Source organism: Azolla caroliniana, unplaced genomic scaffold (genome assembly GCF_043228905.1).
Source record: "Azolla caroliniana isolate FFs.n. ecotype wild unplaced genomic scaffold, voAzoCaro1.0.p SCAF_3, whole genome shotgun sequence".
Classification (NCBI taxonomy): Eukaryota; Viridiplantae; Streptophyta; class Polypodiopsida; order Salviniales; family Salviniaceae; genus Azolla; species Azolla caroliniana.
This window is the reverse complement of record NW_028230438.1, coordinates 12,017,460-12,089,548: the sequence shown is the minus strand read 5'-3', so window position 1 is coordinate 12,089,548 and position 72,089 is coordinate 12,017,460. Positions and strand designations below refer to the sequence as shown.

Below are 72,089 nucleotides of genomic sequence, written 5' to 3'. Positions count from 1 at the left end.
CAAGCTTCCGACGGCAGAGGCATATGGCACTTTCATCATGTCCTCCTTCTCAGCCTTTGTCTTGGGGCTTTGCTTGCTGGACAGCTTGCAGTTTGCCGGGAGGGTCGATCCGACCGGTCTTGCTTCTGACATGTTGAACCGTTTAAGCACCTTTGTCACGTACTTCTCCTGTGACAGCCACAACTGCTTCTTGCTACGGTCCTGGATGATGTGCATCCCTAGTATTTGTCTCGCCGGACCCAAGTCCTTCATTGAGAAGGTTCGGTGAAGAGCCTTCTTCAGCATCTGTATCTTGACCTGGTCCCGTCCGACGATCAACATGTCGTCCACGTACAGGAGGAGTATTGGAAAGTCTCCTCCTTCGAACTTCTTCACAAACACGCAGTGGTCGGACTGCGTTTTGAGGTACCCTTCGTCGGTCATGAAAGAGTCGAACTTCCGGTACCATTGCCGGGGAGCCTGCTTCAGTCCGTAAAGGCTCTTCTTCAACCGGCATACCAGGTGCTCCTTCCCTTTCTTCTCGAATCCTTCCGGTTGCTGCATGTAGATCTCTTCTTCGAGGTCACCGTGAAAGAATGTCGTCTTCACGTCTATCTGTTCTACCTCGAGGTCCATGCTTGCCGCTATGCTCAACACCGTCCGGATGGAGGTCATCTTCACTATCGGGGCAAATATCTCGTCGAAGTCGACACCCTTCTTCTGCTGAAACCCCTTCACCACGATCCTGGCTTTGTATCTCGGGGGGTCTCCGGCATCTCCCGGTTTCAGCTTGAACACCCACTTGTTTCGAAGTGCCCGCTTTCCTTTCGGCAACTCCACAAGTTCATATGTGTGGTTCTCATGCAGGGAATCCATCTCGTCCTGCATGGCACTCAACCACCTGCGGCTTTGGGTGTCATGCTTTGCTTCTTCAAAGGTCTCCGGCTCCCCCTCGTCGGTTAGCAGCACGTGCTCTGGTTCCGGAAATCTCCGGGGGGCCCTTCTCTCTCTTAGAGGATATCTCCGTTCCGGAGCTTCGGTAACCGGCTCCTCCGTTTCCTCTTCATCCGAATCCATTTCGGGATCGGGGCCGGTTCCGGTATCAGTTTCATCTTCCTCGGCCGGTTCTGTTTCTTCACCGTCCTCGGCCGGATCCTCGTGTGCTAACTGGTCCCTTGCCGGTCGGGACTGCTCCTCGTAGAGTTGATCCTCACCGGTCGACTTGGAGCTCTTCATCTTCTTCTCCGACTCCCAGTCGGCGAGTGTCTTGTTCTCCATGAAGATGATATCACGACTCCGGAATATCTTCTTGTCGACCGGGTCCCATACTCGGTAGCCGAACTCGTCATCGCCGTAACCGAGGAATATGCATGGCCGGGTCTTTGGATCTAGCTTTCCTCTCCGGTCCTTACCCACATGCACATATGCGAGACACCCGAACACCTTCAGATGCCGGTAGGATACTTCCCTACCGGTCCACACTCTCTGCGGCGTGTCTCCGTCCAAAGGTACTGAGGGTGATCTGTTTATCACGTATGTCGCCGTCGACATTGCCTCAGCCCAAAACCCCTTGGGTAATTTCGCATGCGCCAGCATACTCCGGACCCTCTCCATTATGGTCCGGTTCATCCTCTCGGCCAGCCCGTTCAGTTCCGGCGTCTTCGGCACAGTAAACTCGAGCCGGATTCCCTTCGAGCGACAGTACTCCTTGAACTGCCCCCGGTATTCCCCTCCGTTATCCGCTCGTATCGCTTTCAGCTTCTTGCCGGATTCCCTTTCCACTCTCGCGTGGAGTTCTTTGAAGACGCACAACACTTGGTCCTTTGTCTTCAGCGGTGCCGTCCAATGTTTTCGGCTATGATCATCTATGAATGTTACGAAGTACTGGGCTCCGCCATGTGACTTCGTTTCTACCTGACACACATGAGTGTGCACCAACTCCAATGGTGCGCTACGTCTCGTCGGTGGCCTTGAGTGGAAGGAGGTTCGGTTCTGCTTACCGGCCAGGCAATCGGTGCACTTCTCCAGGTGCACATCCTTCACTGGAATAAGGTTGTCTTCTGCAAGCCTCTTCATCCCCTTCTCACTCATGTGGCACAGTCTCTTGTGCCACAGCTCACCGGCAGTGTCGGCTGCCACGTTCAACTCTTCCGGACACAACCAGGCATTCATAAGGTACAGTGTGTTGACTTTCCGGGCCCGAGCCACTATCAGGCTCCCCTTGCTGAACTTCATTACACCGTTCCGGATGCTACCTGTGTAGCCTTCATCGTCTAGCCTCCCGGCCGAAATCAGGTTCAATCGAACCTCCGGAACGTGTCTGACATCCTTCAGCAGTATTTTGCATCCGGTCGAGGTTGTCAACCACACGTCTCCTACGCCGGCAATCCGGCACGTACCTTCATTTCCCATCCGAACACAGCCATGCTCACCAGCTGTGTAGGATGAGAAGGATCTTCTTCCCGGGGTCAGGTGGAACGACGCTCCGGAATCGACCACCCAGGTAGTCTCATCGCCGGCAATGTTTAGTTCACCTTCTTCGGTGATGAGCATGATCTCCTCTTCACTTGCCGCGAGTGCCATCGTTCCTTTCCGGTCCTGCCCTCGCCGATCCGAACCATTCCGGTCCGTGGCTCCCCGGTAAGCACCGTTCCGTTCCGAAGACTTCTTCGAATCGGTGTCGTCAGCTCCGTTGTCTTTTCGGTAATGCCGACAATTCTTTCGGAAGTGCCCCGGCTTCCCACAGTGGAAGCATGTGGGCCTTCCTCTTGACTGCGACCGGGTCCCCGACTTCTCCCGTCTTTGCGGACTCCGGTTCCGTTGTCTTCCCCGATCCGATTCGGTAAACAACATCTTCGGATCGGAGGCCGGTTCTTTATCTCTCCGACGCGCTTCTTCGTTCAAAATACTTGTCTTTACCGTTTGTAGGGACAAGTTATCTTCGGTGCAGGAGGTGCTGAGAGTCACCACCAAGTTCTCCCAGCTTTCCGGCAATGTACACATCAGCATGATGGCTTGCATTGCATCCTCCAACGGGAACTTGATCGCCGCAAGCTGGTTCACGAATCCCATGAACGTGCTTACGTGTTCCACCATACTCTCGCCGTCCCGGTACTTGAGGTTCACTATCTTCCTCATCAGGGAGGTCCGGTTCAACGCATTCTTCCTCTCGTAGAGGCCCGACAGCTTCCGCCACATCTCATATGCGTTGGTGTCGTTCGCCACATGTTGTAGAACGCTCACGTCGACATATTGCCGAATGGTTGCAACGGCTTTCCGGTTCAGAAGCCTCCATTCCGTCTCAAGTACCCCCTTGGGTATTTCCGACCTGTCGATCGGTTCATACAGGTCCCGAACAATGAGCAGATCCTCCATCTTTATCTTCCAGTCGGCCTAGTTCTGCGCATTCAGCACCATCATCCCCGGCTGCCCGCTGCTGTCGCCTTCCATTTTCTGCACTGCAGTCGCTCTGATACCAGTTTGTAGGGAATCGACGCTTCGATTAACCTTCACCACTCGGCCACAACCAAGGAAGCGCGAATCAATGCAGCAGAAAATAGGAAACACAGAGAAAGACACGAATACACAGGGATTAACGTGGAAAACCCTAGACGGGAAAAACCATGGGAGTGCAAGACTCCGACTATCACTATACGCTGGGAAATATACAATGGCGAGCTGCAAGGCGACGACCTTGAGCTCGCTATCCTCGCCACAGGCGGCGGTATTACACAGAGGCGTCGACCTCTTCCTTCTCTCTCTCTCTCGGCTGCTCTCACTTCGCTCCCTCTAGGTGAAAACAGAAAAATGAGCAACAACATTAAAACTGTTTGCCCTAAGTCATATTTATACACATATGACTTTCGGGCTATTTACAACTATAGCCTCAAGGGCCCTTGGCAAACATATTCACAAATATGTCCCCGCATCCGGATCTCTCTCCGGGTACATTCGTCATCCGGCTCCGTAGCCGGGATCTTCATCATCCGCTTCCGAAACCGCAACCGGGCTTGTCGTCATTCATCTCCGACATCCGACCATCCCATCCGAAGGGACCGTAATCCCAACAATACCCTGATGTGGACCGGCTGGTATCCGCATCAGCCGACATATCCGAATCGGTAAAGCCGTCGAGTTCGGGCTTACCGGAGCCGAATCGGAGGCACACGTTTGTCGTGCCCTTCAGGTATCAGAGTATCCACTTGGCCGCGTTCCAGTGCTCTTTGCCGGGATTGCTCATGTACCGGCTCACCACTCCGACTGCATATCCTATGTCCGGTCTTGTACACACCATTGCGTACATCAAGCTTCCGACGGCAGAGGCATATGGTACTTTCATCATGTCCTCCTTCTCAGCCTTTGTCTTGGGGCTTTGCTTGCTGGACAACTTGCAGTTTGTCGGGAGGGTTGACCCGACCGGTCTTGCTTCCGACATGTTGAACCGGTGAAGCACCTTTGTCACGTACTTCTCCTGTGACAGCCACAACTGCTTCTTCTTCCGGTCCCGGATGATGTGCATCCCTAGTATTTGCCTCGCCGGACCCAGGTCCTTCATTGAGAAGGTTCGGTGAAGCGCTTTCTTCAGCATCCGTATCTTGACCTGGTCCCGTCCGACGATCAACATGTCGTCCACGTACAGGAGGAGTATTAGAAAGTCTCCTCCTTCGAACTTCTTCACAAACTTGCAGTGATCGGACTGCGTTTTGTGGTACCCTTCGTCGGTCATGAAAGAGTCGAACTTCCGGTACCATTGCCGGGGAGCCTGCTTCAGTCCGTAAAGGCTCTTCTTCAACCGGCATACCAGGCACTCCTTCCCTTTCTTCTCGAATCCTTCCGGTTGCTGCATGTAGATATCTTCTTCGAGGTCACCGTGAAGAAATGCCGTCTTCACGTCTATCTGTTCTACCTCGAGGTCCATGCTTGCCGCTATGCTCAGCACCGTCCGGATGGAGGTCATCTTCACTACCGGGGCAAATATCTCGTCGAAGTCGGCGCCCTTCTTCTGCTGGAACCCCTTCACCACGATCCTGGCTTTGTATCTCCGGGGGTTTCCGGCATCTCCCGGTTTCAGCTTGAACACCCACTTGTTTCGAAGTGCCCGCTTTCCTTTCGGCAACTCCACAAGTTCATATGTGTGGTTCTCATGCAGGGAATCCATCTCGTCCTGCATGGCACTTAACCACCTGCGGCTATGGGTGTCAAGCTTTGCTTCTTCAAAACTCTCCGGCTCCCCCTCGTCGGTTAGCAGCACGTGCTCTGGTTCCGGAAATCTCCGGGGGGCCCTTCTCTCTCTTAGAGGATATCTCCGTTCCGGAGCTTCGGTAACTGGCTCCTCCGTTTCCTCTTCATCCGAATCCATTTCGGGATCGGGGCCGGTTCCGGTATCAGTTTCATCTTCCTCGGCCGGTTCTGTTTCTTCACTGTCTTCGGCCGGATCCTCGAGTGCTAACCGGTACCTTGCCGGTCGGGACTGCTCCTCGTAGAGTTGATCCTCACCGGTCGACTTGGAGCTCTTCATCTTCTTCTCCGACTCCCAGTCGGCGAGTGTCTTGTCCTCCATGAAGATGGTATCACGACTCCGGAATATCTTTTTGTCGACCGGGTCCCATACTCGGTAGCCGAACTCGTCATCGCCGTAACCGAGGAATATGCATGGTCGGGTCTTTGGATCTAGCTTTCCTCTCCGGTCCTTACCCACATGCACATATGCGAGACACCCGAACACCTTCAGATGCCGGTAGGATAGTTCCCTACCGGTCCACACTCTCTGCGGCGTGTCTCCGTCCAAAGGTACTGAGGGTGATCTGTTTATCACGTATGTCGCCGTCGACATTGCCTCAGCCCAAAACCCCTTGGTTAATTTCGCATGCGCCAGCATACTCCGGACCCTCTCCATTATGGTCCGGTTCATCCTCTCGGCTAGCCCGTTCAGTTTCGGCGTCTTCGGCACAGTAAACTCGAGCCGGATTCCCTTCGAGCAACAGTACTCCTCGAACTGCCCCCGGTATTCCCCTCGGTTATCCGCTCGTATCGCTTTCAGCTTCTTGCCGGATTCCCTTTCCACTCTCGCGTGGAGTTCTTTGAAGACGCACAACACTTGGTCCTTTGTCTTCAATGGTGCCGTCCACAGCTTCCGGCTGTGGTCATCAATGAATGTCACGAAGTACTGGGCTCCGCCATGTGACTTCGTTTCTACTTGACACACGTCAGTGTGCACCAACTCCAATGGTGCGCTACGTCTCGTCGGTGGCCTTGAGTGGAAGGAGGTTCGGTTCTGCTTACCGGCCAGGCAATCGGTGCACTTCTCCAGGTGCACATGCTTCACTGGAATAAGGTTGTCTTCTGCAAGCCTCTTCATCCCCTTCTCACTCATGTGGCACAGTCTCTTGTGCCACAGCTCACCGGCAGTGTCGGCTGCCACGTTCAACTCCTCCGGACACAACCAGGCATTCATAAGGTACAGTGTGTTGACTTTCCGGGCCCGAGCCACTATCAGGCTCCGCTTGCTGAACTTCATTACGCCGTTCCGGATGCTACATGTGTAGCCTTCATCGTCTAGCCTCCCGGCCGAAATCAGGTTCAATCGAACCTCCGGAACGTGTCGGACATCCTTCAGCAACATTTTGCATCTGGTTGAGGTTGTCAACCACACGTCTCCTATGCCGGCAATCCGGCACGTACCTTCATTTCCCATCCGAACACAGCCATGCTCACCAGCTGTGTAGGATGAGAAGGATCTTCTTTCCGGGGTCAGGTGGAACGACGCTCCGGAATCGACCACCCAGGTAGTCTCATCGCCGGCAATGTTTAGTTCACCTTCTTCGGTGATGAGCATGATCTCCTCTTCACTTGCCGCGAGTGCCGTCGTTCCTTTCCGGTCCTGCCCTCGCCGATCTGAACCATTCCGGTCCGTGGCTCCCCGGTAAGCATCGTTCCGTTCCGAAGACTTCTTCGAATCGGTGTCGTCGGCTCCGTTGTCTTTTCGGTAATGCCGACAATTCTTTCGGAAGTGCCCCGGCTTCCCACAGTGGAAGCATGTGGGCCTTCCTCTTGACTGCGACCGGGTCCCCGACTTCTCCCGTCTTTGCGGACTCCGGTTCCGTTGTCTTCCCCGATCCGATTCGGTAAGCAGCATCTTCGGATCGGAGGCCGGTTGTTTATCTCTCCGACGCGCTTCTTCGTTCAAAATGCTTGTCTTTACCGTTTGTAGGGACAAGTTATCTTCGGTGCAGGAGGTGCTGAGAGTCACCACCAAGTTCTCCCAGCTTTCCGGCAATGTACACATCAGCATGATGGCTTGCATTGCATCCTCCAACGGGAACTTGATCGCCGCAAGCTGGTTCACGAATCCCATGAACGTGCTTACGTGTTCCACCATACTCTCCCCGTCCCGGTACTTGAGGTTCACTATCTTCCTCATCAGGGAGGTCCGGTTCAACGCATTCTTCCTCTCGTAGAGGCCCGACAGCTTCTGCCACATCTCATATGCGTTGGTGTCGTTCGTCACATGTTGTAGAACGCTCACGTCAACGTATTGCCGAATGGTTGCAACGGCTTTCCGGTTCAGAAGCCTCCATTCCGTCTCAAGTACCCCCTTGGGTATTTCCGACCTGTCGATCGGTTCATACAGGTCCCGAACAATGAGCAGATCCTCCATCTTTATCTTCCAGTCGGCGTAGTTCTGCGCATTCAGCACCATCATCCCCGGCTGCCCGCTGCTGCCGCCTTCTATTTTCTGCACTGCAGTCGCTCTGATACTAGATTGTTAGAAATTGACGCTTTCAAAACCTTCACCTCTCGGCCACAACCGAGGAAACACGAGTCAATGCAGCAGTAAATCGAAAACACAGAGAGAGACTCGAATGCACAGGGTTTAGCGTGGAAAACCCTAGACGGGAAAAACCACGGGAGTGCAAGACTCCAACGATCACTATACGCAGGGAATGTACAATGGCGAGCTGCAAGGCGACGACCTTGAGCTCGCTGTCCTCGCCACAGGCGACGGTATTACACAGAGGCGTCAACCTCTTCCTTTCTCTCTCTCTCTCTCACTCTCTCTCTCGGCTGCTCTCACTTCGCTCCCTCTAAGTGGAAAACAGAAAAATGACCAACAACAACAAAACTGTTTGCCCTAAGTCATATTTATACACATATGACTTTCGGGCTATTTACAAATATAGCCTAGAGGGCCCTTGGCAAACATATTCACAAATATGTCCCCGCATCCGGATCTCTCTCCGGGTACATTCGTCATCCGGCTCCGTAGCCGGGGTCTTCATCATCCGGATCCGAAACCGGGTCTTCATCATCCGGTTCCGATACCGGGTACTCCTCATTCGGGTCTTCATTCCCGATTCCCGGACATCTGACCATCCCATCCGGAGGGACCGTAATCCCAACAAGGCCTTCGTGATGGAATGGGGAGTATTTGTTGCGGTCGTCATGATGTTTGGGCTAAAGATGGCACTGACAACATTTCAACGAATTATAATGGAAATATTCGGAGAATATATTCTAGCCTTCATGCAGGTGTTTCTTGATGATTTGGCCGTTTATAGCCAGAGGGAGGACAAATTGGACCATCTCCGAATGTGACTTGAGAAATCCTGAGGATACAGATTGAGTTTAAATCCGACAAAGTGTGTATTCGGGGTTACCAACAGAGTACTGCTCGGACACATAGTGAGCAAAGGAATTGCAGTGGATCCGGACAAGGTGAAAGCAATCCTGCAAGCACCAGCCCCAAAAAACGCGAAGGCCTTGAGCCGATTCTTGGGGCAAATCTGGTGGTACGTAGCGGATTTCGCCACTCCGTTGCATGCAACAATACATAGATTACAATTCCAGTGGACGGAGCAAGAGGATAAATCCTATCAAGTGCTCAAAGTCATGGTTTCACAAGCACTGATGGTACAACCTCCCGACTAGACAAAGGATTTCCACGAATTTGTAGATGCGTCAGACGTAGCCATCAGAAATGTCCTAGTGCAGCTCATGGAGCCGAATGGTCCCGACCGATGTATTAAGCGAGCCGAAAGCTTTCCAAAGCCGAGTGTAATTATTCAACAACGGAAATAGAAGCTCTAGCGTAACATAGTACCGACACTATTTGTTAGGTAGGAAATTTTCATTTCTTGTGGACCACTCCACATTAGTCTATCTGGTCTCAAGAGCGTCACAAACGGGGAAGATAGCAAGATGGACCTTATTACTGCAGGAATTTGAATTCCACATATTCATCGGCCCAGAGTGCAACATGCAGTAGCAGATTACTTAAGCCGGTTGGAATCCGGCGAATCCGGTGACAAGGTTTGCGATGAGTTTCCGAATGCAAAGTTGTTCAAGGTGACTGCGGAGGTAGCGATGGATTGAACGGTCGCCGGAGAAAATAAGTGGCTCACGGACACGCATCAATTTTTAAGTACCGGATTGTTGAGAGACAAGCTCAACATCGGCCGGTTCGTCTGAAGAAGCCGAGGACCGGATCGGTTGGGACCGATCGGTTAGGCCGAGTGCGTAAACCGGGAGGTTGTTAGGAAAGATATTCCGTGAGGAATATATTTGGGAGTTAGTGTAGGAGCTCTTGATGAGCATTGAAGTACTGTCAGTACTTCAGTCAGTCCTTCTAGGGCTTGCATAAAAGTGTTCACTGAGCACGTCTTATGTACAGACTGAGTATTATTGTTGAAGATAGTTTTTTGTGTCTTCTCTCTCACTCTCTCTGTCTCTCCCGCGTATACCGTGTAAGCTCAAGCTCTCCATTAAACCCGAGTTTCCTTCCTTCTGTTCGGTCTTCATACTTGCTTCCGCACGTTATTTTCTACATGGTATCAGAGCGCGAGGGTTGAGAACCTCTCTGCAGCCGACACAGCTTGACGAAGAAGAACAAGAAGAACGATGGATAGAGGCATGGCGAGCTCGCTTCCAACAGAGAAGCTCGACAGAACCAACTACGCGTCTTGGTCCTACAAGATGCACCAATACCTGCTCGGGCACGGCTACTGGAGTTATGTCGAAGGAGCTAATGACGAGGCACCCGAATCGACACACAAAGACTTCCCGTCGTGGGAGCAATCGGTGAGCAGGGTACTATACTGCTTCGCATCGTGTGTGGGCGAATAGCTATTGAGCTATGTTCGGGATGCAAAGACGCCAAAGGGTGCGTGGGAAAATCTGAAGAAGATTTTCGCCGCGAGCACCACAGCCAGGAAGCTCCAACTCTAATAGGAGTTGCGCAACCTACGACAACGCGACTTGTCGGTGGCGGACTATACCTCGAAGATCAAGGATATTTGCGACTCCCTCGCCTCCATAGAGGTGAACATCGAGGAGAGCGAGATGGTTCAGATCTGTCTCGGAGGTTTGGCGTCGAAGTTCCGAGCGTTCCGAACGGCTGTGTGTACCCGGGACAATACGTCGTCCTTTTTCGACTTACAGTCGATGCTCCTGGTAGAGGAGAACCACGAGGGTGCGTCGACGAGCACGTACACCGACAACAAGATGTTGTACACGGAGGGAGAAAGGCCCCGTGGTCGTGGCGGACAAGGCGAGTCGGTACACAATAGAGGCAGCCGACGAGATCAAGGAAGAAGGCACCGAAGTGATGCCGACAGCAACTCTGGACCCTCCGGAAACAGGGGGAGTCGAAGCGATGAGAACCGGCAAGGGAAGGCCATCGCAGAGTGCTAGTACTGTGGCAAGAAAGGCCACAGGGAAAGTGAGTGTTGGAAGAAGCGCGCCGAATCGGAGAGAACCGGTTCCGGAAACGGCTCTAGACATACCGACAAGGGAAATCGGCAGCGATCGCACTACGCCGAAGACTCCGGGATAGCCGAAGAAGGGTCTGCCTTCGTGACGAGACACGAAGCAAACTCAATGAAACGGACCACCCCGAGATCGGACGAGGTGTGGTACGTAGACTCCGGCGCGTCAAACCACATGACGAGCCATAAGGAGTGGTTCTCGTACCTGGAAAAACCGATACAACCTGGAGTAGTCGCAACAGGAGACGACACTCCGCATCCGATCGCGAATGTCGGAGAAGTTCCCCTTAGCCATGTCGGGCAGAAAGGGAAACTCATGAACGTGTTGCACGTTCCGACAATCACGAAGAACTTGGTCTCGGTCGGACAGATCGTCGACCAAGGGATGGAGGTTCGGTTTACACACCTTGGGTGCTTCATTGAGGAAGAAGGCCATGTGATTGCACAAGGGCGCAGAGATGGGAGGATGTTCATCCTCGACTCCACTGACGGTGGCACCGCAATGTTCGCGAAGGGACAAAAGACCAAGTCGGACATCGACTTGTGGCACAAGCGGATAGGCCACATCAACCACCAACGGCTTCAAGATCTGCAATCGAAACAGGTAGTATTCGGATTGCCCAAATTTAGTGGCCGAAAGGCACAAATTTGTGAAGCCTGCCAGCTCGGGAAGCAACACCGACTACCCTTCCCAAACGAGCGAAACCGGAGCCGGAATAAGCTCGACCTTATACACTCTGATGTATGGGGGCCGGCACAAAACGTTAGTCTTGGCGGGAGCCGATATTTCGTCTCCTTCATCGATGACCACACGCGGCACACGTGGATCTACCTTATTGAGAGGAAGAGCGAAGTCTTCGACTGTTTCCGTGACCTCAAAGGGTTCGTGGAAACGGAAACGGGACGGAAGATCAAGTGCCTGTGGTCGGATGGCAAGAAAGAGTACTTTTCCAGTCAATTCAACGGTTATCTACAACAAATGGGAATTCGCCGCGAATTCAGTTGTAGATACACGCCGGAGCAGAACGGCGTGGCCGAGAGAAAGAATCGGTCAATTGTGGAAGGGGCACGGGCAATGCTGGAGGAGAAGAGCTTGCCCAAGTTCTACTGGGCTGAGGCGGTAAGGACCGCGGTATACATCCAGAACCGGATCGGAGACAAAGTGTCGGCGCATGAGCTATATTTCGGAACAAAGCCGAACTTGCGACACTTGAGGGTGTTCGGTAGCATTGCGTATGTGCATATACCGAAGGAGAAAAGGAGGAAGCTGGATGCAAAGGCCGAGAAATGCATCTTCGTCGGTTACTCGAACGAGCAGAAGGGTTATAAGTGCTATAACCCTCGCACCAAACAAGCGCGTGTCAGCCACAACGTTGTGTTTGACGAGTCCGCGTCCTAGTACCAGCCCCCGACTCGGAACCCCGACTCGGAACCCCGACTCCAATCCGAGCTTTAACGATGAGGTCAGCGAGGCCGAGATGCCTCTGGATGAGCCCGAAATCGAGACCCGCAACGAGAGTCCGATTTCACTCCGGTTAAGTGGACCGATTGGACGACTGAGTCGGTACGACCAGTCCGATGAAGAGCCAGCGAGTAGTGGAGACTCGGCCGTGCATTCCCCGCGCAGGAAGCCGAGGAGACGGCTTACGCGCAAAGAGAAAGGGAAGAAGAAGGTGTCGGATTCCGGCACGGATAGGAACGAGTCAGACCGACGCGAGTCCGACTCCGAGGGAACCGGTGACGGGTCTTTAAAGGTGAAGACAGCGTCGACCGAGAAGGCCTCGACATCGGCTAATGTGAGATTACGCCGATCTACCCGCCAGAAGAATCATGTTTTGCGGTTCGGATACAACGAGTACATGGCGCATCATTATGCGTACATGACCCGTGTAGCGGAAGTGCGTGAGCCGGAGAGCTACGCAGAAGCGGCTAAAGACGCGAATTGGTATGCCGCGATGGAGGAAGAGATGCACGCATTGGCAGAGAACGAGACTTGGGACCTGGTTGAGGCACCGAAGGGGGTAAAACCGATCGGGTGTAGGTGGGTGTACAAGGTCAAGTACAACACTGATGGCTCGGTCAACCGGTACAAGGCTCGGCTAGTGGCAAAAGGCTACGCGCAGAAACACGGCATCGACTACGATGAGACGTTTGCGCCGGTCGCGAAAATGATGACTGTCCGTGTTTTGCTCGCAGTAGTCGCGGCCAAGGGGTGGCACTTACATCAAATGGATGTAAAGAATGCTTTCCTGCAAGGTGACCTTGAGGAACAGGTGTACATGGTACAGCCCCCCGGATTTCACTCTGGAACGAACTCCTCGGTAGTATGCCGACTAAAGAAGTCCCTTTACGGACTGAAGCAAGCCCCGCGTGCCTGGAACGCGAAGATCACGCAACAACTGCGTCGGATGGGCTTCATCATGTCCAAATCGGACTCTTCCCTGTTCATCCAGAAAGGTCGACTCGGACCGGTTAGTATTTTACTATATGTTGATGACTTGGTCATCACCGGCGCCGACCTAGGTGAAATCGACCGCGTGAAGCTCCAGCTTGCGGCATCGTTCGACATGAAGGATCTGGGGGACCTTCATTACTTCCTCGGGATCGAAGTGATCTGTACCCTCGAAGGCATATTGATCAGCCAACGTCATTACGTGCTGGGTATGCTCTTCAAGCTCGGGATGGCCGACTGTAAGTCCGTCTCAACTCCTCTGGACAGGACCATCAAGCTTCATCCCGATACGGGAAAGGAATGCGACCTGACGAGGTTCCGACAAATTGTCAGAAGCCTCATATACTTGACCATCACCCGACCCGACCTCAGTTATCCGGTCGGGGTGATTAGTCAGTTCATGGCGCGACCTACCGAGGAGCACCTTCAGTGTGCGCAACGCATACTTCGGTATGTCAACGGCACTAAGGACCGGGGACTGCTATATCGGACCGGTGCAGCCGCACAGTTAGTCGGCTACACTGATGTTGATTGGGCTGGCAATGCCGCCGATCGCCGATCCACGTCTGGATACGCGTTCTCCCTCGGGAGTGCCGCGATCGCGTGGAGCAGTAAGAAGCAGCCGACAGTTTCACTGTCGAGCACCGAAGCTGAGTACCGAGGAGCGGCTGTCGCGACATGCGAAGCCATATGGTTGAAGCGGCTACTTAAGGACCTGCAAGAGGAGGTGACCGATCCAACGACGATCTACTGCGACAACCTCAGCAGCATCCAGCTCGCGAAGAACCCCATTTTCCATGGACTGACCAAGCACATTGAGGTGCACTACCATTTCGTCCGTGAGCGTGTCCTTTCCGGTGAAGTCGAACTTCAGTACGTGCCGACGGATCGGCAGACTGCCGACATCTTCACAAAGCCGCTTGGTCTGGACAAGTTGCGGCAATTCTCAAGTGCGCTCGGGTTGCGTCACCTCGATGTGCCGAACTTGAGGGGGAGAACAGTCCCGAACGACCAAGCAAGGCAGCAGGAAAGGAGCGGAGACCGTGACACCGAGTCGGAGTCGGTAGACTCGGTTGTCAAGTTCGAGTTTGGATCGGCTGAAGAAGCCGAGGGCGGACCCTCAGAGAAGTCCGAAAGCGGACAGAAGGGGAGCAGCCGAAGGAGGGAGATGACAACCACGCATGGGGGAGATGACGCAATCGAGGACGAGAAGACCGGAGACAAGTTGGAGACAGCCAACTCGGACGAGAACGAAAACCGATCGGAAGTAGCCGAGTCGGTTCGGATGTTTGATTCAGACACGCTGAATCAACCGAGGCCCAAGCGGAAGAAAAGGCAGCAGGAGAAGCATCAACACCGCAACAGCAGAAGAGCTAAGGGCCGCACGAGCAGACAAGCCGACCGGAAGGGTCGAAGCGCGCGGAGTCGAACAGGTCGAGGAGCGCGAGCGAGGCGTGAAGCCAGGAGGAACCGGAGTTGTGTGCCCGAGGATCCCGAAGAGCCTCAAGTTGAGCTTGAGGGGGAGTGTTGAGAGACAAGCTCAACATCGGCCGGTTCGGCTGAAGAAGCCGAGGACCGGATTGGTTGGGACCGATCGGTTAGGCCGAGTGCGTAAACCGGGAGGTTGTTAGGAAAGATATTCCGTGAGGAATATATTTGGGAGTTAGTGTAGGAGCTCTTGATGAGCATTGAAGTACTGTCAGTACTTCAGTCAGTCCTTCTAGGGCTTGTATAAAAGTGTTCACTGAGCACGTCTTATGTACAGACTGAGTATTATTGTTGAAGATAGTTTTTTGTGTCTTCTCTCTCACTCTCTCTGTCTCTCCCGTGTATACCGTGTAAGCTCAAGCTCTCCATTAAACTTGAGTTTCCTTCCTTTTGTTCGGTCTTCATACTTGCTTCCGCACGTTATTTTCTACACGGATTACCTTTGGAAGAGCTCAGCCGGGATGAGTGGAAATGACTTCCGATACAAAGTTATATCACAAGGAAGCCGACAGACTCTAGGACATGTAGTCCGGAGTGATAAGAAAGAAGCGATATTACATGAGGCCCACTACAGATTTGTCGGAGGAGACTATGTCGGAGATGCCACAACCCAAAAGATATGGCGCAGTGGGCTATGGTGGCCGACAACCATCAAGGACACAGTCCGGTACAGCAAGGAATGTGACTTATGCTAAAAAATGGGGCAACCAACGGAGCAAGCCCGGATGCCACATCAACCAGTGTTGCCGTTGGAACCTTTCCAAAAGTGGGGGTTGGACATTGTTGGACCAAAACCACGCGGGTGCGTCGACGAGTGTGCACGCCGATGGCAAAATGCTTTACACGAAGGATGATAGGCCCCGTGGTCGTGGTGGACGAGGCGGATCGGCATGAAATGGATGCAGCCGAAAAGAGAAGAATGTACAACACAATCGAGATGCCGGAAGCAATTCCGAACCCTCCGCAAGCAGGGGGAGTCATGGCGGCGCCGGAAGACGGCAAGAGAAGACCGCACCGAATTGTTGGTATTGTGGCAAGAAAGGCCAGAGGGAGAGCGAGTTCTGGAAGAAACAAGCCGACTCGAACAAAGTTGGACCGAGCCGAAGAGACATAGAGAGGCGTCAAAGATCACACTACGCAAAAGGCTCTGAACGAACCGGAAACAAATCAGGCCCAGCCTTCGTAATGAAGCATAAGGCCAATTCTATGGCCGTGAACACCTCGAAATCAAGCGATGTGTGGTATGTTGATTCTAGAGCTTCAAATCATATGACGAGCCATGAGGAGTGGTTCTCATACTTGGAGAAGCCGGAATCACGAGGGGTTGTCAAAACGGCAGATGACACCCCGCATACCATCGAACATGTCGGTGAAGTTCCCCTCAGCCACGTCAGGCAGAAAGGGAAGCTTATGAACATGTTGCACGTCCCGACAATAATGAAGAACTTGGTGTCGGTCGGTTAGATCGTTGACCAAGGTATGCAAGTTCGATTCACGCACCTCGGCTGCTTCGTAGAAGAGGAAGGCAAAGTGATCGCGCAAGGGCGTCGTGAAGGGAGGATGTTCATCCTCGAAACCAATAATGCGGGCACCGTAATGTTCGCGAAAGGACTAAAGGTCGAGTCAGATATCGACCTGTGGCACAAGCGGTTCGGCCACGTAAATTTCCTGCGGCTTCGCGAGATGTAGATGAAGAACATCGTTTTCGAATTGCCGAAATTTCGGGGCCGTAATGGCCAAGTCTACGAAGCCTGTCATATGGGAAAACAACACCGACTTCCATTCCCCGACGAGTGTACTCGGAGCCGTAATCCGCTCGATTTGATCCATTTGGATGTGTGGGGACCGACAAAGAACGTGGGTCTCAGTGGAAGCCGTTGCTTTGTAACCTTCATTGATGATTTCACTCGGCACACGTGGGCATGCACTATCGCAAAGAAGAGCGAAGTTTTAGCATGTTTCCTAGAGGTGAAGAGACTCGCGGAAAGGGAAATAGGGCGTAAAATCAAATGCCTACGGTCCGATGGCGGGAAGGAGTACTTCTCCAACCAGTTCACATGTTATCTACGAAAGGAGGGAATTCGACATGAATTCTCATGTAGATATACACTGAAGCATAATGGCGTAGCCGAGCAGAAGAATCGGACAATTGAAGAAGCGGTCGGGGCAATGCTTGAAGAGAAGCATATGCCGAATTTCTATTGGGCCGAAGCCGTGAAGACGGTTGTCTACCTGCAGAATCGGACTTCTGCTAATGGAGGAGTGTCGCCACATGAGTTGTATTTCGGAAAGAAACCGAATTTGGCACACTTGAGGATTTTCAGTAGCATTGCATATGTGCATGTGCCGAAGGAAAAGAGAAGGAAGTTGGACGCCAAAGCCGAAAAGTGCATCTTAGTCGGCTATCTAGACAAACAGAAGGGGTATAAATGTTATAACCCCCGAACAAAGGAAGTACGCGTAAGTCGAGATGTCGTGTTCGACGAATCCGCTTCGTGGTACTTGCCTTCACCTCCAGTACCTCAAGACTCCATTCCGATTTCTGACGAAGAAATCAGCGAGGCTGAAATGCCTCCACATGATGAGGACGTCGGAGCTCTGAGAGAGAGTCCGATCTCATTTTGTCTAAGCGGGCCGAATAAGGGGTTGGGCTGAGATGGCCAACCAGATGATGAGACGGCAAGTAGTGGAGACTCGGCTGTGACGTCCCCGCGTAAAGAACCGAGGACACGGTTTATGCGTAAAGAGAAGGGCAAGAAGAAGACGCCGGAATACGATTTCGGTAGTGCCAAGTCAGTTCGAAGCGAATCTGACCTCGAGCCAATTGAGAAGGAACCTCCACAGAAGAGGTCGAAATCGGCCGAAAAGATTTCGAAATCGGCCGAAAAAATCACGAAATCAGGTAATCACGAATTACACCGATCTATCCGCTAGAAGAATCCCATAAAGAGATACGGGTATAATGAGTACATGGCGCACCATTACGCGTACATGACGCGAGTAGCGGAAGTGCGTGAGCTGGAGAGCTACGCAGAAGCGGCAAGGGATGCGAATTGGCGTGCCGCAATGGAGGAAGAGATGCACGCATTGGTGGAAAATGAAACCTGGGACCTGGTTGACGCACCGAAGGGTGTAAAGCCGATCAGATGCAGATGGGTGTATAAGGTGAAATACTATGGCTCTGTCAACCGTTACAAGGACCATTTAGTAGCTAGAGGCTACGCGCAGAAGCACGGCGTGGACTATGATGAGACCTTCGCGCCTGTCGCGAAGATGAATACCATGCGAGTCCTGCTAGCCGTAGTCGCGGCAAAGGGGTGGCACTTACATCAGATGGATGTAAAGAATGCGTTCCTGCAAGGTGATCTTGAGGAGCAGGTGTACATGGTCCAGCCCCCCGGATTTCTATCCGAACAAAACACCTCGGCAGTTTGCCAATTAAAGAAGTCCTTATACGGACTAAAGCAAGCCCCACGAGCTTGGAACGCAAAGATTACACAACAATTGCGTAGGATGGGGTTTGCGTCGTTGAAGTCAAACTCTTCTCTATTTGTTCGGCGAGGTCAATATGGATTGGTCAGTCTACTCTTGTACGTTGATGATTTAGTCATCGCCCGTGCCGACCATGAAGTCTCAACTTGCGGCATCGTTTGAAATGAAGGATCTCGGAGACCTTCATTACTTCCTCGGGATCGAAGTGATCCATACCCCCAAAGGCATATTGATCAGCCAGCGTCATTACGCGCTGAATATGCTCTTCAAGTTCGGGATGGCAAATTGTAAGCCCATCTCGACCCCTCTGGATAGAAACGCAAAGCTTCGCCGAGATTCAGGGAAGGCGTGCGACCCGACACGGTTCCGACAGATTGTCGGAAGCCTTATCTATCTGACGATTACTCGGCCAGATCTTAGTTATCCAATCGGCCTAATCAGTCAATTCATGTCGCAGCCTACGGCCGAACACTTTCAGTGCGTGCAACGGATACTATGTTATGTCAGCGGCACGAAAGACATGGCATTGTTTTATCGGGCAGGCGTAGCCGAACAATTAGTCGGCTACACGGATGCCGATTGGGCCGGAAACGCCCACGATCATAGATCCACATCCGGATACGCATTCTCTCTAGGAAGTCCAGCGATTGTGTGGAGCAGTAAGAAGCAGCCGACAGTAGTGCTATCGAGCACGAAGGCCGAGTATCGAGGAGCGACTGTCGCTACGTGCGAAGTCATTTGGTTGAAACGGCTATTACAAGATATGCATGTAGAGGTGTCTGATCCGACGACGATCTAATGTGACAACCTCAGTAGTATCCACCTTGTGAAAAACCCTGTGTTCCACGCCCAGACCAAGCACATTGAGGTGCATTACCATTTTGTCCACGAGCGGGTCCTTTCAGGTGAAGTCGAATTGGTGCATGTTCCGACTGATCGGCAAGTTGCCGACATCTTCACCAAGCCTATTGGTCTCGACAAGTTACGACATTTCTCGGGTGAGCTAGGGTTGTGTCACCTCGCCACGCCGACCTTGAGGGGGAGAAAGAAAGAACAGGGACAAGAGAGTGAAAGGAGCGGAGGTAAGCATCACGACGGAAGTGACCGAGATGCGGAGTCGGATGGAGAATTTGACTTCGAACCGGCTGAAGAAGCCGAAGACGGAAGCAAGGATCGTAAGCATAAGAAGGAGCTGAGGACAGCCGAAACATGGGGAGATAAGGCCAAGATTAAGACGTGGTCTGATGTAGTCAAAGGCCTAAAGACAAGAGACGAATTGGAGATAGCCAATTCGGATGAGAGCGGAATTGAATCGGAATTGTTCGATTCAATCGAAATGTTCGATTCGGATACACCAAATCAACTGAAGGCCATGCGGAGAAAAGGGCAGCGAAGGATGCGCCGACACCGTGACAACAAGGGAGTTGAGAAGGGCCGGTTGAGCAGACAAGCCGACCGGAAGGGCCGAAGCGCATGGAATCGAATGGGTCGAGGAGCACGAGCGAGGCGTGAAGCCGATGGAACCAGAGTGTAGATCCGGCGGAGCAAGTGGAACCTCAAGTTGAGTTTGAGGGGGGATGTTCAGAGACAAGCTCAACATTCGGTGCGAAGTACGCAACGTAACCCAGTGCGTAGACTGGGTGCGTGAAAAAGTACGCACAACAGGGCCGCATCGGTGTGGAAACCGAAGAGGTCGTTAGAGCGTTACTCCTCGTAAAGGAATAATTTTGGGAGTTTGTGTAGTCGGCTCATTTATGACCATTCAAGTTCAATTACTATCAGTACTTGTGTCAGCCCGATTGTCAGGGCTTGTATATAAGGTGCTCACTGAGCACGAAGTATGTATAGAATAGAGAGTCATTATTTTGAATCGGAGTTTTCTTTGGTCTACTCTCTCTCTCTCTCTCTCTCTCTCTCTCTCTCTCTCTCCATCTCCATCTCTGCGTTTTCTATGTTTTACCGAACTGTCTTATTCCTCCGAATTGTGTACTCAGTGTTTACGCACACGCTTCCGCACAACGTATTCTTTTACATTTGTAAATAGCCCTAAGTTCATATAAGTATAAATATGACTTAGGGCAATCACTTTGTGTGTGTTGTGGTGTTGTTGTCATATTGTTGTATGTGTATAACTGTTGTATAGAGAGAACAGAGAGAGTGTGAGAGGAGATACAGAGCGATATACTTGTTGTAACCGCCGCTTGGCAAAGAAACAGAGCTCGAGGTCGTTTCCTCCGAGTCTCTGATTGTACCTTTCTCATATAGTGATAGTTTGGAGCTTGTGGGCTCCCGTGGTTTTTCCCTATTAGGTTTTTCCACGTAAACATCTTGTGTCCTCTCTATCGACTCGTGTGTGTACATGCGTTCACTCCCTACTTCCCATTACTGTGTTTGATTCTCATTGGAAGTGTTCAAGACTCGGCTGTGGACGAGCTATATTCCGCGCTATTCTTTTCAAACTGGTATCAGAGCAAACAACACAGGAAATGGAAGAATCGCTCATCGGCATGTTCAAGCTCACTGGCTCCAACTACTCTGTGTGGAAGTCGAAGATGAGAGATATGCTAGTGGTTAAAGATCTTTGGTTGCTGGTTCAGTTCGGGGACAAGAGATTGGATAAGATTGACGCCACATTGTGGGAGGTGATGCACATGAAGACGACGGTGTCGCGAAAATACGACAAAGATACATGAACTCGAGGTAGGACCCCAGGGCCTCCAACCAGAGGATACCAGATTCGTACGTTTACGTTTTAAGAATTAATCGAAATGACAAAGTTTGATCATTTTCATTAGCAAAAGAAAAGAAAATTACAATCTATCCCGAAATTGGGATTCCAAAAGTTTTAGCTCACGAAGATTAATAGAGTAATAGATTAGCAAATTAACGGAGATATGGCTTCGATAAGAAATTTAGGGTTTTTTGGCTTTGATCAAAAAATTAGGGTTTTTGGCTTCGATGAGAGATGAATTCCATAAGATAATTAGGATTCTTGGCTTTGATGAGAGATGAATTCCATAAGATAATTAGGATTCTTGGCTTTGATAAGAGATGAATTCCATAAGATAATTAGGATTCTTGGCTTTGATGAGAGATGAATTTCATAAGATAATTAGGATTTTTTCTCTTTAAGATAATTAGGCTTAAGAGTTTGTTTGTTTTTCCCCCCACTCAAAGATACCCTTGCATGAGGAACTCTAGTTTGCATCTTTAGTTCAATTGCATGCATCCACATGACCATTACTTTACATAAAGTTTGACTTTAGTTGCATGCGTTCACATAACCTTTACTTTACTTTAGTTCGCCGCATGATCTGTCCGGTTGCATCTAGCCCGATCCGTCCGGCCCGGTTCCGATTCAGGTTTCGTCGTCATCCGTCCAAAACCATTAGGAGTAATTAAGCCACATCCATCCATTCGGACAGTGTAACCCAAGTCCAACCTTGAACATTCTATATGCTTCACACATAGACATAATGTAATAGGTTTTGGCTCTCCTTATATAATCTGGGATCCGATGTTGTCCTATCTATGTGGTATATCTCACAATTTTGTTTTCCTCTTCTTCTCAAACTTCACACACACATAACTTGATACTTGTTTATCCGTTTCATGTGTAATAAAATGTGTTGTGAAGCTCTTGAAGACATCTATCTTTCCATATCAAATCATTAAACTAATCTTAAATAATTATTTTACTAGTTTTCATATCGTGTGTGAAAAACCACACGACAACGGCATACATCCGGTGCTTCATCAACATGAACCTGTACAACAACTTCAATGAAGAGAGCAAGGCTCATGAACTCTAGGAGAAGATCGGCATCATGTTCTAGAACAAGAATGTTGTCAATCGGGTTTCGGTATTCCGGAAGCTAGTGAGGCTCCGGTACCAAGACGGCTCCAGTATGGCGGAGCACATGAATGCCTTCTAGGGACTGATACACCAGGCAACCTCGTTGGAAATACCTCTCTCCGATGAGGTACTCACATTACTCCTGTTCGGTTCCCTCCCGGATAGTTGGGAGACGTTAATTGTCACGTTGGACAATGTCGGGCCCGAAGGAAAGTAGTTGTCCCTAGCAAAGGTAAAATCAAGCTTGCAAGATGAAGAAGCTCGCCGGAAGGACCGGGAGTCCGGAACCGATCCGAAGGCCTTGGTCACGGAAGATGACCACAACCAGGGAAGAGGCCGGTATCGGAGTCCCCAAAATCGGGACAAATCGAGGACAAGGTCGAAGTCAAGGGGGAGGCCCACGTGCTTCTATTGCATGAAGCCGGGACACTTCCAGAAGAACTGTCGGCACTTCCGGAAAGAGAAAGAAACCGGCACTACCGATTCGAAGAAGAGTTCAGACCGAAACGATTCGGACAAGAGAGGCCTGGATCAGAAAGGAATGTCGGCAATCGCGACAAGTGAAGAGGAACTGATGCTCATTACAAAGGAGAATGAGTTAAACCTTGTCGGCGATGAGACAACGTGGTTTGTCAACTCTGGAGCGTCGTTACACCTGACACCGGATCGGAAATGCTTCTCATCCTACACAACCGGTGATCATGGTTGTGTCCGGATGTGGAATGAAGGTACATGTCGAATTGTCGGCATAGGAGATGTGTTGTTGACGACACCAACCAGATGCAAGTTGCTACTGAAGGATGTCTGACACGTTCCGGAGGTTCGACTGAACCTGATATCAGCCAGTCGGCGTGATGATGAAGGCTACACAAGTAGCATCCAGAACGAAGTCATGAAGTTTAGCAAAGGGAGCCTAATAGTGGCTCGAGCCCGGAAGGTCAACACGTTGTATCTGATGCATGCCCGGATATGCCGAGAAGAAGTGAACATAGCATCTAACATTGTCGGTGAGTTGTGGCACAAAAGACTATTTCACATGAGTGAGAAGGGGATGAAGAGACTTGCCGAAGACAATCTCATTCCGGTGAAGGACGTGCAACTTGAGAAGTGCACCGATTGTCTTGCCGGCAAGCAAAACCAAACCTCCTTCCGGTCAAGACCACCGATGAGATGGAATGCACCACTGGAGCTAGTTCATACCGATGTGTGTCAAGTGGACACGAAGTCACATGCCGGAGCGCAATACTTCATGACGTTCATAGATGACCACAACCGGAAGCTATGGGACTCACCACTGAAGACGAAGGATAAAGTGTTATCCATCTTCAAGGAGCTCCACGCAAGAGTGGAAAGAGAAACCGGTCGGAAGCTGAAGGCGGTTCGAGCATATAAGGGAGGAGAATACCAGGAGCCGTTCGAGGAGTACTACCAGTTGAAGGGAATCCGGCTCGAATTTATCGTGTCGAGACGCCAGAACTAAATGGGTTGGTCGAACGGATGAACCGGACCGTAATGGAGAGATTCCAGAGCATGTTGGCACATGCAAAGTTACCCATTGGGCTGAGGCACTGATGACGGCGACCTATGTGATAAACAGATCACCCTCAGCACCCTTGGAAGGAGACTCACCGGAAAAAGTATGGACCAGTAAGGACGTATCCTACCGGCATCTGAAGGTGTTAGGGTCTCTCACATATGTGCATGTAGCACAAGACAAGAGAGCAAAGCTGGATCCGAAGTCCAGGCAGGCCATGCATATTCCTTGGATACGACGATGATGAGTTCGATTACCAGGTGTGGGATCTGGTCGACAAGAAGGTGTTCCGGAGTCGAGACACAGTCTTCATAGAAGACAGGACCATTTCTGACTGGGAGTCGGAGACGAAGGTGATGAATTCCGGATCATCCAATGAAAACCGGCTTGAGGACATAAGGACATACCCGGTTGAAAACTGGATGTTAGTTGATAACCGGATGACATTCGACGAACTGGCCGAATATGAACAAGAAACCAAACCGACCGAGGAAGAAGAAGAAGAAGGAGACACTAGAACCGGACAAGATCCCGAATCGGATGAGGATGAGGAACAAACGGAGGAACCGGTAGTCAGAAACCAAGGACGGAGATATCCTCTCCGAGAGAGAAGAGCCCCCCAGAGATTTCCGGATGCAGAGCATGTGTTGCTAACCGATGAGGGGGAGCCGGAAAGCTTCGAAGAAGCAAAGAGAGACGCCCACAGCCGCAAGTGGTTGAGTACAGTGCATGAGAACCACACATATGAACTGACGGAGTTGCCGAAAGGGAAGAGAGCACTCCGGAACAAGTGGGTGTACAAGCTGAAACCGGGAGATGTCGGAAATCCACCAAGGTATAAGGCCTGAATCGTGGTGAAGGGCTTCTAGCAGAAGAAAGGAGTGGACTTCGATGCGATCTTTGCCCCTATGGTAAAGATGACATCCATCCGGACGGTATTGGGAATAGCGGCAAGCATGGACCTCGAGGTAGAGCAACTTGACGTCAAGACGGCATTCCTCCATGGTGACCTCGAAGAAGAGATCTACATGCATCAACCGGAAGGATTTAAGAAGAAAGGGAAGGAGCACCTGGTGTGTTGGTTGAAGAAGAGCTTATACGGACTGAAGCAAGCTCCCCGGCAATGGTACCAGAAGTTTGACTCCTTCATGACCGACCTGTTAGGATTTCGGTCCCTCCGGATAGGATATGAGTACCCGGATGATGAAGGCCCGGTGAGAACTGGATGTTGCAGGAGGTTCTCACCGGATGAAGGGACATATATGTAAATATGTTCCAGAGAGCCCACTGGGGCTATATTTGTAAATAGCCCAAAAGTCATATTAGTATAAATATGACCTAGGGCATACAGTGCGTGAATTACTGTGTAGTTATTATTCTTGTATAGAGTTATTGGGGTAACTGTTGTACAAAGCGTAGCAAAGGAAAAGAGAGAGAGAGAGAGAGACAAAGTGAGTCTCTGTTGTAACCGCTGCCAGGCGAATATTGAGAGCAAGAGGTCGTGGCCTCTGTGTTCATCTGTTGTATTCCTCTCTACATAGTGATAGTTGGAGTTTGTGAACTCCCATGGTTTTTCCCGTTTAGGGTTTTCCACGTTAACATCCTGTGCATTCTCTTCTGTCTGTGTACTTACTTCCATTGCTTATCTTTCTATGTTTGATTATCATTGAAGTGATCTAAGTCTCGGTTGTGGCCAAAGATTATTCCGCATAGTTCCTGTCACAACCAAGGGTACCGCAAGACGCAGGCCGATCACTACGTGTTTGTGAAGAAATTTGGCGGAGGAGATTTCCTGATACTTCTCCTATATGTGGATGATATGTTGATCTTCAGACGAGACCAACGCAAGATCCGGATGCTGAAGAAGGCTCTAAACCGGACCTTCTCAATGAAAGACTAGGGTCCAACAAGACAGATATTGCGAATGCACATCATCCAGGACCGGTCGAAGAAGTTGTTGTGGTTGTCACAGGAGAAGTACATGACAAAGGTGCTTCAAAGATTCAACATGTCGGAGGCGAAACCAGTCGGATCGACACTTCCGGCAAATTGCAAGTTGTTCGGAAAGCAAAGCCCGAAGACAAAGGCAGAGAAGACGAATATGATGAAGATACCATATGCCTCTGCTATCGGGTGCTTGATGTATGCGATGGTGTGTACCCGACTGGACATCGGTTACGTTGTAGGAGTAGTCAGTCGGTTCATGAGCAATCCCGGAAGAGAGCACTGGAACCCGGTCAAGTGGATACTCCGGTATCTGAAAGGCACCTCGAGAATGTGCCTCCGGTTCGGCTCCGGTAATCCCCAGCTTGACGGATTCATGGATTCGGATATGTCGGCTGATGCGGATACCAGCAGGTCTACATCCGGATATGTCATGACTTATGCATGGGGAGCTATTTCATGGCAGTCGAGGCTGTAGAAGACGGTTGCGTTGTCAACTACGGAGGCGGAGTACATGGTAGTTGTAGAAGTCGGCAAGGAGATAATCTAGATGAAGGACTTCATCAGAGAGCTAGGAATCCAACAGAAGGAATATCGGCTCTATTGCGACAGTCAAAGTGCCATCCACCTTGCAAAGAACGCGGCCTACCATTCCCGGACAAAACATATCCAACGGAGGTACCACTGGATCCAGGAGAGAGTAAAAGATCAAGAGTTCATGTTGACGAAGATCCACACAGAGGAGAACGGGCTAGATATGTTGACCAAGGTGTTGATAACCGACAAGCTGGACGCGTGTCGAAAGCGGATCAAGCTGACGAGACATCCCATGCCGGAGTGAAGGGGGAGATTGTTGGGAAATTGGTCCCTCCGGATGGGATCCGGCTATGGATGAAGAGGACCCAGTGAGAACCGGAAGAGAAGAAATACTTGCAAATGTGTTGAGTAAGCCTATTAAGGCTATATTTGTAAATAGCCCTAAGTTCATATAAGTATAAATATGACTTAGGGAAATCACTTTATGTGTGTTGTGGTGTTGTTGTCATATTGTTGTATGTGTATAATTGTTGTATAGAGAGAACAGAGAGAGAGTGAGAGGAGATACAGAGCGATATACTCTGTTGTAATCGCCGCTTGGCAAAGAAACAGAACTCGAGGTCATTGCCTCCGAGTCTCTGATTGTACCTTTCTCATATAGTGATAGTTTGGAGTCTATGGTTTTTCCCTATTAGGGTTTTCCACGTAAACATCTTGTGTCCTCTCTATCGTCTCGTGTGTGTACGTGTGTTCACTCCCTACTCCCCATTACTGTGTTTGATTCTCGTTGGAAGTGTTCAAGACTCGGTTGTGGCCGAGCTATATTCCACTCTATTCTTTTCACTTAGACATTGACATTTCATTGAGTTTTCTATTTTGATCTACCTAAATGTGATCATTGGAATTTGGAAAGATGATCAAAGTATTTTTGGAGTAGGTTGTCAAAAGGCATGGTCATTAAAATTATAAGATGACTACATTGTAATGCAGGGATAACCAATCCAATTGATAATTGTTGTTAAATGATTGAGAAATTATCATAACATAAGATCGACACTAAGTGCATGTTCATTTCTTGACGTGTAACTTTTACACAAATAGTGTTTATGCTTAATAATTTCATAAAAGTTTACTCCCATACCTTCTAATGTGCTAATTGAAGTGTTTACATATCTTTCTTTCTCTGAAGTGTAACAATGTATCTTTCTATGTTAACATGTCTTTCTTTCTTTGAAGTGTTTATAACAAATTGGAATTATGGTCTTGCAGAATGTTTGCCATTGGTCATAATGGTTGTTTTTTTGTTCTTAGCTAACTTAGCAAACTTTCTACTTCATTTACTTATCTCATTATCATGTATTTGAAATGTGCTAATTGAGCTAATTGAATTTTATAGGAACACCATAAAATGGAATCATCATCTCAAACTAATGCTGCAATGGACTCATCTTCAATTAATGTTAGTTGTGGGTCAATAAGTAGCTCAAGAAAAAGGCAACGCACATCATGGACAGATGCTCACATCATATTTTATATGGATAATGGTACACCTTGACGACGATGCCATCATTGCCACGTTTGTTGGTCTTCTACAACATCCACAGGCACTATAGCCAAGCATTTAGTAGAAAATCATCGTTTATCAAGCGACCCAGACCAAAAATCAAGTATATCACAACACATTCAATCTTCAATTTAGTCTGCTAAAGTATCTCATGTTTTAGCGAAGAAAATTGATGGTGCCATCACGAAGTATATTGTGAAGGGAACATTACCCCATGCACATGTGGAATCACCTGAATTTAAGGAGTTCATACAACAAATTGTACCCAAATATCAAGTAAAGACAAGACGCACGATTAAGCGTTCCATCCTAGAAATGTATGTGGGGTTGCGCCATCAGGTGATAGATTTGCTATCGAAATGCCAATCAAGATTTTCCATAACTTTTGATGGTTGGTCAAATAGTAGTCTAAAGGGCTTCTACTCAATGACACTTCATTGGGCATGTCATGAGACAGCAAGCTCGAGGTCAATGTTATTGGATTTTGTGCATGTATTTCCAAGTGTTGGATCAGGGAAGCGTTGTGCACATGCCCTCTTTGCTCGACTTCGATCCTTTGATATTTCTAGTCGCCTCTTAGCTACAATTTTTTATGGAGTGAGTGATGCACAAGTAGCTGCAAAGGAGTTGAGCATGTTATTACAAGATGAGCATGGTAAGGAAATTTTGGCTCCATCACATATGTTAAGATGTATGGTACACACTTTTCAATTGGGTTTCAAGGCAACATTAGAGGTTATCTCACCGTCAACAAAAAAGTTGAGAACAGTGCTCCATACTATTAGATATAGCAAGGTTCGAAGGGAAGTGTTTAGGAAGTATGCTAGGATGGTTGAACATCATGAAAGGAACCCCCAAGGCTTGATGTTGTTACAAGATGGAATTCTACCTTGGAAATGTTTAGGCAAGCTATCAAGGATAGAGATGTATTGAATTTTACAATTTCAAATTTAACAATATCAAGTGATTTCAATGGTTATGTCTTAACTAGAGAAGATTGGAGTCACATACATGCCATGGAGGAATTGGCTAGATACACCGACCGAGGTTTCTACTTTTCTAGGAGGGTCAAGATATCCCACATTATCACTAGCATCACTAGCATATAATTGTTTACTAAATCATTGCAATCAATTTTTAGATTCTTCGCTTCTAGGATCATCTAGATTCACACAAGAGGTGCTTCAAAGAGCGTTTGAGAACTGCTTACAATATTTAATCAAGTATCAAGAATCGTTAAAGTCTATTCCATCTCGCATAACAATGTTTCTTGATCCCAGGTAATGCTTACCTTTATGTCGTACAATTGTCATCATGATTTCTGATTTTTTATTAGAGTTTAAAACCGTTTTATTTGTTTTATAGATTGCCTCTTCCAAATAATCATAGATATTAAGTTGGTTGAAAGCATGATTGAGTCCCATTATCACTCATTCACGAGTGATGTTGAACCTCCTTCGGCTTCAACCACAATACATGAAAATGATAAGAACTCTAAATTTTGGAGGTTAATGGGTGTAAATAATAAAAGTCTTGTTTCTGATTCACGGTAAGAAATTGAGCACTTTATGAGACTTCCTTCGGTTGGCACGGACAAGGATCCTTTACAATGGTGGAATGATAATAAATCTACAATGCCTTCACTATATAGGATGGCATGTGATTACCTCATTATACCAGCATCATTAGTACCTGCTGAAGAGGCTAATTCAGCAACAAAAATGACCTTTGATAACATGATCAAACTACATTCATGCACTTTCAAAGTTGAAATGTGCATTCGATCATGAATGGATGTTTTAAAAGAATGTAATGTTCAGTTGATAGATAATTTTCACACCACTTATGCAGAACTAACAATAAATTTGGATGATCTTGTTGCTGAAGACGAGGTAATAGATTACATATTACATGATATTCAAAGGAAAATCAAGTTGTGCATACTTGTTACTTGGTTGTTTTTTATTTGAGTCTTTACTTAAAATATTTTTATTAATAATTACTTACTTGTTTTTATGTATTATATATGTACAGGAATCATGTTGATTTTTGACAAGTTAATGACAATAGTGGTTGCAATTGGAGATCTTCAAAGTCATTGTAATTTTTATTACATATTGTTTACTATTTTGTTTTTTATTCGATTCTTTAAATTTGTTATTACGAATTACTAAATTCTTTTGCGTATTTTATACTTTCAGGAATCCCTTATTCAAACATTGGAAACAAAAAGCTGGATTAAGTTTACATATGTGGTCCTATGGATTTGGAACTCTATTATATGGATTGTTGTTCTTAAGTTACAAATATGGATTGTTACATATATAGATTTGAAGTTTGAACTCTATTGTATGGATTTTTGTTATCATTCCAAAAAACATTTATCTTTTTATATTATATATTATCATTTTTCACAAATTAGCAATTATCAGAAAATGTGTTGTAAATTTCTGTTATTTTATAGTGTTCTAGTCTTTGATTTGGTTCAATTTATAGTTTCATGTTGGTTGGATTATGTCCAAAACAATTTGGTTTGGTTTGGTTTTGATTTTTGATAAATCGGTTTGGTTTTGATTTTTGATAAATCGGTTTAGTTTGGTTCTACATTTTACGTAAACGGTTTGGTTTCTCCTACCTATTAAACGGTTTGGTTTAAATGGCTTCAAAAATTTAAAATGGTTTGGTTTGGTTTCAAGGTCAAGAAACTGAACCGAACCGAAAACGAACCACGCCCATTGCTAGCTCTGGAAGAGAGTCCAATCTCATTTTAGCTAAGTGGGCCGCATAAGGGACCGAGTCGGAATGGCCAGTCGAATGAAGAGCCGACGAGCAGTGATGACTTGGTCGTGCAGTCCCCGCGCAAGGAACCGAGGAGACGGTTCACGTGTAAAGAGAAGGGGAAGATGAAGATGCCGGAGCACGACACAGACGAAGGTGCATCGGATCAGAGAGAATCTGACACCAACCGGAGTGAAGACAGACCTCAAGATTTGAGATTAGAGGTGGCCAAGGGAGCCATAAAATCGGCGAATGAGAAGATCCGTCGATCGACTCACCACAAGAAGCCGGTGATGCGGTATGGTTATAACGAGTACATGTCGCACCATTATGCGTACATGACGAAGTTGGGGGAAGTCCGCGAGAGAACTGTTGTACCGACACGGTATAACACGAGCTATTAGTCGGCTATAATGATGTTGATTGGGCCCGGAGATGCGTCGGATCGTTGGTCGACATCAGGTTTCATGTTTTCTCTCAGAAGCGCGGTTGTAGTGTGGAACAACAAGAAGCAGCCGACAATGGCCTTGTCGAGCACTGAGCTTGAGTATATAGGAGCCACCATCGTTACATGTGAAGCTATATGGCTTTGGTAGCTGCTACAGGACTTACGCGTCGAAGTTCCCACTCTGATCCCGATCTACTACGACAATATCAGTAGCATGCAGCTGGTCAATAACCCCGTTTTCCATGCTCGCACGAAGCAAATAGAAGTGCATTATCACTTTGTGCGCGATGGGTGGCTGTTGTTGGGCTACCCTGTGGCTGCACCTCCAACCCAATGTGGGACCTTCTCTGGGAGTGGGGTGGAGTGGAGTGGAGTGGGCCCCTTCTTTGGCGAGTCCCAGTTGAGTTCGGGAGTGTGTCCCGGTCGGTTCGGTTGGGATACCACTGAGGAGAGTGTGTGTTTTCATGTATGTATGTATGTATGTCAATGTATGTATGTATTGTCACTTGTGTATTAAAAAACAACAAACAAACCGGGTAACCCTTTTCCTCTCTGTATATAACTTATAACCCTCTCGATAAATCCCGTCTCTTTCTTTCGACCTCTCTCTGTCTCTGTCTCTCTGTGCTCTCTGTGTTCGTGTGTGTTCAGCAGCGCCTACAGAGAAGAGAATTTAGGGAGTGTGAGAATTTGTGGCCCCTCCCCTCCTCTGCCCTGTTGGGTTGGGTGAAAGAAAGGCGAGTTTCTCGAATGGCTCGTCGTGGTGGACAGAGGAAGCATCAGCTGGGTGGTCCTCCTTTCGGGAAGAAGAAAGGCAGACTTTCACACACTGCTAACGCGGATGCATTCACTGAGGATCTCGATGACGACATCGATAAGTGTAAAGCTCATTTCTATTTGGTCTTTTTCTTCAACGTGGAATCTTTTGAGGTTGATTTTCTTTATTTTACTCTGCTTTCTTTCTGTATATCTTATGATTTTTTTTTTCTATATTGTATTTGTATGGTCGTGTTTTAGTTCACAAAGGGACTGACAAGATATTGTTGGATGTCGATGACGACAATGGTATGGTTCTCTAATTGTATTTGTTCGCTGCTCAACCAATTTCCTTTTCATGCATTAATCGCTATTGATGGATGAAATAACAACAAATTATGAGAAAATACATAGCCATTCATGAAGACTTCATAGGTTATTGTTGAATTTCATTCCCTTTATAATCATTCCCCAATTCTCAAGCTCGAAACTGGACCAATGTTTTACTCTTCCCACCCTTGTTCATGCTCACAAATAGGAATTGAAGTTAGCAATTTGCTCACAAAGCTCTCTTAGAGGATTATGATTAAATATTATGTTTTGCTAGAATAGGAGAGTAACAATCTAACACTATGCATCTGTCCATGTAATCTCATTTTACTCACACCCTTGTTTGAAACTCGTAAATAGGAATGAAGTTAAAACATCATTGGTGAATAGACATATCATTGTATTGTCTATAGAGATGATGAGCTTAGCTTTTACCTTTAAACATGGTCATCAAATCCCTATGGATTTCATTGTCACTACAGGTTCTCCTTATTTGTTTTCTCCAACCCATACGAGTCTACTGTTTAAAATATATATGGATCCGTTGGATATACCACATTAATTTGAATGATCAACCCCTTATCTTCTATGTATCTATAAAGCAATCTCTTCTATGTTCATAATGGTTGTTGTTTTCTCCCTCTGTTATCTTTTTCAAATTGGTATTTCTGTTATCACATTTCGTCATGTCATATATTTCAAATTAAGAAAAGCATAATATGGATAAAGAAGATAGTCCATGAAATCACATTAAAAGCATTTGTTTTTGTTTGTTTGTTGCACTTTTAAACTTTTTGTTCTTTTTGGTTCTAGAGCTATCAGAAGGTGACATGGAACAACCTGTCTTTAATTTGAAGGTAATCGTTCTTGTTTATCAAAGTTTTGTCATTTTTAATAATAATGTTTCTAGAAAACAATAATGTTCTCCTTCCTTGTATGCAGGGGGAAAGCAGTGAAGACGATGATGTGGTGCGGTTTTTTGTTAATTGTTAGCCATATTCTTTGTTTTCACTTATCTTTTAGTAACTCCGACTTCTCCTTCAGGTAACTGATGATGATGAGCTGGATGAGGAACAACTTTCTGGCCTTGCAGCTAAAAGTAAAGTCATATCATTTGCTTAAAAGGACTGGCTACATTGCCCACTCTTTAAATCATGTTATATTCTTTCTAGATGAAAGTTAAATAAATCCTCAAACTTCATATCACATAGCATTTTTGCGGATTTAATTAGTTGCATATTTGTCAACTTGGTGTGGATCAATATTTATTTTCATGTAATCATGGTTGTTCTGGTAGAATGGTTGCTGAATTTCCCTGTATCACAGTGGCTAAACAAGCGAAGCTCTTGAGACAGAGAACAAGTTTGATGGTGGATGAAGAGGATGAGGAGGAAGGGGAGGAAAAGAATGACAAAAAGGCGCCATGGGGCAAGCGGAAGAAAATGTATTATAGTGCTGATAATGTTGACTATGAGGTGAGCATGATTGACGATGGTAAACAATAACATACACGATTATCTGCATATTTTAGCATGTGATGCAGCCATATTGTAAGCATCCTTCCTGTTTCTTTGCATCCACTTTCTTGACATAGTATATTATGTCTTCAAGCATGTTAAAAAGGAGCCAACTATTTCATAACATTGGAGCGTACATATATAGAGAGAACTCTACATATTTTTCTATTTCTATAGACTTATTTCTCTATATGGTTCTAATACATGGATGTTCCATGCCGAGTTGTCAATAGTCTAGGATCTACTCCAGAAAACAAGTGCATTTACATATGAAAGAACTGTAGGTAAGAGCAGATAGCGATAAGTCAGTTATACATATGCTAAAATGTACGTCTTGTTATTTTTGTGATACTTAATTATTGCAGTTACAATCAAGTGATGAAGAGGCACCTGTAGAAGAGGAGGCTGAGGCTCTTAGGCTGCAGCGCCTAAAAGCAGCGTCTCTTCGGCCTGAAGACTTTGAGTTATCTGATGAGGAAGATGATGTGGCAGATGGTGTGCCTGATGAAAATGAGAGATCACTTCAGGTACATATTTCTTTGTTTGAAAAGAAATATAGATTTCTACGTTCATTGGATCTGTGAAAGTTGTATAATGTATATATCGTTGGTCTTGTGCTATTGCTATATTGTTAATGTCTCAATGTGTATGAGAAGCCTTGTTGGAAATAGAGAGTCCATTCTCCCTAGCAGAAATAAACGAAATAGTGTGTATAGTCTATATGCATACACATACACATGCACATACAGATTTGCATATTCAAACACATACAGACGCGTATGCATACCCATGGGTGTTTGGGAAATACATTAAAGTGGAGCATACCTCCTGATTGATAGACCATTGGTTTATCCTCAGAAAAGTTTGTTGCCACAGTTTCAGCCTTTGTCACTTTGAGGTTACTCATGGTGCTCGCCTTGACCTGATTACCTCCTCAGTCTGGAGTTGCCTTCTTTTTTCACAAAGTATTTCTAAGTAGCTAAATCCTTCATGAATCTGGTTTGCATGATTGTCTTTCTATCACATCTAGACCATGACAATTTTACTTGCCTTCCAAATTATTCCTCAATCTCATTTACTTAGTTCTCTCTTTATGTTCTAGGCATGTGACACCAACCTTTAATAGTGAAAGGTAGATAGGATTGCCAATTAGTAGCCCTCGGATGAAGAGAAGGGCCGATGTTCATCCTTGACGACAAAAATGTTACATCTGCCATGCAGAGGGTCAGAAGGCTGTGTCTGACTTCGAAATGTGCTACCAGAAGATTGGCTGCAGGAACCTTCAAAAATTGTGGGCTATATAGAAAATAGGAGTTGTGAGTGAACTCCCATACCAAACTTCAAGTAAAATCAGATATCCAATGTGTGTGAAACATGCCAATATAGAAGGCAACACTACCATTTGTTTCATAAAACCAGAGTATAAATAGTGGACACTTGGACATTATCCAGTCAAACGGATGGTATCTGTGTAGATCGCAACATTCAGGGAATATCATCAGTGCTACATTACCTTCATGAAGATTTCTCCAATGATTTGGAATCTGCTGCAAATGTATTAGGTGGAAGAGGTGCTGATGATTGTCTATCTGTTGAATCAGTGCCTTGCCATTGGAGTGCAAGAATGCTGTGGTGAAGAGAAGCACATGCCTCACATGTACTGGATGGAAGTCTTGTTCACTTCTGTGATGCCTAACTGCTGGACTTCACAATATGGCCATGCAATAGCAGTTCTAAAGAAGTCAAACTTGTTACACTGCAAAGTGTCCAGCAGTGTAGCTTGTGTGCATCTATGGCACAAAGTACAGACGAAGCTAGATCCAAAGATTGAAAAGGACATCTTTTTGGGTTATTCACTTGAGCAGAGGGGGTACAAATTTTCAGAACCCTCAACTTGTGAGGTTCATGTAATTGGAAACATTGTATTTGGCAAGTCATAATCATGACATAGACCAAAAGTTGCTGGTTTTAGGGTGGAACTTGTAAAAGTGGATATATGACCAAGCAAAACACTGCTGGATATCTGTGGCAACAAATTCAACTTGAAGCATTTTGAGTGAACTTGGTGAGCATCGAGCATATGAAGGTGTACAGTAGACCAAAACTGGAATGTCTTGATCAACTCCAGACAACCTGACAATGGCAAAATACCACAACCATCTTTACAGGGAAGTCGGAAGCAATGTCCTTCCACTTTCTCGGATTGTTGCGCACAGTGTGATCAGAATGCCAGTCCATTTATGTATATGAGGTCATCACCCCAATATACTTTGAAATTGGCAGTCCATTCTGGATGGTCACTTGACACAACACATGAGAAAAAATAACCCATAGACTTGCACATATCTGCATGTATTTCTACTTATTCTTTGAACAGATACACTGAACATATGTTTCAATCTATCTATTCTTAATTTCATTTTTGAATTATGAGGTCACTCTGTATTTAAGCCTATTAGGATGTTGTTAATGACTATTTCTAGGAAGTCGTTGAGAGACGAGAATCAAAAAGTGACAAGAGCACTATCCCTAAAGGATGGAGGATTGGTGTATCATCAGAAGATGTAAATATCTTGATTGAAGAAGTTAAAAAGGATGTCAGTGCTTTATCAAAAGAAGAGCAAATGAATGTTGTCATGAGGTATGCATTGCTCAGAGACTCTTTTCTCATTTTTATTCTTTGGAGCCATCTGCTTAATTGATATGGAGATTGTCTTTGATAGTGATGCACCTGAACTAGTTGGGCTGCTTGCTGAGTTGAGGGAAAGCTTGGATATCCTGCATAAAAAAGTTGAGCCACTATTAGAGAAGGTAGATTTCAATATGCTGGTTGTTGTGTTTGTATGTATTTTGAGTTAATCATGTAAAGGAATCCAACCTGTGGTACAATATGGAATTGGGATGCAAAAACCATTGGAAAATTTGACTTGTCATAATTTATATTTGCATTCTTAACGAGTATTAGGATTTGTTATATATACCAATATTGAAATAATCTAATTGTTTTTACTTTCCTGGAAGCAGATAAAAAGAAGTGATACTGCAAGCAGAGAAGGACATCTATTTCTTGAGACAAAACGCATATTATTGCTATCATATATTCAAGCAATTGTTTTCTACCTGCATATGAAGGCAGAAGGAAGGTCTGTTCGTGACCATCCAGTAATTGCACGCCTTGTGGATATCCGAACTCTCTTAGAGAAGGTGAATATTTGTGCTTCTATTTCTGCTAATTATGTTTACTTTTGGTTTACTGATCAATACATTTCTTTTTCTTAGTTGCAACCAATAGACAAGAAGCTGCAGACTCAGATATCTGAACTCATGAATTTGAATATCGAGTCTCTTGGGATGAAAGGAACAATCAATAATGGTGATGTGAATAATAAATCAATTATTGCGGTAGTTATGCAGCAGATGGCTAAAGTAAGTGCAGATGATAGAGTTCACCATTTCTGTGCAATGGATTTCAACTGCCAATTAAGACCTTCTATTGTACTTCTTTAATCAATCACAGGAAAATGAAGGGTCATTAAAACAGCAGCAAACATCATTACAAAGAAAAGATGAAGACACACAAACTCTTAAAAGGACATTGCCAAATGGGAATTGGGCCAACATTAAGTCTGCAAAGAAGTCGGAATGTGTATGCAGAAATTTGTCATTTGCTTTGATTGATAGATTACCATTTGAACTTTGAACGAGGGTGTGAATTGGAAAGATTACCAGCAGGACTAATGTTTTGCTAATTTGACGTTAACCAAACCGAAATAGAGGATTCCAGTAATCCTTGTAAATGATAATACAAAGACAAGAAACTAATTTTCTCGATGCCTTTGCCTGGATCTGAGATACCATAGGTGATGGAGATTAATGAAGGAATGTAGCCAAGCACTAATATTTGCAATTTCAGTTCATATATTCTATTCTAACGTTTAGAACTTCTGCATTCATTGTTTTTAGAAGCTCTGCTTTTTTTCCTGCTTTTACCGAAGCCTTTCAAATATGCTGTACATATTTTTATTGTTTTATGAACTGCTTTTAGTGTATTTCTATGCTCATATATATATCATCTCATTCTTTGTTCTTTTTGTAATCCAGGGACTATGCTTTGCTTCATTTTACTAGCGACATAAACTAAGAACTTTATTATATCTGGCTGAACATGTCATATTCCATTAGTCTCTGTCAATTGCTGTCGCTTCCTTTTTGGACTCCCAAAATACAGCTTAGTTCCTCACAGAAAGAAATGTAGTGTAAACCATCTTATTTATGGATCCAGTCATTGTTCCAGAGAGAAATAGAAGACCATGAGAGGCATGCAAAGAACCATAAAATCCATATAATGTGCATTGTTCACAATTGTGATTTTTCTTTACCTCTACATTCTTATCCCTCATTGTGATGAGATAGATTTACCTGAAGAAAGGAGAGGTGGCACAGTAATATCTAACTGGATCGATGTTGTGTTTATGTGATCAATGATCTTTCTGCAGGAGATGGTTCATTTTGAGGTAGATAATCGAACAAAATCTGTGAAGAATGGGGGAACCAACGTATTAACTTCTTGGCAAGTGTTCTATTAGAAAAATTTACATTGTTAGTATGCCAATAATCTGAAATTATGTTATATGCCATTGCAGTGAGGAGGATGAGATTCTTCCTGACAATAAATCATTACATAAGATAATCAGTAATAAAGTGCGCAAGAAAAGGAAACATGTAAGTACTTGTTGATTTCATTCTATTGTAAAGCTACTTTCGAATTTATTGTAATTTTGGCTTATTGGAAATTTGAAGTGGTAAGTTATGTAGCAGAGTCTCCAAATCTAAACAAAATGTCAAATTTATTTTCTCAGTTGAAAGTGAGTACTATCTCATGACATTCGCTGATTTTAGATTTTTTCTAATTTTATCTCAAGGTGAGAATACTTGGTTGTTAAAGGCATTCTCCCTTTGGAAGCATTTGTAGATTAAAAAACATTTTCTGGTTGCTCCTTTCAATGTGACAAATATTCATGTTGGTCTTCTACTTTACCATAAAAAAAAAAAGCTAGGAAGTTCCATTATAAATTCATGATATCATATGTGGGTAAATTAGGTAAGGCTTTTTGTTGCTATGGAATTTCCTATTAGCTGGATATTTGTGATTTACATAAAATGTTAATGCATATTATGTACTTACCTGTGAGTTGCCAAAACCTCACTAAGAAAGTCATCAAATCTGAATTCATCATACTAACTGCTTATTATCTCTTTGAGGTGGATGTCAAAACGGTCCCTCAGATCATATGATCGTACATAATATTGAATAGTTTGATCTTTGAATGTGTTTGTTAAAGCATAGCAGGTATAAGATATCATTGTTTTTCTTCCATTTCTATTCTATTCTGATACATTTCTGAGGTTTTATAATTCAATGTGTATTTTCTATTGGATAGATTGCTTCAGGAGATATGGATCTTCCTGCACGAGAGGAACTTGGAGAAAGAAGAAGAAAACATGAGGTACAGAGGATACCTTTACGTCCTGAGGATTCAGATGACGCAAATGAACAAGGACACTTGCAGTTGGAAGAGGATGAATTTTATGAACAAGCAAAGCGCCTTAAAGTGGCAAAACTGGCAGCTAAACAAAAGACAAATCTCAGGCAATTAATTGTTCTCTGTATATGCTCATTGCAAAGAAAGAGAACTCTGAAACTGAATCAACGAGTCGTTTGTACTAATTGTAAAGATAATGGTTAAAAAGTAAATGTTTTCATTTTTCTTTCCTACTGGTGCCTCCAGAACACCAATGCCAGAACCAGTGGTTGAGGAGGAGGTTGGAAAACGCCATATAACATATCAGGTAAAAACATCTACATCGTTTTGTGATCGAGCTTTTTCAAACAAATATAGATCATCTTCAATAATCCAATCTGTTTTTGCGGAACTTGCAGATGGAAAAGAACAAGGGTCTTACACCTCATAGGAAGAAATTGACAAAGAATCCAAGGAAAAAATACAAGGTTATATGATTGTCTTTAGAATTCCATATAATTTGTCATTAGAAGTCTATATGGTTGTCTTTAGAAGTCTATATGGTGCCTTCACAATTTTACATGGGTGTGGTTACAATTCTGTTTATTAGAAGTCTATGAAAGAGCTATCTGCATGTTAGTCTTAGATTCTTATTGTCATATATGTTGCTTGCTTATGTGTTATGGAGTGTTTGTTTATGCAGTTGAAACATGAAAAGGCTGTAATCCGACGGAAAGGACAGGTTCGAGAAGTCAAGTTGCTGAATGGAGCTTATGGTGGAGAAACATCTGGAATACGGACTGCCATCAGTCGCAGTGTTCGATTTAACAGCTAAATTCTGCCAAAAATGGAGGAATGTGGTAATTTAGTCTTATTATTCCTTCTCAATCATATCCAGAAGTCTTGTGTATGTACACATTCTGGTGCAGGATAGTGAATCAAGATAATTGTCCATTGTAAGTTATGAATGTTGGATGGATGTCAGCACTGTGGTTTTGACACATCACCATGGAGTTCGATTTTGATGGAAGGAAACATGAAGAAACTATAAAGAGTCTGATGGAGAGCTTGATTGAGGGGAAAAGAGTAAATTGAAACAACATTTTTTGAGTTAAAAAATCTAAGGAATCATTTCAGGCGAAAATATGCTAGCATATTTAAGAATGGGCTACATCTCTGTTGAGAACATATTACAGATGGAATGTCCTTTCAGATTTTGCAATAGAGTCCTTAAGAGTGTATTCATTAGCGAATTATGGGAATTAACTCCGCCCTTATTTATATTAGTTGCAGTTTATTGTTTATTCTAATGTTTTTGTTCCATAATTTCATCAGGTAAATCTAGATGATTATATTTGATGTTGGTTATAATTTTAAACTTAAGTTTTCATCTTTTAGTCTATATTGTATGCAACCATCTACAATTTTTGATGGAATGTAATTTATTTTTTATTTTTAGATTTGAGTCTCTTGGGAATGTCTACAATCTCTTCTATCTCTTGCATTAATGATGTTGATCACCATGCATCATTTTGAAGCGATCTGCATTACTGGTATGCTTGGTAATTGTCCCATATGACAGACATGATGAGTTGTGGAAGACACTGACTAGAATTCTGGAAGTGAAGATTTTCTGGAATCTTTGTTGAGCATACTCAAACACATACAACAAACTTCCGAGTTTTCTATTTTGAGACCCTACTCTAAATGATCTTCCAACATGGAAGTGGTGTGCAGGATAGTGGGAATGGAGTTGATTATACCTATTCTTAGGTATTTTCTTTCTCTTTTTAGCTGTTACTAAATTTGAGATTTTTGCGTAGTACATTGACAAGCACTCGCATAAAAATCCAAGAGGTTATTGACAAAGCTTCTAGTTATTGATGGATGTGTGTTGAATGTCTCGTTCTTGCAACAATCAATGAATGCATTGTTCAATGGTCACTTGAAGTGGTGACCTTAACGATTGTGGAATGTAGATTGACATATTTTTGGGGGTTATCACTTTTGAGCTTGACACTAGAATGAGAAACATCACCTTATACAAACTAGAGTTGAATATACATCAGTGATCACCATATACAATGAGGTTATTGACAAAGTTTCTAGTTATTGATTGATGTGTGTCGAATGTCTCCTTACCACAATCAATGAATGTGGAATGTGGATTGACATATTTTTGGGGGTTATCACTTTTGGGCTTGACACTAGAATGAGAAACATCATCTTATACGAACTAGAGTTGAATATACATCACCATATACAATGAGGTTATTGACAAAGTTTCTAGTTATTGATGGATGTGTGTTGAATGTCTCCTTCTTACCACAATCAATGAATGTGTAATGTAGATTGAAATATTTTTGGGGTTTATCACTTGTGGGATTGACACTAGAATGAGAAACATCACCATATACAAAGGTATAGCAATATGAAAGATTTACCTCTCTTGAGCAAACCCCATGTAATTGTCTATCACACACTCTCTCTATATACCTTCTTGATTGGAATAGTGAAGCTGACCTTCATCCATTAGATGTTCGGTTGCTAACTCCACACATAGAATCCTCATACGCTTCTGCATCCGTCAACCATCATCTCATCTCTCAGTAGCCGATAAAGTCACTCTCAATGTCAACAAGTGGTATCGGCGCGATTCAGAGTTAAGCAACAACAACATAAGGAGAAGGATATCCAACTAAAGGAAAGGACGAGGCCAACAATCTTACTTCCAACAGAAGATGGCATCGACATTCGGCACTAACGTAGAAATCCGAAAGTTCGATGGCAAAAACTTTGCCCTGTGGAAGGAGATGATGCAAGATGCATTCATCATCTGAAGCTAGATTTAAGCTATACGACACAACACCAAGCCGGTTGCAGAAGAATGATGATCTCTGGACAAAATAGCCAGATCGACTATTCAAATGCATATGACTGAAAACGTCTACTTTAGCATGGCCAAAGAGACATTGGCATTTGCCCTGTGAGAGAAGCTCCAAGCCATATATGAGAAGAAATTGTCCTCATCAAAGCTCATATTGATCGGGAAATTGTTTAATTGAAGATGAAGGAATCTGAACCGGCCACCTCCCACATCAACACCTTTAGCCAGGTGTTGGCCGAAGTCTCCTTGCAAGGATTGAACGTAGAAGAAGAAATCAAAGCCCTTGTTCTTCTCTTGAGCCCGTCGGCAAGTTGGGAAGTCTTCTACATGACTATCATGAACAGTTCAATAAAGCTAACACTCTACGAAGCAATGAGACAAGTCCAATCAGAAGACCTTTGAAGAAAGTTGATGGCACTTACCATCGACGACAATGCCGAAACCCATTTTGCGGCAGATACGACTCAAAGAGTAGGCCGATATCAAAGCCAGTCTCGAAGGCAGAGTGATCGTCAACGATCGAAGTCGTGGAACGGGAAGCCGTACGCCTTTTGCACATACTGCGAAAAGGCCGGACATAACATTATCGACTGTTGGTCAATCAACAAGAAGGAGAATGAACAACAATTCGAGCAGAATTCAGGATCATCCGACTCGAACCATTCTCAAACAAGCAACCAAATTAATGTTGCTCAATCCAAGTCGAGAGAAGTCCTCTCCCTAGAAGATTCGTTGATCGACGAGATCTTTTATAGCGCACAAGACGTGTGGATGTGGTTGTTGGATTCCGATGCCACATTTCATGTGACCCACAACATCGAATGGTTTTCGGGTTATTCAACCGGAGCCAACGACACAGTTAGACACGACAATGGGCAGGAATGCAAAATTGTAGGTATCGGAGAGGTCCCAATTCAATTGTTGAATGGCAATATAAGCATCCTACACCGTGCTCAACATGTGCCCGAGTTGACTAGGAGTCTGGTCTCCATTGGCATGTTAACTGAAGCCAGGTACAGGACAACACTTAGCAAGTCATCATGACTGATCACGAAAGGAAATCACTGAATCAGTCATGGCAGCAAGTACAATAACTTGTATTTGCTAAATGTGTTGAGTCTGGAGGGCACAATCAACGTAACCGAATTGCCAAATGCAACACTATGGCATGGCCGACTCAACCATATGTCACAAGTTGGACTGACAGGCTAACGACAATCGGCTACATTCCAAAAGTTACTCCAAATGAAGTCAGACTTCTATGACCATTGTTGTTAAGAGAAACAGACCCGAAGTCCACACTCTCTCCATTACAAGACGATACGACAACCCCTAGAATTGGTCCACACTGATATTTGTGGGCCGATGCCCGAAAGGCCACTAGGAGGCTCCATGTACTTCATTATGTTTGTTTATGATTGCACCCGGAAGGTTTGGGCTTACTCGGTTAAGTTCAATGATCCTGATTGCTCTGGTTTCTCTAGATACGAGAATAATTCTTCATGGCTCATCATGTGATTTGATGCCCCGGAGTCAACATACCACACCTCGCCCGATTGTGGGGTAGTCTTCTTCATTGAGTTCTCCTTGTGCTTCATCACAAAGGCTGGCCCTTTTCCAGTTTTTTCGGTTCCCGATCCTTCGGCGTAGTGTGATCACTGTTGATTTCTGTGTTTGGTTTTGCCAGATCCAGATTTGGTTGAATCGGCGTGCTTCTTCCAGCAGTCGCTCTCTTGGTGGCCTTTCTTGCCACAATACTAGCATTCCGTTTCGGCCTTTGATTGCCGGTTTCTGGCGTTGCCTTGAATCCTCCTGCTCGTGGAGGGTTCTGAACTGTTGTCGGCACCACCATTGTGCCTTCTTTCTTGCTCTTGTTGGCCGCCACCATTGCGTGCCGATCCACCATGTTCGCCACGCCCCCAGGGCCGATCCACCTCTGTGTACAACACTTGGCTGTCCGATTGAGTGGTCATCGACCCACTCGTGTGGTTTTCTTCGACCATCAACATCGATTGCAAGTCAAAGGACGGTGGTGTCTCTTGGGTGTATATCGCCGTCCGGATTAGCCTATACCTTTGCGCTAGACCACTGAGGTAGATCTGCATATCTCGTCTTCATCCACTATCACATTGATGGATCCCATTGCGTTGTAAATCTCCTTGATCTTGGTGGTGTAATCGATGATCGACATGTCCCTTTGCCAGATGTTGTTAAGCTCTTGCCGGAGCTGCAACTTTCGGGCTGTGGTATTGGCGATGAAAATCTGTTTGAAATTTTCCTAGGCTTCCTTTAGCATTTTCGCATCTCTAATGTAGCCGAGCATCTGGTCGTGCACACAGGATGTGAGATAGTATAACACTCTACTCATACCGGGAAGTCCTTAGGACCAAGATGCATAGTTGCTTCTATCGAGGTTCTCCGTCGAAAGTGAGCTTGCCATGCTTCTATCCATTTCCCTCTTCTGTTTGTTCTTACTGGGTATTAGGGTTTGTTTGTGTTACAACTCTTGTCGGCAACAATGGATTCTCAACCCTCATGCTTTGATACCATGTAAAAGCTAATGTGCCGAAGCTTGTAGACACAACCGGTTCTACCGAATAGCAATAGAAAATAGAATGAAGGTTTAATGGAAAGCTTCAAAATACACAGAGAATACGCTGGAGAGACAAAGAGAGCAGAACACATAAAACTATATTCAAAATACTCTATAGACTCTTTAAAAACTCTGTACATACAATGTGGTCTGTGAGCACTTTTATACAAGTCCTTAAAAGGACTGACAAAAGTATTGACAAGTACTTCAATGCTCATACTGAGCCATGACACAAACTCCCAAAAATATGCCTATCTAATAGGCTAGGACCGTAGGCCTCTAACGGCCTACCAGTTACACATTGTTCTGGATACCGATATGGCTCTTGGTTCCGGACACCGATCTCGGCGTAGCTGATTGGTCTTCATCCGATCCGGCTCTCAGCTTATACAACCAATCCAGCGCATGTTGAGCTTGCTCGCTCAACAAAGTGCTCGAGGTTTTCGCCCCGGGGGTTCCATTATGTTTAAAGAGGTTGTATCACGTGCGTTCACGACACCTTTTATAAACCCCTTATACATATATTTTTTACTATTTTAGATACCCTTCTATAAAAAAATAGCTAATAAAAATAACCCTTAGTGCGAATATATATTTTAACAACACCTCATTTTAAATGCCCTTACATAGAAGATATATGTATGTTTTATAAATGGGTGTATGTATGTATTATATTGTATTTCATATATTGTATATATTTTATGTATGTGTTATTTGTGTATGTGTCTGTTCATATGTATGTATTGTATTCCATGTTTATTTATGTACGTATTATATTGTATGTGTTGTATATCCTAGTTGTATGACATATGTGTATGTGTGTAGTGGGAAGGCATCCATTTGCACCTAAATTATAAATATTCTTTTACTAATAAAGATTCACGAGTTCATTATTTGGTTTGATAGATATTCTATATTTAAACTTTATGAAATTTCATCAACAATCATCATCAATATGCCATCACTACAAGAAGTTCCTTCAAATGCTCAATAATTTCTCACATCACAACATTATTTAACAAGGAAGAGATTAATATATGACTAATTCAATATGCAAAGCGTATTAAGCAATATATGTGCTACATGGGTCAAGCCACATTTGACATATATATCAATCACACTATTGGCTATATAACATCTCTTTGTAGTACACCTTTTCCTTAGAGTATATCGTTTACAACAAACAAACACATGTAAAACCAACTTGCTATAATAATGAAATACCTAAGGTTTAAATAATGTTTCAAACAAACAATGATTCATTATATGAGAGGAAAGTAATGACAACAATTCCATATTACAATACATACAATTATTTACAACAAGTAGAAATCAGGACCGTGCATTCTCATAATGATGTAGCACATTTTACAACAATAAAATAACATTTTATTGGGATATATACCTACATTTACACATTACATTCATGAATATAGCGCCATCAGTTCTGCGTTTTCTTCTTCGGGGTCATTCCAGAGCAATAAAATGATGTACATATTCCAATAAAATGTTATTTTATTGTTATAAACTCATCCAAATTAGATCCTGAGTGCCAGAATTATTACTGGTCTTTTCATGGTTGTAGATTTCATGTTGGTGACTTCTTCAGTTTCAGCCTCCTTCCATCAAGAGACTCCCCTCGAGGAAGCACTTGTTTTCTTGTTGGATATGCCTTCTTCCTTGGAAAAAGAGATTATCATGACAAATGCTTTCTTTCTTTGTAACTATAAAGGAAATCTAGTTGTTAGCAAACAACATCTCTAGATTTTTAATTGAAGGAAAATGATTTCACTACATTAATTGTTTCAAAAATCAAGGGAACTCTACAAGAAGAATGTGAATTGTGAGGTTGTATAGCAAATACACAACAAATACAAAAATTAACATGGAAAAAAAAAACATGAGAGGGAATGTTGCAAATGCATGTGTGCATGAATACAAACACAACCATGCATATGCAAATACACATACACATACACATACACATACACATACACATACACAATACACAATACACAATACACAATACAAACATGGTTAAAAACTAATATGATATTAAACCAAGAACCAAGAACAAAACATGAATTCAACCAAATAGACATGACCACACCTGAACCGGAGACCGATGAAGAATTACAAGCTAGAAGAGCTTAGGGCTCTTGAGTTTGAAGGAGCACAATTTCGAGACGAGGGAGACAGTCGAGGAGGCGGCAATGGGGCTCGTGATGACCACGCCGCAATCGACCCGAACAACACAAGTGCCCGAGGTCATTGCCCCGAGGCGGCCAAGAGGGTGGAGTTGAGAGAGGAGGAGATGGCGGTGCGAGTGAGATGTTTGAGCCCTCCCTCCATGGCACCTTTTCTCTCTCTCTCTCTAATTGTACAAATTCAAGCTAACTTCACATTTATTCTCCCCACATTAGATCATTGCCCATATGAATCAAGAGTACTTTTAAATGATGGAAACAAACGAAAGGGCTTCCTACGACACAACTTACACAACTTCAAAATCAATGCCCTTGATACAAATTCCATTTCGTAAGCAATGAATGTGTGATGTATGTTTAGTTGATTTATATTCAGTCATGAAAATGTTTTCTAACTTTTCATTCAGTATCTTGATACGCTGATAGTTTCTCGTATTCACAAAATCGCTTGCAAAGCTTCTCCAATGTTGCCGGTGAGTGTTGCATTTATTCAACTTCAAGTTCCTTGACATTGCCTGGTAATCTTCACTATGCTTGGATATTAATTGGATCATGTAAATGTTATACATGTATCCCCGATACATACTAAGTGTGAAAAGGCCAAAACTGGTCTCCCACTTAGTTGAGTGGGGAGAGAGAGAGAGTGAGTGTGAGAGAGCGAGTGTTTGTGTTCTCTGTGTGTGGTTTTTTCACCCCTTTTTTCTTTGTCCAAGAGATTTACCTCTCTCCTCTTGTAATCTCCACCCTACTGTATCAATTGAATCCCTTTGTCATTCACCCCCTATTCCTCTCGTGCACTCTTTCTTCATCCTTCATTGTCCGTGCATTACGATCAAGAGCAGATTGTCTCTTGATTTTCTGCTCTATTGATTGTCATTAGTGGTATCAGAGCGAGAGAGACAGCGAGGGAAGCTTTGGAGTCGGAAACAACAAGCGTCCGAGACTTGTAGCGGCGTAGGAGATTCATGTGGCAAGCATTGGAGTATCGGGCTCGGCTGAAGCATCTACCTACTGTTGGGCATCTCCAGCATCTTCGACATTGAAGAAAGGAACATGCTATTCACAGGTATTTCCCTTGGTTAAACTCTCTAATTATCCATCATATCCGAAACATTTTTGGGTGGAACTAAGCTGTGGTGGGAGAGACCCCTGCCACGTTTGCAAGAGAGATTTGGGGTTAATGTGAATGCATAGCAAAGCCGATGCCTACAGTTTGTGGTTCGGGAGATGTATGTGAGTCAATGTCATTGCTACATTTGGAAGAGAAATTTGGGGTCAACGTGAATGTATAACATAGCAGTTGCCTACAATTTGTGATTGGGAGATGTATGTTAGCCAATATTGTTGACATTTTGGAAATTATATGTCTTGAAGTGGTGCTTGTTTTATGCAAGAGTGGTATCAGCCCTCTTTGACAGTTCACTACTGATATTTTGGAAGTTGTATGCTTCTAGTGGTGCGCGTTGCACGAAATATTGGGTATCAATCTTTGACAGTTTTCAATAAGCTACTTGGTTACTAGTTTTTTGTTGCCCAATCACTGCTTGATACTGTCGTTCACTCCCATGGAGTCTGGAATGTTGGATGTATCTAGTAGCACTTATGTTGCTCGCAATAGTTCAAGTAAGAACTATTCTTTTTTGGGAAAAGATCATATTGAGATCCGGAAATTTGATGGATCTAATTTTGCTTTGTGGAAGAATCAGATGCGTGATGTATTGGTTCAAAGAAAGCAAACGAGGCCCCTAGGCGGCAAAGTGAAGAAGCCAAATGACATGGATGATGATGATTGGGAGGAACTTGATGCCTTGACCATGTCCACTATAAGACTGCACTTGGTGGATAGTGTCTACTTTACTGTTTTAGACAGCCAAAACTCCGAAGAACTTTGGAAAAAACTATGCAATACCTATGAGAAGGAGACTGCAGCAAACAAGGTGTATTTGATGAGAAAGTTATATGACCTTCGTATGAAGGATACAAATAGTATTGCGTCTCATTTAAATCAATTTGATGCATTATGGTCGCAATTGCAATCTCAGAAAATGACCATGGATGATGAGCTGAAAGCTATATTTTTGCTATGCACATTGCCTAGCTCATGGGACACATTTTGCACCGCTATTAGTGCTAGTGTACCAAATGGGAAATTGGTGTATAATGACATAAGTGGAGCACTATTGGGTGAAGAAATACGTAGGAAAACTATGGTTTCCTCACAAGTTGGAGATGCATATAATGTTCGAGATGCTGGTTATGGTAAAAACCAGCAACGTGGTAGAAGCCAAAGCAGAAATAGTCATGGAAATCATGACAAGAGCAGAAGTAAGTCTAGGAAGAGACATGTGGAATGCCATTATTGCCACAAGAAGGGTCATATTAAGAAAGACTGTTATGCCTTGAAGAACAAAGAGAAGGAAAAGAGTAAAACGCATGGTGATGGGCATGTTAAACAGTTGGCTGGTTCATCATCTTCGCTAAAGATAGAGGAAATAAATGTTGCATGCGATGATGGTGTTGACATCTTGGTCATGCATGATGATGCTACCTATGCTGAGGCTAATATTGCTCATGTGCTTTCTCATACATGGTTGTTGGACTCTGGTGCTTCATTCCATGTGACTCCACATAGAGAGTGGTTCACATGATACGAAACTAAATCACTTGGTACAATACGGCTTGGAGATTCACATCAGTGTGATGTGATTGGCATCGGAGATGTCATGGTACAATTTTCTGATGGCTCTTAGTTTACCATACAAAATGTATGCCATGTGCCTGAGCTAACTCGTAGCTTAATGTCTGTTGGATAGCTTGATAACATTGGTTTTAAAGTGATTATTGCTGCTCAATCCTTTCGTATTACGAAAGGAAATATGGTTATTGCCAAAGGGAACAAAGTTGGTTCCCTTTACCCTTTAGTTGTCCATCAAAAGGAGCATCTTTTGACAATCACAGAATAGCCTATGACTTGTATTTGGCATGGCCGTTTAGGTCACATGTCTCGTACTGGAATGGAAACATTATCACGTTTTGGCTATTTACCTATGTTATCATTTTCAAAATTTTCAATTTGTGAGCATTGTCAATATGGTAAACAAACTAGAAGTGTGCATCAGAATATTAATTCTGATTCGTCTACTCAACCCTTAGATCTAGTTCATACGGATGTATGTGGCCCTATGCCTACCAGATCATTGGGTGGAGCTTTGTACTTTATTACATTTATTGATGATGCCACAAGAAAGGTTTGGGTGTATCCCATAAAACAAAAGGGCAACATATACTCTGTTTTCAGAAAATGGCTTGCCTCGGTTGAGACTGAAAAGGGTATAAAGCTTAAGGCTTTACGTTCTGATAATGGAAGTGAGTATACCTCTCATGAGTTCAGAGATTTTTGTGATTCTAGAGGCATACGTAGAGAGTTTACTGCCCCTTACACTCCAGTACAAAATGGTGTGGCAGAAAGGATGAATAGAACCATCCAGGACAGGGTTGTTTCTATGTTGCATCATGCAAATCTGCCGCAAGGTTTTTGGGCTGAAGCAGTCTGGACAGTAGTCCATGTGATAAATCTATCACCTAGCACTGCCAAAGGCTTGAAAGTGGCGCAAGAGTTGTGGACAGGAAAAACCCCAAACTATGATCATCTTAGGGTATTTGGATGTGAAGTGTATGTTCATGTTCCAAAACAATTAAGGCAAAAACTAGATTTTAAGAGCAGGAAATGTATTTTCCTTGGCTATGGCGTAAATGGTCAATTTGGATATCGTTTGTGGGATCCTGAAACGCACACTATAGTCAGAAGTAGTGATGTCGTTTTCAACGAAAAGATTATGCATAAACAACCAATTAATGAAGTGGAAGTGAGGAAAGTGACATTTCAAGATGTTACACCCTCTATTAGTGTGCAAAAGGATAACTCCGCACCTATGCTGAACAATCCTATAAATATTCACCCATATGAGGATGTTCAAAATGAGGATGCATGTGTACAACTTGAAAACAGTCCGACTCTGATTCAACAACCAATGAGACGATCTACTTGTGTCTCTAGGCCACCTACTAAGCTCACAGACTATGTGATGTTAACAGATGGTGGCGAACCCTCTTGTTATAAGGAAGCTATTTTGGCCAATGATCATGCTAAGTAGGAGCATGCCATGCAAAATGAATTGGACAACATTTATAAAAATGGTACTTGGGATCTAGTACCTTTGCCAAAGGACAGGAAAGCATTGCCATGCAAATGGGTATACAAGTACAAGTATACATCTGATAATGCTTCCCCAAAGTATAAAGCATGCTTGGTTGCCAAAGGTTTCAAGCAAGAACATGGAATTGATTTTGATGAAACTTTTTTTGCTGTAATTAAGATGACTACATTGCGTATGTTTGCTTTCATTGGCTGCAAATCAGAATTTAGAATTAGTCTAAATGGATGTGAAGACTTCCTTTTTACATGGGGATCTTGATGAGGATATTTATATGGAACAACCTGAAGGTCATGAAGTCTCGGGAAAAGAACATTTGGTATATAAACTCAAGAAGAGTTTGTATGGGCTTAAGCAGTCCCTTAGATTGTGGTACCAAAAGTTTGATGCTTTTATCAAGACTCAAGAATATACTAGAAGCAATGAGGATGCATGTCCTTATACGAAAACCTGTTCAGATGGGAGTTTTATTACATTTATACTATATGTTGATGACATGCTTATTGTTGGTAAAAACAAGGGTGAGTTATCCTCGTTGAAGAAAAACTTGGGCCATAATTTTGACATGAAGGATTTGGGAGATGCCAAACATATTCTTTGTATGCGTATTACTCGTGATAGGAGTAAGCGATGCATTTACTTGTCTCCAGCTGAGTACATATCGAAAGTGCTCAAGAGGTTTAATATGGAGAATGCAAAGCCGTTGAGCACTCCATTGCCTACATATGTAAAACTGAGCACATGTGATTGCCCCACATCTGATGAGGACAAGGAATTCATGTCCAAGGTTCCTTATCAATCCGCAGTTGGGAGTCTTATGTACGCCATGGTGGCTACTAGACTAGACATTGCATTTGTAGTGGGAGCCGTAAGTCGATTCATGTCAAACCCTGGTAAGAAACACTGGATGTTGTCAAGTTGATACTAAGATATCTGAGTGGCTCTAAGGATAGGTGCCTTTGTTTAGGCAAAGGGGATGCCTCTATCATTGGATACACAGATTCAGATTATGCCGGATGCGCTGATAGTAGGAAATCTACTTCAGGGTACATCTTTCAGATTATGGGAGGTGTTATTGCTTGGAGATCTCGTCTTCAAGATTGTGTCGCATTGTCAACAACAGAGGCTGAGTATGTTGCAACCAGTGAGGCATGTAAGGAAGCGGTTTGGCTGTCTTGATTAGATAGTGACATGGGTATACCGCAACATGTACCCAAACTGTTTTGTGATAATCAGAGTGCCATTGCTTTGGCTAAGAATCTGGTATATCATGCGAAGACCAAACATATTGGAGTGCGATACCATTTCATTCGGGAATGCATAGCTAATGATTGTATTAGCCTTGAGAAGGTTGTTTCTCGCGAAAATGCTGCAGATGCATTGACTAAGGCCTTACCACAAGATGCATTGGAGCATTGTTGTTACTTGATGGGCATTCCTTAGTATGTTACGTTACACACTTGCTGTGTACATTGTGTAACATGCCCATGAGGTGGGAGATATAGGTCTAGGTCTTGTACAGGTCAACCTTCCATTATTTGTACTCCTAGTTTAGGCCTTTTAGTGGGAGATTGTTATACATGTATCCCCGATACATACTAAGTGTGAAAAGGCCAAAACTGTTCTTCCACTTAGTTGAGTGGGGAGAGAGAGAGAGTGAGTTAGTGAGTGTGAGAGAGCGAGTGTCTGTTTTCTCTGTGTGTGGTTTTTTCCCCTCTTTTTTCTTTGTCGTAGAGATTTATCTCTCTCTCCTCTTGTAATCTCCACCTTGCTGTATCAATTGAATCCCTTTGTCATTCACCCCCTATTCCTCTCGTGCACTCCTTCATCCTTCACTGTCTGTGCATTACGATCAAGAGCAGATTGTCTCTTGACTTTTTGCTCTATTGATTGTCATCAGTAAATTCTTTGCACCTTTGTAAGTCATTGTATAGGAGCATGATCACCATCTCGTCTTTTCTTCCCTAGGGCAGATTTCAAATCATCACTTTCGACATCGCTACCATCATCGGCAATCATATCTTGAGCTCCATTAGGAACTTGCAAACTCTTTGATATCATTGTGTCCCTCGTACTTGATCGAGCACCCAAGAAGTTAGGCACAATCCCTAATGACTTATAATTCCACAAAAGGCTTGCATGCTCATCCCATTTAACGCCAGCTATTATTGCTTTTGGAGGTACGAAGTTGTAGGTTTGGGTTTGAAGGTCTTTTCCTGTAGCATTCCCACTTTCGCTGCAGATTTCAATTTCTTGGACGAACGCCTCGATCTTGCCATGGCTACCTTGTTTCTGTCTCTCTGCGAAAGACCTTTAGCTCTCTCTCTCTCTCTCTCTCTCTCTCTCTCTCTCTCTCCGTTTCCTCTCTATCTCTCCCTTCTTTCCCCACATCCAATCCCCTACCCCTTTCTTTCCTTCTTTCTCTCTTTCCCCCCTTTCTTCTTTTCCCTCCACATTTTTTCTAAAACATAACACACATGTATGTAACTCCCTCCATTTCTTCCCCCATTTTTTTAAAACTACATGGATTGTATGTATTGTATGTATGGCATGTGTGTATGTGCTATGTGTGTATGTATGTTGTATATATGTATGTGTATATATATCTACATATTGTATTGTATTGTATATATATTGTATGTATGGCATGTGTGTATGTATGTACATATTGTATTGTGTGTATGGCATGTGAGTATGTAAGTATGTGTTATGTGCTTGTGTGTATGTTCTATGTATGTATTGTATTGTATGGATGGATATATGGATGTAATTTTGTAATATTTATACATGTATCATGGAAGGCATGTGTACATATATACGTGTAACAATGGACGGATGTATATATATATATATATATGCACATGTATTTGTCTATGTATATTTTCAAGGAATGGTGTATGTTTGTAAAATTGATACATCATTGTAGGCATAGTGTGTATATACATGTAGCAATTTATGAATGAATATATGTATATCCATATACGAATGTACATATGTGTATGCATATATGCATATGTAATGTATGTATGCATGTGTATGGATGTATGTTTGTAAAATTTATATGTATATCACTGTAGTTATATGTACGTATATACGTGTAGCAATGTATGAATGCATATATGTATGTCCATGTATGAATGCACATATGTATATGCATATGTAATGTATGTGATGTATGCAATGTGTGTATGTGTATGTGTATGCATATATACATATGCCAATGTATATGATTCAATGTGTATGGATATGTGATTGTAATATGTGCATAATATATATGTATATATCTGATGTATGTATACATGTACTATTGTTGTGTATTAGGAATATATGTATGTATGTATGTATGTATGTGTATGTATGTATGTATGCATGTATGGATGTATGTTTGTAAAATTTATATGTGTATCATTGTAGGCATATGTACGTATATATGTGTAGCAATGTATGAATGAATATATGTATGTCCATGTACAAATGTACGAATGTGTATGCATATGTAATGTATGTGATGCATGCAGTGTGTGTATGTGTATGCATATATACATATGTCAATATATATGATTCAAAGTGTATGGATGTGTGATTGTAATATGTGCATAATATCCATGTATATATCTAATGTATGTATGTGTGTATATATGCACTATTGTAGTGTGTATGATTGTGTGTGTGTGTGTGTGTATGCGATGTTATCTATGTACATATGTAATGTATGTATGTATGTATGTGTATGTAATATACATATGCAATGTATGTATATATGTGTATGGATGTATGTAAATTTTTTATGTGTAACATTGTAGGCATATGTACGTATATATATACATGTAGTAACGCACAAATGAATATATGTATGTATCTGTATGAATGTACTAAATTTATTTTGCCCATAATGTTTAAATTAACCTAATAATCTGCTGTTTCAAGCAAGCAAGCAAGCAGAGTTTCCCCATATGATACGTGTTGCATATGGAACGAGGATGGGGGCGTAGTTCAATCGGTAGAACACATATTTTGCAAGTAGTAGGCCCATTAGCCTCCCCGTCAAAGGTTTGCGATTTCTAGCGATTCCAACTTCATGTTCTCGATCCGAACGGCCGGCGGAAAACCCAGTTATGCTAGAGGTGCCAATCAAGCAAGCGCAATCAACTCTCGAGCGTAAGAGTTGAGGAACAGATTTTCCGATAATGCATGCCAGCCAGGGTACATTCTTTGACTTTCGAGCCGCCTCATGACCCGTGATAAGTAATATATGTAATAGGTAATGAACTTATGTATGTATAATTTCGAGGTTTTTTCGTGTTTAGTATGTGTATGGCTCATATAAGGATGTATGTTTAGAATATACACATAATATGTATGCATACATCCAATGTATGTGTAAGTATACATATATTCAATATGTGTATGTATATTGTATGACCCCGTATGACCTATTTATATGGTGATATGTGGAATATGTACATATGTAATGTATGTATGTGTATGCATATGTCAATGCACGCGATTCAATGTGCATGGATGTATGTTTGTAATATGTATGTATATATTTAATATATGTATGTGTATGTATATGGTCATATGTATGAAACGATTGTTTCCCCCGCCAATCACAGAGAGGTTTGAAATCTTGTAAATTGTTTATACTAATGACAGGATATCTTTTATAAAATAAAAAATAAATGTATGTACATGTATGAATGTATGTATGTGTATATATGTAATGTATTTATGTATGTATATTTTCATGGTTAGTATGTGTATGGCTCGTGTAGGGATGTATGTTTGTAATATGTACGTAATATGCATGTATATATCCGATGTATGTGTAAGTATACATATATCTAATGTGTGTGTATGTATGTAAGAATTGTAGTTTGTATGACCCCGTATAACCTATATATATGGTGATATGTGGAATATGTATGTACATATGTAATATATCTATGTAATGTATGTATGTATGTGTAAGTAAATTTGTATATTGTGTAATATGTATGGATTACATGATATGTAATATCTATTTTATTTACGTGTGTGTGTGCGTGTGCATGTGTATATATATATATAATATATGTAGCTTGTTTTAAGTTGTATGTATGAAGATTTGTAAGATATATAATATGTAATCTTATGTATTAATATATATATATATATATGTATATATATATATATATATGTATGTATGTATGTATGTATGTATGTGTATATATATAATATGTAATTTATTTATGTATATATTTTGTGTTTGGTATGTATATATTCATTTGTATATAATTGTGTGTATAATGATATATATGTAGACTGTGGTATATGTCACATATAAAATATGTTTTTAAGAATGTGTAGTATATATGTATTATGTATTTTTTATGTATTTATTCTATATATATGTATGTCAATATATATGGCTGATCATACATACATACATACATACATACATACATATATTATTATACACACAAACACACACATGGATGTATAAATGGGTGTAATGTATGTATATACATATTCATGGATGTAATGTTTGAATGTAGGTATATATGCATGCAAACATGTATATATATGTATGTATGCATGCATGTATGTATGTATCTATACAAGAATGTATGTATATATGCTACTCCAAATTTTTGAGTATTGTTTACATAATATATTATTTACTATCTCATTGAAATATCTAATATTTCATGGGCTTATGTAATGTTTTTCTCCAACATAATTGATAATACCCTTATGTAAATATATTTTAAAATATTTATTAATACCCTTATATATATATTTTGTACCTCAATGCCTAATTTAAACCCCATTTGATGAACTCACGTGCTATCATACAAGTTTTGATAGTGAAGCCCCCAGGGTTTTCGCTTGGTGGTTAGCCGAAGCCGAAAACCTATCCGGCCATAAGGTGAAGACACTCTAGAGCCTTTGCAAAGTACCTGTCCGAAAAGGGGATCTAGCATTAGAAGACCGTTCCCTACACTGCAATGAAAAATGGTGTAGTAGAACGAATGAACCAGACCATTCAAGAAAGGGGGATGACCATGCTCAAACAATTCGGACTAAAGTTGGAGTTTTGGGCCAAAGCATTGTAGATGGGTATGTATCTGATCAATCTATCACCGTCAAGAGCAATCCGGCTCCAAGTGCCACAAGCACTATGGTCCGACCTACAACTAGCTTCCTATATCCGGATTCGAAGCCGACGTATTTATACCACGGGAGAAGAGGACCAAGCTGGAGCCCTACTCGACAAAGTGCATCTTTCTCGGTTATGGAATTGATGGGGAATTTAGATATAAGCTATGGGATCGGGAGAACTGGAAACTACTCTATGAAAGCCGGAAACTAATCTAGAGTAGCGATGTAGTCTTCAATGAATACTCAATTCTCTCCGGCCGGTCCTAGCCAAAAATTGGCAAAAAGGTCACCTTTGATCTTTTTGGGAAAGAATTGGAAGTAGACATGTCTATCGTTGAATTTGATAAATAAATACCAATTGGACATCAGAGCTAATCGAAGAATCTAAACCAACAAAATCGGCACTAAGGAGATCTAGACGATTTCACGACCCAAGCTTCGAAGAAAATGTCGATTTGGAAGAAAAGAGGATAATAACAAACGAGAAGACAATAACAGGACAAGAAGACAATAATTTCTATTACCAGAAACCAAGATTACAAGGTTGCTGAAGACTGGTGTTGAATCGGAATGGTTCAACACTAAGAAGATCTTCCACTTATATAGTGTACACAGGATTGTGCATGATCGCCATTTGGCATTGTGAAAGTTAGCGTGCGGAAGCGTTAGACAAAACCGGCTCAACCGAATAGCAACATAAAATGAGAAAAGGTTTAATGGAGAACTTAACACTGAGAATACGGGTCAGAGAGAGAGAGAGAGAGAGAGAGAGAGAGAGAGAGAGAGAGAGAGAGAGAGAGAGAGAGTAGAACATAAACTCAATTCAAAATATCACTCTAAAAACTCTATAGATACAATGTGCTAAACAACACTATTTATACAACTCCTCAAAAGGATCGACGCACCTGCGTGGTTCTCCTCTATAAGGAGCATCGACTGTAAGTCGAAAAATGACGGCGTATTCTCTCGTGTACACACAGCAGTTCGGAACACTCCGAACTTCGTCGCCAGTCCCCCGAGACAGATTTGCACCATCTCGCCTTCCTCGACGTTCACATCAATGGAGGCTAAGGAGTCGCATATATCTTTGATCTTCGAGATGTAATCAGCCACTGACAAGTCGCGTTGTTGTAGGTTGCTCAGCTTCTGTCGGAGTTGAAGCTTCCTGGCTGTGGTGCTTGCAGCGAAGATCTTCTTCAAATTTCCCCAAGCATCCTTTGGCGTTTTCGCATCCCGAATGTAGCTTAGGAGCTGCTCGCCCACACAAGACGCGAAGCAGTACAATACTCTGCTCGCCGACTGTTCCCACGCCGGGAAATCTGTGTGTGTCGATTCGGGTGCTGTGTCATTTGCTCGGTCGACATAGCTCCAGTAACCGTGCTCGAGCAGGTATTGCTGCATCTTGTAAGACCAAGACGCGTAGTTGTTTCTGTCGAGCTTCTCTGTTGGAAGCGAGCTAGCCATGCCTCTATCCATCGGGTTTACCTGTTCTTCTTGGTTGGTTTTTCTTTCAAGCTATGTCGGCTGTAGAGGTTCTCAACCCTCGCGCTCTGATACCATGTAAAAGAATACGTGTGGAAGCAATAGAAAACCGAACACAGAAAATACGCAGGTTTAATGGAGAGCTTAGGGTGTACACAGTACACGGGAGAGACAGAGAGAGAGCACACAAGAAACTCAATTCAAAATAATACTCAATTTGTACATACACCGTGCTTAGTGAGCACCTTTTATACAAGCCTTGACAATCGGGCTGACACAAGTACTGACAGTACTTGACTGCTCATAAATGAGCCTCGAAACTCACTCCCAAAATTATTCCTTACGAGAAATATCTCTCTAATGGCCTTTCGGTTTACGCACCGATACGACCTCTCGTTACGCACCAGTTTGCGTACTGGTTTACGTATCCATTTTACGCACCGGTCCGGCCTAACCAATCGGTCCCAACCAATCCGATTCTCGGCTTGCACAGCCGATCCAGCCAATGTTGAGCTTGTATCTCAACATATACCAACATTCCGCGTCTGGAATTGTTGTCAGCACTATTTCTGTGCCTCCAGTCCTGCTCTTGCTGGCCGCCTCCATTGTGTGTCGATCCACCTCGTCCACCACGTCCATGGGGCTTATCTGTCTTTGTGTACAACATTCGGCCGTCTAATGGAGTGGTCCTGGACCCACTCGCGTGGTTTTCTTCGATCATCATCATTGATTGCAAATCAAAGAAGAACGGTAGCTTCTCCCGGGTGCAGATCGATGTCCGGATTGGCCCGTACCTTTGCGATAAACCACCAAGGCAGATTTGTACCATCTTGTCTTCGTCCACCATCACGTTGATGGACCTGAGTGCATCACAAATCTCCTTTATCTTGGTGTTGTAATCCATAACCGACATGTCTCTTTGCTAGATGTTGTTCAGATCTTGCCAGAGCTGCAACTTACGGGCTGTGGTACTTGTGGCGAAAATCTTCCGTAGATTTTCCCAGGCCTCCTTCGGCGTCTTTGCATCCTTTATGTAGCCGAGCATCTAATTGTGCACACTAGACGCGAGGCAGTACAATACTCGGCTCGCTCCTTGCTCCCATACCGGGAAGTCATTTTGTGTCGGCTCCGGTGCTACCTCGTTGGTTCCTTCCACATAGCTCCAATAACCATGCCCCAGGAAGTACTGGTGCATTTTATATGACCATGATGCATAGTTGCTTCGGTTGAGCTTCTCTGTTGGAAGTGAACTTGTCATACCTCTGTCCATACCTTTCTCTCTCTGTTGTTACCGGTTTGTAGGGTTTGTCTTCAAAAGCATCTGTCGGCTGCAGAGGTTCTCAACACTCGCGCTTTGATACCATGTGAAAGTTAGCGTGCGGAAGTGTTAGACAAAATTGGCTCAGCTGGATACCAACAGAAAATGAGAGAAGGTTTAATGGAGAACTTAACACAGAGAATACGCACGCGCGCGCGCGCGAGAGAGAGAGAGAGAGAGAGAGAGAGAGAGAGAGAGAGAGAGAGAGAGAGCAGAAAATAAACTCAATTCAAAATATCACTATGAAAACTGTGTAAATACAACGTGCTACTAAACAACACTATTTATACAACTCAAACAGATTGATAGAAGTACTATGTACTTCAATGCTCATACGAGTGACTAACACTAAGTACGAGACAATGATTACCTAGTAGTCTAGGCTACTACTAGGCTTCCGGTTCGCACTCGAATCCGGCTCTCCGATTCGTGTCCCCGATCCGACCGGTTGTTTCCAGATACCATCTGGATACCGATCCGACTCATCCTCCCGGATGCCAATCCAGCTCTGGCTTATTTAGCCGATCTAGATCCGGTTGAGCTTGCTCGCTCAACAAGCATACATGCTATGTGCTGTTGGGAGACAGGTCCCTCCGGATGGGAAGGGAGAAGATCAGTACTGATGAACAAACTCGGTCGAGGCCGATAGACCGAGCCCAAAACCGTATGAGGAGTACCTGGCTACGGAGAGCCGGATGGTGCAGACCCGGTGAGAACTGGATGAGGAGTACCCGGTTACGGAGAGCCGGATGGTGCAGACCCGTTGAGAACCGGATGAGGAGTACCCGGTTACGGAGAGCCGGATGGTGCAGACCCGGTGAGAACCGGATGAGGAGTACCCGATTACGGAGAGCCGGATGGTGCAGACCCGGTGAGGAATGCTCACCGAATGAAGAGACATATTCGTAAATATGTTTATGAGAGTCCATCAGGGCTATATTTGTAAATAGCCGAAAAGTCATATTAGTATAAATATGACTTAGGGCAAACTTTTAGCTCACTGTTGTAGTAGCTGTCATTCTTGTTGGTGCAAGTAGAGAGACAGTGCGTAACTGTGTATAGAGAGAGAGAGAGAGAAAAAGAGGTCGTTGCCTCTGTTGTAACCACCGCCTGTGGCGAAGATCGTGAGCACGAGGTCATTGCCTCCGTGAACTCACTGTTGTACATTCTAGCATAGTGATAGTTTGCAGCCTGTGGGCTGCCGTGGTTTTTCCCTTAGTTTGGGTTTTCCACGTAAACATCCTGCGTACTCGTCTCTTCTTCGTGTCGTGTTCATTATTTCCCGTTTTCTGTGTATGATTCTAAGCTCGGTTGTGGCCGAGCATTGCGTATAAGGAGCCTTGAGTTCCCATCAAGTGGTATCAGAGCAAAACGACACAGAAAATGGACGAATCGTTTGGTGGCATGTTCAAGCTCACCGGCTCCAACTATTCAGTGTGGAAGTCGAAGATGAGGGACATGCTCGTGGTTAAAGACCTCTGGCTGCCGGTTCAGTTCGGGGACAAGAGACTAGACAAAATCGACGCTGCGATATGGGAGGTGATGCACATGAAGACCACGGCGTACATACGGTGCTTCATCGACATGAGCTTGTACAACAACTTCGATGAAGAGAGCAAGGCTCATGAGCTCTGGGAGAAGATCGGCATAATGTTTCAAAACAAAAATGTTGTTAATCAGGTTTCGGTATTCCGGAAGCTAGTAAGACTCCGGTACCAAGATGGCTCTAGCATGGCGGAGCACATGAATGCCTTCCAGGGGCTGATCCACCAGGCAACATCATTGGAGGTACCTCTCGCCGATGAGGTACTAGCACCACTCCTGTTCGGTTCCCTCTCGGATAGCTGGGAGACGTTGGTTGTCACTTTGGGCAACGCTGGGCCGAAAGGAAAACGGTTATCCCTAGCAAGAGTAAAGTCGAGCTTGCTAGATGAGGAGGCGCGTTGGAAGGGTAAAGATACGAGCTCCGACTCCAAAGCGCTCCTTACCGAATCGGAACGTGGAAGACATAGAAACCGTAGTCCCCAGAACCGGGAGAAGTCGGGGACACGGTCAAAGTCAAGGGGGAGGCCTACTTGCTTCTATTGCGGCAAGCCGAGACACTTCCAGAAGAACTGTCGGCATTTCCGAAAGGACAAGGAAACCGACGGTACCGATCCGAAGCGGATACCGGACCGGAACGGTAAAGACCGGAGGGGAACGGACCGGAAGGGGACGACGGCAATCGCGGCAAGTGAAGAAGAGTTGATGCTCATCACTGAGGAGAGTGAGATAAACCTTGCCGGCGACGGGATGACTTGGGTGGTAGACTCCGGAGCGTCGTTCCACCTTCTCATCCTACTCTGGATGGGGAATGAAGGTACATGCCGAATTGTCGGCATAGGAGACGTGTGGCTGACAACACCAACCGGATGCAAGTTGTTGCTGAAGGATGTTCGACACGTTCCAGAGGTTCGACTGAACCTGATATCAGCCGGTCGGCTAGATGATGAAGGCTACACGGGTAGCATCCGGAATGGTGTCATGAAGTTCAGCAAAGGGAGCCTGATTGTGGCTCGGGCCCGGAAGGTAAACACGTTGTACTTGATGAATGCCCGGTTATGTCCGGAAGAAGTGAACGTTGCATCCGACACTGCCGGTGAGCTGTGGCACAAGAGGCTGTGTCATATGAGCGAGAAGGGGATGAAGATGCTTGCAGACGACAACCTCATTCCAGTGAAGAATGTGCACTTGGAGAAGTGCACTGATTGTCTGGCCGGTAAGCAAAACCGGACCTCCTTCCGATCAAGGCCACCGATGAGACGTAATGCACCACTGGAGTTGGTGCATACGGATGTGTGTCAAGTAGACACGAAGTCACATGCCAGAGTGCAGTACTTCGTGACGTTCATAGATGACCACAGCCGAAAGCTGTGGGCCACACCGTTGAAGACAAAGGACCAAGTGCTATCCGTCTTCAAAGAGCTCCACGCGAGAGTGGAAAGAGAAACCGACCGGAAGCTGAAGGCGGTTCGAGCAGATAACGGAGGAGAATACCGGGGGCAGTTCGAGGAGTACTGCCGCTCGAAGGGAATCCGGCTCGAATTTACCGTGCTGAAGACGCTGGAACTAAACGGGCTGGCCGAGAAGATGAACTAGACCATAATGGAGAGGGTCCGGAGTATGCTAGCGCATGCAAAATTACCCAAGAAGTTTTGGGCTGAGGCACTGTCGACGACGACATATGTGATAAATAGATCACCCTCAGTACCCTTGGGCGGAGACACGCCACAGAGAGTGTGGACCGGTAAGGAAGTATCCTACCGGCATCTGAAGATGTTCAGGTGTCTCGCGTACGTGCATGTAGCTAAGGACCAGAGAGGAAAGTTAGATCCAAAGACCTGGCCATGCATATTCCTCGGTTACGGTGATGATGAGTTCGGCTACCGAGTGTGGGACCTGGTCGACAAGAAGGTATTCCAGAGTCGAGATATTATCTTCATGAAGGACAAGACGCTCGCCGACTGGGAGTCAGAGAAGAAGATAATGAACTCCAAGTTGACCGGTAAGGATCGACTCTACGATGAGCAGACCCAACCGGCAAGAGACTGGTTAGAACTTGAGGGACTAGCCGGTTACGGTCACGATACCGAATAGGCTGAAGAAGAAGTAGAGGAAGCTGAAACCAGAACCGGCCAAGACCCCGAATCGGATTCAGATGAAGAGCAAATGGAAGAGCCGGTTACCGAAGCCCGACGACGGAGATATCCTCTCAGAGAGAGAAGGGCCCCCCGGAGATTTCCGGATGTAGAGCATGTGCTGCTGACCGATGAGGGGGAGCCGGAAAGCTTCGAAGAAGCGAAGGATGACACCCACAACCACAAATGGTTAAGTGCCATGCAGGATGAGATGGATTCCTTGCATGAGAACCATACGTACGAGTTGGTGGATTTGCCGAGAGGAAAGCGGGCACTCCGAAATAAGTGGGTGTACAAGTTGAAACCGGGAGATGCCGACAACCCCCCGAGATACAAAGCCAGGATCGTGGTGAAGGGGTTCCAACAGAAGAAGGGCGTGGAGTTCGACGAGATATTTGCCCCGGTAGTAAAGATGACCTCCATCCGGACGGTGCTGAGTATAGTAGCAAGCATGGACCTCAAGGTAGAGCAGCTGGACGTGAAGATGACATTCCTTCACAGCGACCTCGAAGAGGAGATCTACATGCAGCAACCGGAAGGATTTGTGGAGAAAGGGAAGGAGCACCTGGTTTGCTGGTTGAAGAAGAGCCTCTACGGGTTGAAGCAGGCCCCCCAGCAATGGTACTGGAAGTTCGACTCCTTCATGACCGATCAAGGGTACCACAAGACGCAGGCCGATCACTGTGTGTTTGTGAAGAAGTTTGAAGGAGGCGACTTCCTGATACTCCTTCTGTATGTGGATGACATGTTGATCGTCGGACGGGATCAAGTCAAAATACGGATGCTGAAGAAGGCTCTCAACTGGACCTTCTCAATGAAAGACTTGGGTCCGGCAAGACAGATGCTGGGGATGCACATCATCCGGAACCGGTTAACGAAGCAATTATGGCTGTCACAGGAAAAGTACGTGACAAAGGTGCTTCATCGGTTCAACATGTCAGACGCGAAACCGGTCGGATCGACACTTCCAGCAAACTGCAGGTTATCCGGTAAGCAAAGCCCGAAGACGAAAGCAGAGAAGGCGGATATGATGAAGATTCCATATGCCTCTGCCGTCGGGAGCTTAATATACACAATGGTGTGTACCCGACCAGATATAGGATACGCAGTCAGAGTGGTGAGCCGGTTCATGATCAATCCCGGCAAGGAGCACTGGAACGCGGTCAAATGGATACTCTGGTATTTGAAGGGCACTTCAAATATGTTTCTCTGATTCCGCTCCGGAAAACCTCAACTTGACGGTTTTACCGATTCGGACATGTCGGCTGATGTGGATACCAGCCGGTCTACATCCGGGTATGTAATGATATATGCAGGGGGAGCTGTTTCATGGCAATCGAGGCTGCAGAAGACGGTTGCGTTGTCAACCACAGAGGTGGAGTACATGGCGGCTGTGGAAGCCGGCAAGAAATCTTATGGATGAAGGAATTCATCGGGGAGCTCGGTATCCGGCAAGATGAATACCGGCTCTATTGCGACAGTCAAAGTGCCATCCACCTTGCTAAGAATGCGGCCTACCATTTCCGGACGAAGCATATCCAGCGAAGGTATCACTGGATCCGGGAGAGGGTAGATGACCCGGAGTTCGCGTTGACGAAGATCCACACGACCGAGAACGGGTCAGATATGCTGACCAAAGTGCTGATACCCGACAAGCTGGATGCATGCCGGAAGAGGATCGGACTAGAAAGACACCCCATGCCGGAGTGAAGGGGGAGTTTGATGGGAGACAGGTCCCTCCGGATGGGAAGGGAGAAGATCAGTACTGATGAACAAACTCGGCCGAGGCCGAAACCGTATGAGGAGTACCCGGCTATAGAGAGCTGGATGGTGCAGACTTGGTGAGAACCGGATGAGGAGTACCCGGTTACGGAGAGCCGGATGGTGCAGACCCGGTGAGAACCGGATAAGGAGTACCCGGTTACAGAGAGCCGGATGGTGCAGACCCGGTGAGAACCGGATGAGGAGTACCCGGTTACGGAGAGCCGGATGGTGCAGACCCGGTGAGAACCGGATGAGAAGTACCTGGCTACGGAGAGCCGGATGGTGCAGACCCGGTGCGGAATGCTCACCGGATGAAGAGACATATTCGTAAATATGTTTTTGAGAGTCCATCAAGGCTATATTTGTAAATAGCTGAAAAGTCATATTAGTATAAATATGACTTAGGGAAAACTTTTAGCTCACTGTTGTAGTAGCTGTCATTCTTGTTGGTGCAAGTAGAGAGACAGTGCGTAACTGTGTATAGAGAGAGAGAGAGAGAGAGAGAGAGAGAAAGAGGTCGTTGCTTCTGTTGTAACCGCCGCCTGTGGCGAAGATTGTGAGCACGAGGTCGTTGCCTCCGTGAACTCACTGTTGTACATTCTAGCATAGTGATAGTTTGCAGCCTGTGGGCTGCCGTGGTTTTTCCCTTAGTTTGGGTTTTCCACGTAAACATCCTGCGTACTCGTCTCTTCTTCGTGTCGTGTTCATTATTTCCCGTTTTCTGTGTATGATTCTAAGCTCAGTTGTGGCCGAGCGTCGCGTATAAGGAGCCTTGAGTTCCCGTCATGTGCCACTTGGTGTACTTCCATGCATGCCAATTGATGGTCATCTATTGTGTCTAGTGCCCATAATTCTTGAATACTAATAATATGAAAATATATTTATTCCTTAAAATAAGTTGGTGTCCTCATTAAAGTGTGAGACCCTTGTTTTAAGGTTGAAGGTTCCAAGTTCAAATCTTGATATTGACATTCTGTGACATCATCCCCTCCTTTGACGACGAGTTCCATGAGTCGCAATGCATGAACAAGGTTCATCACCTCATGTATAAGTTTAGAGGCATTAGTGACATTCGATGCGGGTTCCATGTTCGATCCTCATGCATGTATCCAAGCCAATCTACTAGATAATATAACTTATTGCGAATGACCTTGGAGTCCAAAATAGCTTCTACCTCATATTTTGGTCCTTCCGCAAGTAGAACTGGAGGAGGTGGTGGAATAACCCAATTTGGGATAGAACTTGATGTCCATGGTTCTAACAATGAAACATGAAACACTAGAGGAAGATGCATATGTGAAGGCAAGTCCAAACGAAATGCAACCTTGTTGACTTGACAAGAGATTACAAATGGACCTCGATGTTGGAAATCCAATTTGTCACATGGTCTAGTAGTTTTCACCTTACAACGTAATAACCATACCCGATCACCAACTTTAAACTTAGGGTCCTCAAGTCTGCCACCTTCTTGTAATTAGCTTGAGCATGAAGCAAATTATCAGAAAGGTTGGCTTGAACTTCTTTGAGTTGTTCTAGACGATCTTTGACAACAGGATTGTTTGAGACTTTTGGATATTCGAGCATCATCCAACGAGGATGATATCCCGTGTTTGCAAAGAATGGAGTGAATCCTATAGAAGAATGGATAGAATTATTGTAAGCAAATTCTACCATATGTAAGAAATCCACCCAATCATCTTGTTGATAATTGATAAAGCAACAGAGATATTGTTCTAATGTTTGACTTGTGCATTCTGTTTGACCATCGGTTTGAGGATGGTAGCTTGAAGATAGTTTATGACAAATTCTAAGGATCTCAAGTAAGTGTGTCCAAAACTTTGCAATAAATTGTGGCCCACGATCACTAATAATTTCATCTGGAAGGCCACGATGCTTGAAAACTTCTCGCATAACAAGATTTGTCGTTTCCTGACAAGTAAAAATCTTTCTACATGGACGAAAGTGTGCCATTTTCGTAAAACGATACACCACTATAAGAATAGCATCATAAACTTGGTAAGATGGGAGATCTGTGATGAAATTTATCGAAATGTATTTCCACGAACCACCTGGAATAGGCAATGGGTGCAACAAACCATATGGCCGATGTCAAGGCATCTTTGATCGAGAACATACATCACAAGTAGAAACATAGTCTATGTCAAATTGACGAATTTGAGGTCACCAATAGTTTTGGGTAACTAGCTCCAATGTTTTCAAAACTCCGAAATATCTAGCTACTGGTGAATCATGGTAGTGCTACAAGACTTCGAGTCGAGAAGGTCCATTGGGAATATAAGTACGGTTGTTCTGAAAAAGCAACCCATCATGCTAACTAAAGTTCCCATAATCCATTCAGGAAAACTTGGAGTGTGAAAAAGAAGCGCGATTTGGAACAATGTGGTCTAAAATATCTTGTGCAAAATCATATGAACCAATGCTCGCATGAATAAAATCAAGAAATTTTGAATCTAAAGTTGACTCAGAAACATTTGTCACCATTAATCGTAGACGACTAGGGCTCAAAAGGACTTGTTCTTGATGGTCATAAGTTGGGTCCCTCGGTTTTGGTGCAAAATAAGAGAGTTGTGATAAGGCGTTAGCTTTACCTTGTTGTATTCCTAGTTGATATGTTATCACAAACTTGAACCATGTCAGAAATTGTGCCCACGGAGCTTTTCGTCGATTTAGGACTCAAGCATTTTGAAAGTATGTGAGGTTTTTATGATCATTGTAAACAATAATTTTGTGGGGAGAACCTTCCAAGAAGTGACGCCATTGTTCAAAAGAATCAACAATTGCCAACAATTCTTTGTCATGGATTTCATAATTGAATTCTATAGGTTCAAACTTTCTTGAATGAAATGAAAGTGGATGCAATTTCTCATCGTGCACTATTTGTGATAAAACAATTCCTCGTGCAAAATCAGATGCATTTGCTTCTATGATAAACGGCTTTTCGAGGTCAACATGGACCAAAATGGGAGCAGATGTAAATGCTTGCTTCAAGGTTTCTTCATATAATATAATATACTTCTTGTTGTCATCATTATCTCTCTCTCTCTCTCTCTCTCTCTCTCTCTCTCTCTCTCTCTTCTCCTCTTGTGATTCTCACACACTCTTTCCATTCGTAGTACTAATCGTCATTCTTCTCCTCTATCTTTAGTACTAATTCTCCTCGCTCTTGTACTATCCCTGATAGATTTGACTTTGTAGGACCCTTCAAGCCAGGAGCAACATGAACTAGCAATCACTACATCATAGTAGCTACATATTATTGTACAAAGTGGGTAGAGGCAAAAATGCTCCGGGATAACACGACAACGTCCATGGCCAAGTTCCTTTACGAATACATCTGGTGCCGATTCGGCTGTCCGATCAAATTGGTAAGTTATCAAGGAGGGAATTTCATTAATAAGGTCATTGACGGATTAACGTCTTATTCTGTTGATGCCCACAAAAAGAGCACCTCGTACTATCTGCAAGCAAACGGACTGGTGGAGTCCACAAATAAGATGTTGCAAATGATTTTGAGGAAGATTGTGAATGAAAATTGGACAGATTGGGATTCAACACTTCATAGTGCACTTTGGGCATATTGAACGAGGTTCAAGTCCAATATCCGGCCTACTCATAGTGGCCGAAGTGGTGCTACACCCTGCACCAGTGGCTATCGCAGTAAAGATTAATGTTGATTGCTAATATGTTGTAATCCTGCAAACAGTGGTCAGAATACCATGAGGGGGGCTATGATTGGTGGAAAATCTATATGATGAAGTTTTGGAAGGATATTTCGGAGAATACGTGGCGGCATCAAAGGCATACCGCACACAGGGTGGATGAGATTTGTTGTTCAACGAAGTTGCTAAATTGTTGTTGGTGGTGGGATTTCTACATTCAAAGCCTACGTCCAAGCCAAGAATCATGCAGGCTTCATCATCACGGCTTACGAAGAAGCACCGGTTGATTGGGTGATGATCGCGGCAGATGCTTTACACCAAGCAATCATCACACATCACAATCTAGAACGGTAAGAAAGCAATGCCAATAGTGGCATAATGGTTGTCCATGTTGGCGCCACCGTGGTTGGCAATAGAAGCAATCAAGAAGCGCCGACAAGATGAGGACGCAGTAACGCGGAAGAAGTCTAAGCTCTTGGAGATGTTAGAAACTCTGGAGGATGAATGGCAAGAGGAGGTCCTTCAAGATGCTCTGAGACCATTGAAACCTAAAAAATCAGTGGCAGAGAGCAAAGGAAGCGGAGGAGGAAGCCAAACCCGTAGAAGCAAAACCATCACTGGAATCGGCCAAAGCAACAAGAAAACTAGCACCAGCACCACGACCGGAACTGGGTAAGGTGATAGGGAAACTATCACTGACCCGGAATAAATTTTTTGTGTTCCTAATCCCTAGGAGCACGATCGGATACTCAATTACTAAGTAACCTTCACCAAAGATCGTGGTAAGAATGATGGCAAAGTTTCATAGACAATAATGAGAAATTGGTAATAGTCAAATTAGGTTATAGTTCCTGAATGAATAGGGTTCGGCAGATCTTCACACAATCCGACCCAGAATAACAATTGCACAGTCCGAATCAGACACTAACAACGATCCAGATCGGCTACACCGCCAACCGGTCCATCACACAAAAATTAACATAAGAGATTAACACAAACATACTATGGTAATGTAAGCAGAAATGTAAGGCAATACACAATTGATTAACATACATTTGAATACAATGTTCATGCTCCTTTTTATAGGTAAGGATGCAGGGTTACATAAGCACCGTTTTGGTATCCGATTCAACTTTGTTCATATTGTCTTTTCCCTTTGTCGGATTCGGCATCATTCGAATCAACTTCGGATCTTCCACATGTCACTCCTCTGGCCCTTCCACTTGTGAGCTTCCTAAGGGTAACAATCGGAGTAGCCAGAAGTGAGTACCACGAAGCCGATAAAAAAGACGACATCGCGGCTTACTCACACCTATTTAGTCCAAGGGTTATAACACTTATATCCCTTCTGCTCATGCAAGTAGACGACCAATATACATTTCTCAACTTTGGCATCAAGATTCTTCCATTTCTCATAAGGTAGGTGCACATATGCTATATTGCGAAACACCCTCCAGTGTGCCAAATTCGACTTCCTTCCAAAATACATCTCATGCAGCACACTTTGGCTCCATGTGTATAAATCCAATTCTAGATGTAGACAACCATCCTAGTGGCTTTGGCACAATAGAACATTGACATGCTCTTCTCGTCCAACATTGTCCTGGCTGCCTCTACAATTGTCTGGTTCTTTGTTACGGGCATGACCATATAATATCCCGTGGTGAGAATTTACCGTACTATTCTAGACACGTGGATACGTGTGAGGGTGAAATGAGAGTGTAAAGAAGGGGAGGATTACTTTTAATCCTCTGGATTGAGACAACCCATTACGCCAAGTGTGAACTTGCCTGGGGGCCTTGGGTATTGCTATAAATAAGAGGCCTAGCTACCATGGTTGTTTACGTACCCGTATTTAACGTTTAAATACGTATAGTACCTCATCATTTGTATAATACGTACTATACCTCAATGTTGTTTAGTCAAATATCATGTACGTTTGTCCAATATGGTATTTAACGTATTTATAAAAAATAGGTATAATACGTATTTATAAAGAGAATGTAAGTAAAACCCTAACAAAATGCAAAAGAAAAAAAAGATTTTCGTGAAAAAGAAGCCAAAGGAAGGAAGAAAGAAGAATAGAAGAGACGACGATTAAGAAGATGAAGAGGAAGAAGAAGGAGAGAGAAAAGAAGACATAAACTTGTCTTGAGTGTGATAATCGCAAAAGATAGAAGAAGAAGAAGAAGAAGAAGAAGAAGAAAACGAAGAAAAGAGAAACCTATCATGAACGTGATAATCGTAGACGATTCGTCAATCTATGAAGGCATAATTGTAAATAATTACAATTTGAAGTAGAACATCGTGATACACACTTACACTGATTTATAGAATAAGGGAATGCTAACATCTATATTACTACAAATATTTTAGGATGTGAAATGTTCAAATGTCTTATATGCATTTTAGGATATAGAACTATATTGTACGTCACAAAATTGTGTAAACATAGATGTTTTTTACAATATTATAGATATTTTTTAGAAAGGTAAATAATTTTCAAATTCTAGAAGTATTTAACGTACTATATGTAAAATACGTATTTAACGTATTTGATAAGTATTTAACATATTAAGAAAACGTATTTAACATATTTTTAAATTGGGAGGTACTATACGGGTATTAATACGTTAAATACGTATGGTATCCGTACCGTACCTAACGTACCTAACAACCTTGCTAGCTACCCTCATTTCATCATTTTGTTGACTACGTCGAGACTCTGTTTCGTGGTGGATCAACTTTTGTAGCGAGCGCGCCAGCACCAAGTACAACTTGACGCCACGCCGATGGTATGGGACGCCAATCGAGGCTCAAGTCTATCTCGATCCCTTCGCTCGGGGGTGGTCGGGTGGATCGGTTGTTACGAGCATGACGATATAATATCCCGTTGTTAGAATTTACCGTAGTATTCTATACACGTGGATAAGTGTGAGGGTTAAACGAGAGTGTAAAGAAGGGGAGGATTACTTTTAATCCTCGGGATTGAGACAACCCATTAGGCCAAGTGTGAACTTGCCTGGGGGCCTTGGGTATCGCTATAAATAAGAGGCCTAGCTACCCTCATTTGATCGTCTTGTGGACTACGTTGAGACTCTGTCTTGTGGTGGGTCAACTCTTGTAGTGAGCGTGCCAGCACCAGGTACGACTTGACACCACA

At 44.1% G+C, this 72,089-nt stretch overlaps 1 protein-coding gene and 1 long non-coding RNA gene across 2 annotated transcripts; one reads left to right on the top strand and one right to left on the bottom strand.

Annotated features, from left to right (window-relative positions):
- Positions 1 to 31,546: 31,546 nt before the first annotated feature.
- On the top strand, positions 31,547 to 40,425 carry EMB2777 (Sas10/U3 ribonucleoprotein (Utp) family protein). The gene is made up of 18 exons (XM_087316622.1): positions 31,547 to 31,715; positions 31,853 to 31,900; positions 32,735 to 32,778; positions 32,864 to 32,890; positions 32,966 to 33,020; positions 33,248 to 33,396; positions 33,804 to 33,965; positions 35,922 to 36,079; positions 36,162 to 36,249; positions 36,463 to 36,642; positions 36,718 to 36,864; positions 36,950 to 37,084; positions 37,935 to 38,012; positions 38,086 to 38,160; positions 38,880 to 39,088; positions 39,228 to 39,288; positions 39,380 to 39,448; positions 39,664 to 40,425. The coding sequence occupies exons 1-18, from the start codon at positions 31,586 to 31,588 to the stop codon at positions 39,793 to 39,795; spliced, it is 1,947 nt and encodes a 648-aa protein (XP_087172748.1). The 5' UTR covers positions 31,547 to 31,585; the 3' UTR covers positions 39,796 to 40,425.
- Positions 40,426 to 45,648: 5,223 nt separating this feature from the next.
- LOC147866249 (uncharacterized) lies at positions 45,649 to 46,702 on the bottom strand. Its single transcript, XR_015529563.1, has 2 exons — positions 46,578 to 46,702; positions 45,649 to 46,115 (listed from the first exon to the last, which is right to left on the bottom strand). It is a non-coding gene; the product is annotated as an uncharacterized LOC147866249 (long non-coding RNA).
- Between the last annotated feature and the right edge of the window lie 25,387 nt (positions 46,703 to 72,089).

Bases quoted from the DNA above. Each gene is read 5' to 3' on its own strand.
- EMB2777 (XM_087316622.1), top strand. From the start codon at position 31,586: ATGGCTCGTCGTGGTGGACAGAGGAAGCATCAGCTGGGTGGTCCTCCT. The intron at 33,397-33,803 runs GTGAGCATGATT...TAATTATTGCAG, and splicing joins CTGATAATGTTGACTATGAG to TTACAATCAAGTGATGAAGA. The intron at 39,289-39,379 runs GTAAAAACATCT...CGGAACTTGCAG, and splicing joins AACGCCATATAACATATCAG to ATGGAAAAGAACAAGGGTCT.